We start from the raw sequence: 72,089 nt of genomic DNA, 5'->3' as shown, positions 1-72,089 counted from the left end.
CCATTCCGGAACGAGCACCCATGGGCTACATCACTACTAGTGCCCCATTTGAGCTCATTTCTATTGATTAACTCCATCGTGAGCCAAGTAAAGGAGGCTATGAGTATATTCTAGTCCTGGTAGACCACTTTACTCGTTTCGCACAAGCCTACCCGACTAAGAATAAGTCAGGCAAGGTTGCTGCTGAGAAAATCTTTAGTGATTTTATTCCACGGTTCTCTTATCCAGAGAGACTACATCATGATCAAGGGCGGGAGTTTGAAAACAGTCTATTCCAGCGGCTTCAAAAGTTGTCCGGCATTGCACATTCCCGAACCAACCCATACCATCCACAGAGCAATCCTGTAGAATGTCTGAATAGAACACTGTTACAGATGCTACGCACTCTCCAAGAAGAAAGGAAAGCTGAGTGGAAAGACTATTTGCCTCATGTAGTTCATGCGTACAACTGTACGAGACATGAGTCCACTGGCTACTCAGCATTCTTCCTCCTCTATGGAATATAGTTTTTGGTCTGACAGCTGACGAAGAAGTAAAAAGCCCACAGGAATATGCACGTAAGTGGGCCTGTCGAATGCAGGATGCTTACAGAATTGCCTCCGAGAACAGTCAAAAGGGCTCTGAAAAAGGGAAGAAATACTATGACCGTGGTGTTAAAGGCATTGCACTCCAGCCAGGGGATCGTGTCAGGAACCTATCCGAGAGGGGTGGACCTGGCAAGCTCGGGGCTTACTGGGAGGAAAGAGTCCACAGGGTCGTTGAAAGAGTGGGAGATGGACCAGTGTACGAGGTTCAGGCAAAAAACGGAGACAAAACTATCCGTGTGTTGCACCGTAATCTCCTGCTTTCTGTCAATGCACCCGGTAGGGTGCAAAATAAACGGAAAAAACAGCTAGACAGGGAAGCAGTTGGGCAGGAGTCTGAATATTTAGATGAAGAGGAGGGATGTTCATACAATCTCCGACGGCTACCTGTGTATACAAGGAAGACAGTCAGTCATCAGGCGTCCAACCTGAACCGTACAATCTCAGAGCTGTCGCACCAGAATTCCAACCCCAGGCACAAACTACGGAACCAGAGGATGTGCAGCAGCTAGAGGAAGCTGTTCCATTGGTCGTACCAGCATCATTACCAAAACCAACCCCAGCTGATACCCTGCCTGTTGAGGAAAGCCCGGAACAACCTGTAATGGATGATAATGAGGGTGATGGCAAGGAATTGCTGGCAAGAAGGTCTACTCAGACTCTAAGACCCAGAGAGATATTCACATATGAACACTTGGGTCATCCATCATACTAGCCCTGGAGACCTGGGGCAAATGTCTTGTATACTTCCATGCCCTACCCCATGACCCATTATCCAGTGCGACCTGCACCCTATTACTACCCTACCCCAACGGTATGGACTTATTAGACAGCAGACTTGCATTTGAATGTGACTGACACCACACTACAGAGACCAGACAGATGACTGTTCTTTTACTGGTACTTGACTACTACTTGTTGTTGGTGTAGTTCAAGATGTCGGGAGACATCTCTTAAAACAGGGGAGAGTGTAGGGGTTTAGAAACAATCGCCATTACTGTATGTTGTGTGTATGTGTAGAGGGCGCTATGCGCCTGTGAATGGAACAGAGGAAGACAATGTTGGCCCAGCTCACGCATGCGCAGTCAGTTATAAATGCCGCTGTGTGAAGCTGATTAACACGTTTGTCTCGTGTCGTCTCTTCCTCGTTGTTCACAGGTATTCAAAATAATAAATTCTAGACATCCTCATGATGTTACAGTAATCGGGGACTTGTGGGGCGATGCTACATATAAAACTGCAGTTTTGTGGCTTTGATGAAGGGTTGGATGTCGATTGGTAGTTCACAGCACGACACACACGAGCGGGCAGACGTACATACAGATGTGCGAATATGGAGGATATATACTATGGATAGATGTTGAATGTATAGACCTACACATTGATGTTATATTGATATCAGGAGCCTGTATTATTGGAAGGTGAACCGAATTGTATTCTGATATTGCAATTGTCGAATTGATGTTTTGATGAGTAAATGAGTCAGTCATAAATGCCGCTGTGTGAAGCTGATTAACACGTTTGTCTCGTGTTGTCTCTTCCTCGTCGTTCACAGAACACCTTATTGACTCACAGTGCACCTGCCTGTGACTCATTTGGACCGACCCAGGTATCCCCTAGGCCTGAGGCCGGTTACATTTGCAAAGGACAATTTCTTGCTGAGTATCGGGAAGATACTATAAATGATGCAGACTACCAGCGCAGAAGAAGAGTCTACCACCCATCATGTGCTGCATTTATGTTTGCATTCAAATGGAGAGGGAGTATGGTGTGTATGGGAGAGGTAGTACCTTTGAGGGAGATACGGTCGCAGCTGTATTGCTGATGCTTTATAGCTGGTTGATCCCTAACTGGTCCTCACCATCACCCAGCTCTTGTCTATGGCTCCAAGTAGCAGAGGTTCTGCGGCCACACCACGGCAAACTGCTTCGACCGGCAGGCTAAACTAGACAAGGGTAACCAGGGGGGCTCCGGAACTCCTGGTGAAGAGCTTGGAGAGGAGATAGGCACCACCAAGTTTAATTGCCTACTGAAATGTCATGATGTACAAACAGTCAGGATCACTCATGCGGGATCGGCCGAGGCCCGGAAAAACAACGACCGCGCTACCCACGAAGACCGAGAGCGCTGGAGATCTCTGACTGCCCAGACGTCCATCATGGCACCCCTACGGCCTTCTAGGCCATGGGATGAAGTGAAGTGAAGTGAGGAGAGGGAAAACATGGTGGTAAGACTTATTATTCACCTATTCCGCACCCCGACAAACCAAATAAAAATATTGAGATAATTATCTCACATTGTTCTTTTTCACATATTTGCTAAGCATTGATGCTTCACGAGAAGATGGATCATTTGGGCGACTCGTGAATGATGAACATACGAGGCCAATCTCCCGGATGAAGAGAATCGATGTGGATGGAAAGCCACACCTTTGTTTGTTTGCTCTAAATGACATAGAAGAGGGAGAAGAAATTACCTATAATTATGGTTGTGAAACTGTCCATGGAGAACACAAGTATGTTAAACTTTGCAGCTTATGTACAATGTACTGTGTGTATATAATAACAACAATAATAATAATAATAATAATAATAATAATAATAATAATAATAATAATAATAATAATAATAATAATACATTTCATTGATAAGCTGCTTTCAAAACTCAAGTACACTTTAGTTACAGGATATTTTTTCTGCGGGTGAGCAGCCACACGCAACAGCGTTCACTCAACCCGGAAGTCACATAAAATTATCAAAATGAGGCACAGTAATTTTCATGATAAAATACGACACTTTCAATTTCACAACATGCATCAAGAAAGTTAGTGCGAGGACACTATTTTAGGGAGATTTAATTTTTCGCAGGCATCATTATCCTTTGGAGTTATTTCTCTTTTGTGGGCTGTGACGGTGTCCAAACACCACACGTTGACCAAGTGTGTGTGTGTGTGTGTGTGTGTGTGTGTGTGTGTGTGTGTGTGTGTGTGTGTGTGTGTGTGTGTGTGCGTGTGCGTGTGCGTGTGCGTGTGTGTGTGTGTGTGTGTGTGTGTGTGTGTGTGTGTGTGTGAGGGGCAAAAACGGTCTCAATTGTTTTCATATGATCAACATGAAGAACTGGGTGTTTTCAAGAAAGTCCCCACAAAGTTTTTTCTTTTAAGTTGCAGAAAAATCCGTTTTGAAAGGTGAGGTTGTTCTCTCAGATGACCTTTTGCATCAATCATTTAGCCTTTTTACTTGAGACTGAGTATTGGTTTCTTCAAACATATTATTCATATTTGCTTTACCAATTGTATTACAGATGACCAAGATAACAGACAATGAGACAGCTATTAAAGACCCTTGTTGACCCAGACTATCTTAGCTCGCTAAACTTTTTTGCAGGCATTATTTTTTATCTTTTGGAGTTATTTGTCTTTTGTGGGCCCTGACGGTGTCCCCATACCACATATTGACCAAGTGTGTGTGAGGGGCAAAAACTGTGTCAATTGTTTTCATATGATCCACATGAAAAACTGATTGTTTTCAAGAATATCCCCCAGGTTTTGCTTTTAAGACACAGAAAAAAACCGCCAGCAATTCGTTGTTTTCTCGTTTCTCGTCGTTTTCTCTTCTCAATTGTCCTTGCAACCCGTCATATTTTTCGCTGTGATGAGTCTCGTAGTGGCGTCGAATATTATATTCCTTCAATACCGAAACTTGTTGCAAACACACCAAGCACAAAGGTTTTCCGTGCATCTCAGTAAATAAATAGGACGTGGTCCATTTTTTCTTTGGAAATTCCACACTCCTTATTTACTTTTCTCCGTTTGGATGACATTTTGGCTAATTAGGGTGTAGCGGAGAGAGGTAGAGACCAAGGTATTAACAACGTCGTAACAAGCAGCATATGGCGCATTGAGACCGTCTGCTGTTTCCAGTCTGTCTCGGTGATGCGGCGTGTCTTCTACTCTGATGGAAAGAGTGCGCCCCTTAGCGGATAATCCATGAATTGCAGCAAATTAAAAATATTATTTCCATGTCTTTTATGCATTTTTCCACTTTCAAATTATCCTGCGGGCCTGATCGAACCTCCTTGGGGGCCGGTTCCGGCCCGCGGGCCGTATGTTTGACACCCCTGGTCTAGAGATTATGACAAATTTGAAAAATAAACAGTTTGAAGTAAAAATGATAAAGCTTCATTCAATATTCTATGTATTGTATTGTAATTCCAATTTTGAAAAATAATTTTCCACAGGAGAAAGAAGTGAAAATGATCCACTGCGATTAATACCTAAGAGACAGAAACAAAGGACCATCATCATCGGATGTTGATTCTGATGAAATTCCTTGATGAAATCAAGTGCCCCAACGTGTATATTTTAAATTCTCACCACTGCTTTTGAATTCAAAATGAATACACCTTTTTTCATTCCCTTATTCAATGCAATCTCATGCTGTTACACTTTAATTACAGTTGGCACCATTAGCCACTTGTCATGCAGCTCCGCTGTTGCAACAATGACATCATTGCTGAGTCATCAAAACAGAAACTGTGAAGTCCACATAATGCTGTCATTACAAACGTACGTGTGGATTGTGTGACATTTGTTTGTTTTTGCATCCAAAGAAATCTTCATTCAAAGGTAAACTCTCATAAAAATCATGCTGTTATTAAAAAATATTTACTGTCATTGTCCAAATTAAGATAGACAGTAAGACCTCAGCTTACGAACACCTTATCTTACGAACTTTTCATCTTACGAATGTCCAATTTATGAAAATTAAACCTTGAAATACGCACTAGTTACCAGTTACCAACAGTCTTTATGGAAGGTGACTCTCCTTCCATAAGCCATCAACGGCCATCAAAAGGTAAAACGTTATTTTACAGCACTGTTTATTTCTTGAGTCCTCATGTAATGTGCCTCTCTTTCCAAACAGCAATTCCCTTTGACCTCGGACCTCCAACGCCATTCCATCGAGCCATCAATGACCATCACAAATGTAAATAAAGTGACTCTATTCTACAGTGCAGTGTAGTTCTTTCATTACAATACAACAGCACATTTATTATACATAGAATAAGGTATGTTGTGTGTAGTTTTAAGGCTTATTTAGTTCAAAAGTATATTTTATGGAAACCTGGGAACGGATTATTCCCATTTTAATGGTTTCCTATGGGATTTTTTTTTTTTTTTGTGATACACACTTTTTGGCTTACACACTCTGTCTGGGAACCAATTAAGTATGTACATGTAATTTATCTCTGACACAAGATTCTCACTTTCATGTGCAGTTATCTTTGCAACATTTTCAGAACAAATGTACCATTCAAAGATTAAAATCCTACAGATTTTCCCAGAATTCTGCACTGTAAAACCCAACAAGTACTGTACTCAAAATTTTTGAGTAGTTTACTCAAAAATTTTGAGTAGTGGAAATAAATTTTATGAGTTTGACTGAACTTAAATGTTATGAGTTTGAATGAACTTAAACGATGTACTTTCAGTTTACTCTAATGTTTTCTTGTTATCTTATTTTTTAAGTTAAATTAGGTTTCATATTTAAGCGTAACCAACTCAAATTTATGTTACATGAAAAAATATATTCATGTATACTGTACTTACATTTGCCATCTATGTCTAAAAACAAAAACCCACCTCACATGTCTGTTTTAGTGCACATTTTTTTAAGGTTTAAAACCTTTATAATAATAATACATTTCAAAACATTCATGATAACAGTATCAAATGCACAGCATGTCCACGTACCAAAACAACAAATAAACCCCTGAGATGTTCTTTTTTAGTAATTAACACAACATCGTGATAAAGATGTGAAATAAACACAACAACAAAACAGAAAAAAACAACAAATTATACTCTGCTGTTCTGTTAAAAAATAAATTGTCTGACAAGCATATACTTGAATAAATACAAGAGAATACATTTCAATGTACTCGTTATAAGGTGCAAATCAAAGTAAAACTTACTAAAATCAAACAGTATTCATGAAATGAAAAAATGACATTTTGGTGAAATCCAGGTTTACACATCAAATTATGAATAGAAAATCAGTCACAAACAGTACATCAATGTTTAGGTATACAAAGCAGAGTAAAACTATGAAATTACTTATCCAGTGTTGCTTTGTTCCGTAATATTGGAGACCTTCAATATTGCGGAACAAAGCATTTTTCAAACTTAGCAGGCGTGGTTTGAGTGGTCTGTTATCATCAAGACACAGCAGTATTTTCTGAATGAAGGTGAATGTGTGGATTAATTTTTTGGGAGAATCGAAAAGCAGTGCATACATTAAAACAAACAAGAGGAGGTGTGTATCAGCCAACCTGGGGAGACAGCTCACAATAATGCCATCTTCTGTCACAACAGAAATGCTCTTAGGGTTAAACAAGATGGCGCTAGTTGTCAGTTGTCACAGAGAGAAGTGCGACAGGAATGTTTTCAATGTCTGGATCCTCTTCCCACTGCAAAATACATCAATAGACATTTGTGTTAAGTCAGGCAATACATACATTGCATGTTTTGAAGAACTGTGAGTCATCTTCTCGTAGGTATGCATGGAGAACACGAAGGGCCAGACTGCGTCTCGTGTATATCATGCTGCTCCTTTATTAAAAGCAAGAGGAGATAAAAGCCAAGTTTTAATTTGGGGAAAGCGAGAAGAGCTTAACATTGAAATACTTGTCTTCAGCTTCTCAAACCCAAGACAGTGGCCTATGGAGAATTAAGTTTAGGTAAAATTCTGTTCAATATAAAAAAATACATGTATTATTTTTGATATGATTCGGGTAATTAATCATGTAGCATTAATAAAAATATAAACATACTTTTGATAATGGTGGTGTTACTCAATTTCCACCCTGGGGCTAAAAGGTTGAATAGAAAAAACAGAAAACAAATGTAATTATTTAATTTAATAAAACACCTTGATCCATAAGGCGGCCCGGTAGCCGAGTGGTTAGCACACCGGGTTCACAGTGCAGAGGTCGCCGGTTCGCGTCCCGGTCCGGCCTCCCTGTGTGGAGTTTGCATGTTCTCCCCGGACCCGCGTGGGTTTTCTCCAGGTCCTCCGGTTTCCTCCCACACTCCAAAAACATGCATGGAAGGCAGATTGACCACTCCAAATTGTCCCTAGGTGTGAGTGTGAGAGTGACTGTTGTATGTCTTTGTGTGCCCTGCGATTGGCTGGCAACCAATTCAGGGTGTCCCCCGCCTTGTGCCCGAAGACAGCTGAGATACGCTCCAGCGACCCTAATGAGGAATAAGCGGTACGGAAAATGACATGACATGACCTTGATCCATGTTTACTTTTGAAATTGAATAAATAATCTAATTTACCAGATTAAATAATGGCATCAAGCCAGTCAGGTGTTTGCAGTTTGAAAAATGGTGTTTGCAGTTTCAAAAATACATTTAAAAAGTTTTATGTTTACACATGAATGACCATTTAAAACTACACCAATTGTACAGTGATATTTCATTTGGCTAGCATTATATTTACTTAGTGCCTTCTTAAAACGGCAGCACAAATGTTGCACGTTGAATTAGCATGACTTATTGTGCTGCCGTTTAAAACAAAGTTAACTCAAAGCACCAACCGGCTGGCGTTGCAGCATCTGTGTGGTGGATTTCGGGTGACCCTTATAACTTTTGAAGTTCATATAAAACTTAATTTAACACCCATTTGACTATTATTCTCGAACCTTCGCGTACACAAACATAACTCGCAACACCCCGTGATAGATATTACTCCACCACCGCCCAAACAAACCTTCGCGGTACAATTCTCTTAATAACCCTGCTGTGTCTTTCAACAAACAAGAGACATTTAAGAAACATTCCTACTTACCACAGTAGAGCTCGTAACAGAAGTCCTTGGCTCGAGCGGTGGATATAATGTCCCAAACGGACTTTCCAAAATATTCCTTTCCTGTGGAGCGACTACAGCATTGACACACTGGGTCCTTGTAGTATACATATATAGTGTATTAAATACGATATTGTTTGTCTTTCCACCCTAATTTAAAATAAATAATCCGTCGGTCTCTGCCAGATTCAGCCGTTGAGAATTCAAATGGCGTCCAATGAGAGCACGCAGTGACATCCTCACGCAGCTTCCTGCCGTGAACTCAAAATGTTTAAGTAAACGATTGCCATGAACTCAAAAGTATTGATCTACTGCAAATTAAAAACGCAGGACTCATTCAAAAACTCAAAACGTTTGAGTTTTTGAAACAAAAAATCGGCTTTTGAGTTGACTGACCTCAATGACTTTAAGTCAGTAGTACTGTTCGGGTTTACAGTGTGTATTTTTCTATTTTTCATGAAAATTCCTCTGGAATATTGAGGAAAACATTGCTAAAATTAAATTTGATATCATGACAACATTGAACAAATCAGTCTGTTTCGCTTGTCGCAACACCATTTGAGCGAAGCACCCGTTGGCACTCGATAATCCTCTACTCCCAGCTGTGCCTGCGTCAGCGCTAACATGTTCGCACACGCCACCTTTTGGTTTCAACCAATCAGCCCCAACACAACCGACGTCACAGATCGAAGAAGCTTTGAACTATGGCAACAGGTCAGCTAACTGAGACGACCGATGCTCGAGGTCGGACAGACAAATCTTTCTGCTAATCTTGTTTCCCTTTTCGTCCAACTTTTGCTTACAAGAGCATCGCTATGTTGAGGACACTCATAACAGGAACACCCCTTCCTTCACATTCTCTTGGTCTCGCCATATTTCAGAGATTTTGAAATTCCGGCGAGAACAGAAACCACAAAGGTCGCACGTATGCACACAAAAGACACAATTATTGAATGTCGAGTATTTCAATTAGGTTTTGTGTAAACTAATTGTGATCGGCCAGGTATGGACCCAGCGCAATGTTCGAACAGGTATCAGTATATATATATATATATATATATATATATATATATATATATATATATATATATATATATATATATATATATATATATATATATATATATATACAGTAAAGTCTCGTAATATCGATATTCTCGGGAGTCGGAAAAAATATAGATATAACCGGACTATCGCTATATCCGATCCTGCGCCATGTAAATTTTCTCCTTGCGTTCATAGAAATAGTATCGTAATAAGCAGTACTATCGATATAACCGATATCGATATAACGAGACTTTACTGTATATAGTAAAGTCTCATTATATGGATATTGTTTATATTGATAATACTGCTTATTACTACACTATTTTCATTTCCCGTGCACATTTGTAGTCTTTTTATGTATTATTAGTTCTGTTTAGTACGATTCGTGGTTTTTACGATAATCCGGTTACTACGGTGCTCTTTTTCATCTCCCGCCGGCCATTTTGCTATGTTTATATCGATACAAAAGATACGGTGAATAGATATTTGCTTAGGGGTTTCTATACAGTACCACCATGATCGAAATCTGTATCGGTCGCGCCATTGGTCGACTTGGTCATGTGAGTTGGTCACGTGTCTTGGTTACATGACCAGCTCCCGTGTAGCAGACACCATTTTCATTTTCAGGCGCCAGCTCGTGTGTAGCAGATGACATTTTCTACCGTCTTCAACAATGGCGAAACGAAAGAATTGTGATCTTGGAACGAAGTACACGGCAATCCTGGCTGTTGAGGAGAAGCCAACACGGTAATGACGAGGATGAAGAACCGACTGAATGCACACGTATTGCAACAAAGACACAAGCGTTGCAAGGTGCGATCTTACTTAGAATCCAGAGAAAATGCATCAGGTTATTTAGAAATGTTAAACAAGATTGAAGTTTTTGTGTTAAAACGTAAAAATGGGCAGCAGAAGAAGATTGATGACTTTTTTAAATTGCATACATAATACAGTAAGATGTAATCGTTGCAGTTTCATGTACATGCCCACTGTACTGTACTGTATATGAATGCAATCGGTTTTTGCAACAATGTTTATTGTTTTGTCTGCTGAAGCGTGATGATTTTGAAAATTACTGTACATTCCATACTGTGTATTAAAGGACAACCAACATCACTTTTTTGTTTCTTGATTGACATCAGAAAAACGTTTTATAGCATCAAAAATACCCAAAACACGCAGTATGATATTTTTAGTCAAATGCAAAACACCAATAAAAATGACTTAAAGTGTCCAAAATCTGCAAAAAATTAAGCTGCGAATTGGGCATTTTCAGAAAGTCCCACCCTCAGTACGTGATGTCACGCCAAGACGTCTTGCATTGCTAGTGAATCAAAACAATGGCTTCAGATTCGGAGAATATGCTTTCTTGTTACACATCCAGTTATGAATATGATTCAAATAGTTCTGAAGTGGAAAGCATACATGTTTGCAATCGATTAAAGAATTTATTTGTGCCATTTTGAGGCAACATTGGGGGAAAATCTCTCACTCAAAAAAGAGGCACAAAATGGCGACATCCTTTGGCCACCTCCATTTACACAGGCTGATAAATTCCTTAAATGGCGCTTGGACGCTCTCTTCTGGCGGCTTTTGGGTGCAACACGAGGTCCCCAGACCAAACAAGTACAGCAAAATACATTGACGTGATGGAAGGACCGCTACAATGCATCTTTTTCACGGTCAAGGGCGGTCCTTTAGTGACGTCACGTACGGACTCGTCACCAACTCAAAAACAAGACTTCCTGAATATTCAGCGCAAGTCTTAAAACGTAAAATATAGCTATATGCGGTGGAATCTTTGTAAAATAAGCTCAGTAGAAGTCATTTGAAGCCATTTTACAAATTATGGACACAACTTGTCCGGAGACGTCGGTTGTCCTTTAATGGTGTGTATAAGCTGACAAAGCCATTGTGTGCATCCCTGATTTTTTTATAGATGTAAGTCATTTGGGAAAGGGTGGTCCCCAGAAGTGATGATCCGAAAAGTGGTCCCCAGAAAGCATAAAAACACATATTGTGTGTGTGTGTGTGTGTGTGTGTGTATGACTATTCTTGTGAGGACCACTATGATTTCATACCATGCGTAGTGGGGACATTTTTCACAAACGAGGACCTTTAGGCCGGTCCTCACAATTTTTTAGGTAAAATTTCAGGTAAAATTAAAGTAAGTCGGCATCGTGAAAATTGGAAAATAATCACTTGAGGGTTGTATTAAGTTCATCCAGTCTACTTGATATCTAACTTAAAACACATTATTTTCTTCCAAACAGTGTATTTTAGGTGTTTTTAGTTCGCTGACGAAGCCTCTTGGATAGGAGGCGAAACGTCCGACACCTTCAAAAAGTACCTGACATGTTTCCGCGTATACTTCCGCCTTCGTCAGAGTGTCACAGATGTTGTGACTCACCTTTTTTTTTGTAACACCAGCTGAAAAAACGCGCGTCACAACATGTCAATTGAACACCTAAAATACACTGTCGGTAAGAAAAGAATCATTTTTAAGTTACATCACTTGAGGGCCATTTTGGGTGTGATGAATATGTGTAGGTGGAATTTGGCAGCTGATAACTGTTTTCAAAGTACAGTAAAGTCTCGTTATATCGATATTCAAGGGAGTCCGAAAAATATCGATATAACCGGGACTATCGATATATCCGACCCTGTTTGCATGTAATTTTCTCTGTGCGTGCATAGAAATAGTATCGATATAACCGGGACTATCGATATATCCGATATCGATATAACGAGACTTTACTGTATTTTAGCTTTGCACTTTGTTGTTTAAATTAGCATAAAAAGCAAAACTACACCTAAAAAAATGAAATGAATGAAATGTAAATTTCTCCACTCCGATCCAATCCAAAAAAGAACTGAAAACCATTGTGATAATTTGCTTATATTTCATTGCCTTTCAAGCATTTATTTTCATCCAACAGATGATTTTTTATCCACCAGATGGCACAACTAAGAGAATGTTTCTTCGCTCGAGCCATCTCAGGGCACAATTGATCAAGTTTTCTATTTTACATTATTTTCTGTCCTGTAGATGCCCCATCCTCCATTCAAACCATGCAATGATGTTTTGTGTCGTGTTTTAGGGGAGCGTTTCAAAAAAATGGAGAGAAATTTGTTACTTGTGATATAGACCCAAAATCTCAATATTTCCCAACAAAGATATTTGTCTACTGAGTGGTGCTACTCATTTTTTGGAGAAGGCGCCTCATAATTTTCCATTCAGAATAGCGATTACGACTCCAATGCTAACGCTATAAAGTCACGTCAAATAACTTAAGATTTGTCATCGAATCCATCCTGTGTTCTTCCATCACCGTTTGGTTCGGGGCCGCCACAAAAATGGACAAAATCCGACTTCAACGGACAGTTAGGACGGCGGAAAAAATCATTGGCACCGCCCTACCCACCCTCGAGGACTTGCACACTGCAAGAATCCAAACTAGGGCGCGGAAAATCCTACTGGACCCTCCGCACCCTGCCCACCACCTTTTCCAGCTACTCCCCTCAGGCAGGCGCTACCGATCCATGCGCACCAAATCCAGCAGACATTTAAACAGCTTCTTCCCCCAAGCCATTAACTCTTTGAACTCTTTCAACAGTAGCCAAAATGGAACTGTATAGTGCCACTTAGCAGGTTTTTTTTGACAACGATACTAGTGCAGCGTGTTCTACCGGAAACAAATTCCTTGTGTGTCCTACATAATTGGCAATAAAGATGATTCTGATTCTGATTCTGATTCTGATTTGTCCGTGTGGAGTTGTGATGAGCTCACGTTCAATTTTTTTCTTTTTTATCAATCGGTGGTTATGGTAGTTTAGCGGAAGTATATGCCGAAACATGTCAGGTAATTGAACACCTAAAATACATTGTCTGTCAGGAAAGAATCTTTAAGTCAGATATCAAGTAGACAGGATGATCTTAATACAACAACTAGCTATCTATTAGTTATATATTAGCTAGCTAACTTTATCTAGTTGAGTTATTCCCGGTTGAGTGAACGCTAGCGCATGTGGCTGCCGCCGCATATTCTTATTCTTATTCTTATTATAAATGAGGGAGGATGTTTAACATTCAAATGTACGTTTTTTTATTATTACAATTAAGTCACTTCCCAGTACAAACAATGTAAAACATCTCAATTTAAAAATAAACTAAAATAAATGAATGAAATAAGGAAAAAAATAATGCACTGCCTCAGTTTCCCTTTGTCGACAATAGCACCATGGTGACATCACAACTACACACGCATAACAACTCGGCTAAAGCTAATGTGAATAAACAACAGCAATGAGGTTTTTAGTGGGTGAATTTGTGGGCAAATCGCAACCTTTCAAGTGTTTTTCAGACTATGTCGGTGACAATGAGGAATCATCCATTTTTCTCTGGTGTTTGTCCTCATTGTGGGGTGGCGCATGAGCTGGAGCCGGCTGAGTTTGGGCGATTGGTCGCCGCCATTACCCATCGTGGACCATTCAGTGTCTCCAATGGAGCTAGCGTGCACTTTTTTTGTGGAATGTGGGACCAAAGTGGAAAAAAGCCCCTCCACACGGGAAGACTGGAGCTCAGATTGGAACCCCAAACCTTCAGAGGTATGAGGCAGACGTGCTTACCACTAGGTCGCCTAATGAGTAAGCAATAAAAGGTTGAAATATGGTCAGCCACCTGCTCGGAGTCTTGGAAGTAGTTTGTTTTGCTTTTCCCTGCACGTTAAAAGAGTCTTTGGCTCTTTTTTTGGAAAAGTTCCATCCGGTGCTGTCCGTAAGGTTTAACCGGTGAAGCAGACAGGCCCAACCTGGAAGCCGAATTTTTGGCCCGTGTTACCAAAGTCGCTCACAGCAACGTCAACAACGGGCAATGTGTTGGACTGGGGGGCGTCTATTTCCAACATTGTCCTTTCCTGTCCTGTGCGTGTCTGGGACAGAAAAAAAAACATGCAGTATGATGTCGAATTTCGATGGGTGATGGGAGAATCTAGTTTCAAGATGCTTCATGAACCAGTTGTCATTTTTTCCCTCTCCCCTGTATGGCACTGTCAATGTAAAGAAAGGAATTTAACTCATTCACTGCCAGACGACGTGCAAAAATGTGTCCACTCCAGTGCCAGGGTTTTTGTCATTGACACTTTAATTCCAGGACCCACAGAATCTGGAGTTTTAGGACTACCTAAACATTCTATACAGCGTTATAAACCTTAGATTCTCTTATTTCAAAACAGTTCATACACAAATGATATGAGTCTAGAGTTATCTGAGCTTGAAATGGGGGGCGGCTGTACAAAATACAATGCAATACATCCATATTGGTTTATATTCACACTTTGACAACAGCTGAAGCTGGAACAAAGCGCCAGACTCTCTTCCTTCATCAGGAAAAAAAAGAGTTAATTCCTAAATGTTATCGGTCCGCAGTTATCTGATCTTGAAATGGGGGCGGCTGTACAAAATATCATACAATGACGCTTTGATTTGGATAGCGCTTTGACAACAGCTGAAGCTGGAACAAAGCACCAGACTCTCTTCCTTCATCAGGAAAAAGAGTTAATTCCAAAATGATATGTGTTGAGACCAATATCATTTTGGAGTTATCTGAGCTTGAAATGTGGGCGGCTGTCCAAACTACAATGCAATACATCCATATTGGTTTATATTCGCGTTTGAACAACAGCTGAAGCTGTAACAAACCGCTACCATGGATAAAAGGCAAACTGCCGCCTTGTGGAAGGGAAAGAAAACCTTCCAGATGCCATGGTCAGTGCTTTGTTGGCACCCAACCATGAAAAACAAAAACTGAACAAATTCGGGAATGGCGCTCGACGTCATATTTTCAATTCCCGAATAAATTAGTGAATGGCAGGGAATGAGTTGAAGAAATGGTTTCAGCCCGATGGTATCTAGAAGAGTTAATAAGCCCAAAAGCTGGTTCTTGAAACACCTTGAAGCGACATTTTCCCATTACAACTTCTGGCCTGACAACATAAGATATAAGGAGATACGGACAAAGAAGATTAGCGCGTTTGCCATCCCCCAAGCCATTAACTCTTTGAACAGTAGCCCAAATTGAACTGCTTTGCAATTTTTTGATGATGATACGAGTGCAGCGTGTTCGACCGGAAACAAATTCCTTGTGTGTTCTACATACTTGGCAATAAAGATTATTCTGATTCTGATTCTGATCTCACCTGACAGCCGTCGTAGAGGACACGGACGTAGTGCGCGTTAGCGTGTGACAGCTCGGCGCCGTCACTGGCGCGGAAGCGCAGCGCCAAGTGGTGACCGCCGGTGTCAGCGTTCAACCAGGCGACAGAGTTGAGGCAGTGGTAGGTAAATGTCTGCCTGGCCGTCACGCTCAGCAGCTTGAGAAAGTTCATCTGCACCACATGCACCTCAACGCCGCCGACGCCCGAGTAGGAGAACTGAAAAAAGGGGGAGGAGCAAGTGTTCAGCTGAATTGTTGACACATCTTTGTCAAGCAATAAGATGCCTCCAGTCCTTGCTCATCAGAAAGGTAGTCACTGGTGTCAAGGAGCTAGAAAAAAACATATTTATCTCTTTATCCAGCGATCTAGCGAGCTAAATATTTCCTATCTATTTGCTATCTAGCTGACGAGCTATCTATCGGCCTTGACAACCTACAACGGCTAGCACCGAGACGCCCACTCGTTGCGGACGTGGGCGCTCAGGTAGGCGAGCGCTTGTGCAAAACGTTCCACATTTCTATTCGTCATGACTGCGCAATGACCCTATTTGCCGGTGTAGAAATGGCGCACCCAATTTTTTTTTATTTGTCTGGCTAGCTATCTGGCTGGTCACCTGGCTTGCTACCTAGCCGGCTATCTATTTGCTCTCTGTTAGCTGGCTATCTGGCTGGCTATCTATTTGCTATGTATTTGCAGTCTATTAGCGAGCTATCTGGCAGGCTACGTGGCTTGCTACCTAGCTGGCTATCTATCGGCTGTCTATTAGCTAGCTATCTGTCTGGCTATCTGGCTGGCTACCTAGCTTGCTATCTATTTGCTATCTATTTGCTGTCTATTAGCTAGATATCTGGCTGGCTATCTAGCTTGCTATCTATCTGGCTATCTAGCTAGCCATCTATTAGCTATCTATCTAGCTAGCGAGCTTTCAATTTATTTGAGTTATTCGGGGTTGAGTGAATGCTGGCGCTTGTGGCTGCCGCTGCTCACCCACAGAAAAACTGATCCTGTGACTGTAACGTGACCTTGAGAGTTTTGAAAGTTGTTTAGAAATTAAATGTATTATTATTATTATTATTATTATTATTATTATTATTATTATTATTATTATTATTATTATTATTATTATTATTATTATTATTATTATCTATTAGCTGTCTATTAGCTCGCTAACTAGCTTTCTATCTATTTGAGTTACTTCCGGGTTGAGTGATCGCTGGCGCGTGTGGCTGCCGCTGATCACCCACAGAAAACACCCTATGACTGTAAAGTGACCTGGAGAGTTTTGAAAGGTGCTTCAAAATGAAATGATTTATTTTTATTATTATTATTATTATTATTATTATTATTATTATTATTATTATTATTATTATTATTATTATTATTATTGAGATGATGGTACGTTCGAAACATCTGAAGACATTAGCGTGTACCTCCTTTCCTTTGCGGAATTTACTGTACCAGGTGCCGGGCTTTTCGCCTTTCCACCCGGCCAGCTTCACCTGATGCAAACGCAAAGTTCAACTTGTAGCTCGGAGCTTCAAAGCCGTTTGTTACATTTGTTTTTTTGAAAATGTGGTGGGCCAACTCACCGACTGAAATTTCTTATCTGGGTAGAGACACGTCTCACCCTGAGCAGTGAAGTTGCAAAACACCTTGAAGGAGTCTCGGTGGCAGCCTTGATTGGGGTCGATCCAGTACTCACCTGGAGGGACGCAAGGAGGCTTCACCATTTCGGCCAACTTTCGATATGCTTCAGTTCAAGCACCGTGTGCTACGCTATAGCCAGAAAAGACTTGTGTTTCCTCGGCGAAATAATGTGACTCGTAAAGTCAGGAAGCTCAAGTCTAAGTCAGTTCGAGCATGTCCCAAATCGACGGTGCCGTAAAAACGGGAAACTTAGGTCAGAATCAGAAAGCCTGATTCTTTACTGAGTTTAGACACATAAGTTGAACAGACGGAAGTACCGTTCGGAAGTTCTGGACTGAGTAGCCAGAGCTCCTTGCAGGAGCGGGCGGGGCTGTGGTAGGTCCCTTGTGGGGTTCGCAGACCCTCGACCTCCACTTTCATGGAGGACAGCGAGGCGAACACCTCCTCCATGCCTTGGCCCTCATTTTTTTCGGCGGTCCACGTGTCCGCCTGATCCCCCTGAATCCACTCCTCGTCCTCCTCGTCGCCATCCACCATCTCATTGTCTCCTTCAAGAACCGCACCATCCACAAGGTCGGTCCGTTGTTCCGGCAGTGGTGGGACGGCCGGGAGTCCCTAAGAGATGGTCCACTTTCAATCCTGAAAGTTTTTATTGAGCCAATGTTCGGCACTCACGGGGGGTCCCGGTGGTCCTGCGGGTCCTGTATCTCCTCTGAGTCCAGTCGGACCCTGAGTTCACATAACCCATTAGTGCAGTGCGGGTATTTACAGAACTGTCAAATTCGTGTAGACGCTTACTGGATTTCCTTTAGAACCCTTTATACCGATAGCACCCTGCAAAAGACAAGGAGACAGAAGGTCGTCCCACTACTCAAACCCGTAAGATATAACGGAATCGAAGAATTGTACTCACAGATAGACCTGTCGGGCCTGGGGGGCCATGAGGACCTGCTGGGCCAACAGGACCCTGGGATTCAAGACAGGCGAAACTGAAATGTCATTCACCATCAAGTAACTTTAAGATCAAGACCAAGGTCGACTCAACGCGGAGACTATGAGAAGTTTCGACCGAGTTGAGACCAAGTACAATTAGACCAAGTATGGAGCAATACTTTATAACGGTATAATGTTCACAGTTTTGGTCTCGAGACCAGGTCCAAGTTTAAGTTCTGTCAATTTAAGTTGCCATTGTTCTGGTAGACCTTTGTCTGAACGGCCAACCAAGTTTCGTATTTGAGATCATGCTTTGCATACCTCATCTCCTTTGGGACCCGGTAGTCCCTGGTTTCCCGGCAGCCCTCGGTCTCCCTTCTCGCCGATGTCCCCTGGGGCTCCGATCAAACCTATGAGTCCGCCATGACCCTGCACATAAGGCACAAGTCAGGTGGCGTTGATAAGAACTGTTGGTGGACGTGCACCGTTAATCCAGAAGCCACCTTGTCTCCAATTTTTCCGTGTTCTCCCTTTAGCCCAATTAATCCCGGCGGACCCTGAAAGATATTGTGAAGAAATCCAAAACCTGAATTATAATTCTTAGACGTGTCATCTCATCAATCTTACCAGAGGGCCGGGTGGTCCTGTTTGGCCTGTTGGTCCATTCAAGCCTTGCTCACCCTACCCCAAAAAAATATAACAATTATATCCAGACATTTTGCAATTGTACAAATGATTATCGTGTTCAGCTGAATTACAGCAGGACCAGGAATGCCTCTGAGACCCTGTGGACCAGCCTTTCCAGATTGACCTTGACGACCTACTGGCCCAGTTTTCCCGACAGGACCCTCTCGTCCAGGAGCACCCTGACATAAACACAAAGCAACAGCACTTGGAGAAGATGTGAACTTTCCTAAGTTGTGATTTGAAGAGCCACTTTTTGCGCTTACCTTCACTCCTTTAAGACCTTCCTTTCCATCTTTTCCAGCTTTACCCAGGTGGCCCTGAAGAGGGACGTTTGAGACAACTTAAGTTTTAGGAGTTAACACCAAGTGTAGACCAAGACTTTGAGGGAAGACCAGGTCAAGACCAAGACTTCACGAGTTAGGACTGGGGTCAACACACATTCAATGACCATGACTTTGAAAAGGTAACAGCCAGGCAAGAATTGATGTCTAAGGATTTAGGACTGTGTAAAAACCAAGACTTATTGAGAGCGTAAATAAATCTAGTATCTTATTAAGTGCGGAGTTTAAGTGAGTTTCATTTTTAGTATGAACATGGATTGGGAGTCCAAAAAATAAATCCACCCTTCGGCCTGGAGGTCCTGGTGGTCCTGGTTCTCCTGCTGCTCCCAGCAGTCCCTGTGAAGACCACGATGAAAGAGGTTGTACTATCAGCCATCTTTCTTTTGAGAGAACACATATGACTTGCACTCACAGCTTTTCCAGGCTCTCCAGTATCTCCTTTGGACCCAGGAAGTCCGTCGATACCCTTACAGGGGCAGCAAATATCATACCGTTACATTTATCGACACGAAAATGACTGGTCGCGAGGATGGTATTCATCGATGGCCAGGATGTTGAAGAGAGGGAAACACTCACATTAGGTCCAGCCTCCCCTTGCTGTCCAAGGTCCCCGGTGAGACCTATAGGACCCTGTGACCAGAGCAGTCCAATTAAAAGATGTTGAATGCATTTTTCGAATGGCTTTTTAGGTGGTTTGGAAGCTACTCACTGCATTGCCCTTGGCTCCGTCCTCCCCTAGGATGCCTCGGGAACCCGGAGGACCAGCTGCTCCTGGTAGACCAGCATCTCCTTTCTCCCCTTGATCACCAGTTTCGCCCTAAGGTCGCAAGGGAGACAGATATCGAGGGTCATGTCCAACAAAGTATGGCCTTAAAATGGTGGAGACATGCTCACGATTTTTCCAGAAAAACCAACGGCGCCAGGATCTCCTGATTCACCATCCTCCCCCTAAGCGAAATATGAGTGAAAGGATAGAGAACATGAACCAAGGATTGACCTGTAGACCAACGAATGGCGAGTAAGCTCGAACAGGTGACAATGATTGAATAACCGACATGTAGACCATTCGATGGCCTTGCAACCTTTCTGACCCCCAGCTCCAATGATTACCTTTTCTCCGACCATGCCGGGCTGTCCAACCATACCCTGCCGACCTGTTGGCCCCTGGGGAAAACATAAAAGCACCGGATGGATTAGAATGGACAGAAACACATGTAGGATATTACATACCAGTCCTCCGATTGGTCCTTGAGAACCCGTTGGCCCTTGTTGACCAGGCGGACCCTAAAATTCAGAGCTCACTTCAAGGATAAGCACATATGCGCGATGCAGGAAGAACATGGCTACTGGCTCACCATCAGGCCGACGTGTCCGCTCTCGCCTTTTTCACCAGGCAGGCCCGGCATACCCTTGGAAATGAAAGGCGTGTCAAAACATCAGCGGCTAAAACGTCGGTTATGCATGACTCACCTGTAATCCTATTGGTCCTCTCAAACCCTTGAAACCCCGAAGACCCTCATCTCCTTTGGGACCGTACATACCCTGCTGTCCCTGGGGCCCCACCTCTCCGTCTTGACCCTGCAGCATACAGTAAGTCATTCAACTCTTGGCTTTTCGCCAAAAAAAAACTCATTTTTGGCACGCATCTAAACGAGCAGACTCACAGGAAGTCCCGGTTGTCCGATGGGCCCCTGAGTACCAGTGGGTCCTGGGGGTCCCTGCGACATAACAAAGATAGACGATCAGAGGTTTTTTGGTGATGGTGATCATGTTGCATGTCGAGTTGCAAACTCACTGATTCGCCTTTGTCTCCTTTACTTCCTTTCTGGCCTGGTCCTCCTTGCTCCCCCTGCGGACGCGCGCATCTTTACGGGTTTATGTTCTCGGGGTACTGGTTTTCCCGAGTGGATTTCATAAGCCAGTAAATATTTCCTGATTTTTCACTTTTTTTTTTTTTCATCCAAACATGTCGTGTTGATCAAAATAAGTTTTGACCTTTGGGTCAAAATAACGTGACTGATTTTTAGCATTGCGCATATGGACAAGGTTTTTCTGGATCTGTTGTGATAAAAAAAATATAGTTTTCATAGAGCCACCATTTCTTTCAACGCGACAACGTGAAAGTCGGGCATTGAACTTCACACCGCAGTCCTGGTTTTAAAAGATCACCTTATCTCCATCATCTCCCGCGGGTCCTGCAGGGCCCGCAGTGCCAAGCATGCCCACTGGTCCCTGGTCTCCATCCTGACCTGCTGGTCCGATGGAACCTTTTTCACCCTAGGACAAATATTGCGGAGAGATGGCACAAGTGCTCAATCCATAAACTGGTTGGAGATTTTTCTTTTTTCTTGTTAAACATATCAGAATAATATTTTTTGAGGTATTGAAAATGAGATATTTTACAGGCTCGCCCTTCTCGCCCATTGGTCCCGGTCCTCCAGTGGCTCCTGCCCGTCCCGGCTGACCGATGGCTCCGGCCGGTCCGGGAGGACCTCTTTCGGCACCCGGCCCCTACAAAAACAGAAACATCTGATTTTTTTGAATGCTCTTTGAATCATTTTGTGTTTTTGTAATTAAAAAAAATGTTTGTTTGTTTTTTTTATTTGTTAGGCCGCACAGATGAGCCCTATCATTTGTCCTAAGAAGGTATGAATTGCTCATAGATTGTGTGAAACAACATACCGCAATGAAAACGTTTCTTCAGCCGTCATCTGTACTTTTTTTTTTGAAGGTGTCGGACGTTTCGCTTCTTATCCAAGATGCTTTGTCAGCAAACAAAAGTCTTACTGGTAGTATCGGCCCTATATATATCCCTAATGTCCAGACACGGCGGTGCCGGACACTGCTATGATAGGTCCCTACTCTCAGGTTGGGGGGAGCAGAGGACCACTCCCTGCGGCCCCACCGATTGTTCCTATATTCCTGACTCACGACTGGCCTGATTGCCCCACTCCCTCCGGTAACACCTCATCAGCATTACTAATGTTGCCTAACCTATGTTGCCTAAGCAGGCTATTGTACGAACGATCCAAATTGAACCTCACCCCACCATATCCGTTTAATGAAGGATTTTGCTTTTTTATGAAAATTGCTTCTTTTTCTCCCCTTTCAAACCATCTATGTTCTTTCGCTAAGATTTTAACCTCATTGTCATCAAATGAGTGGTTGCTAGCTTTTAGGTGCATATGTACTGCCGATTGAGGCCCACGAGGATTATCCCTGCAATGTTGATAAAGTCTTTTTTTTGAGAATTTGTTTGGCTGTTTTGTTTGTTTGGCTGAAGAAAAACTTTTCATCGTTGGAGCACTCCTGTACGACTGAGAGCTTACACAGAAACATACCGCAATGCATGTGTCTAATAGATTTTATATTACCGTATTTATTCGAGCATAACACGCACACGTGTTTAACGCGCACTCCTAATTTTCAATCAAAATCAGTACAAAATTTTGTTTCACTTTATCTCAGTGATTAGTATATCAATTAAAATATGAAGAACACTGGAAACTCTGATTATTGGTAATTGTGCAAAACAACAATATGCTTAACTCACGTTCCAGTGTGGGCGAGGAACGGAAATGAAGCGTAGCTAAAGGAATGCTAATCAACAATAAAAAAAAGGAATGTATGTGATTCTTTCCCAGAATCGAAACTGAAGGACCAATAGTCATGGAAATGCTGCCCCCTCCAGGAAGGGATAAAGCATTAAATCTTCTTCTCTTCTTTTCCTTTCGGCTTTTCCCTTCAGGGGTCGCCACAGCGAATCAATGCCTCCATCTATCCCGGTTTTGTGCATCCTCTTCTCGCACCGCTCTGACATACTTTTCTGTCACTCCAGACTTCCTCATGCAATACCACAGCTCTTATCTGGGCGCCCTGTCGTACACTTTCTCCAGATCTACAAAGACACAATGCAATTCCTTCTGACCTTCTCTGTACTTCTCTATCAGCATTCGTAAAGCAAACACTGCATCTGTCGTACTCTGTTTTGGCATGAAGCGATACTGCTGCTCACAAATGTTCACTACTGCTCTTAGTCTCGCTTCAACTACTCTATCCCAGAGTTTCATTGTATGGCTCATCAACTTTATTCCTCTGTAGTTAGTACAACTCTGCACATCTCCTTTGTTCTTAAAAATGGGCACGAGTACACTTCGTCTCCATTCTTCAGGCATCTGTTCACCATCTAAGATCTTGTTGAATAACCCATTCAAGAACACCACCACCACCTCCCCAAGACATTTCCATACCTCGATTGGTAAATCATCAGGCCTTTACCCCTTCTTCCTCTTCAGCGCCTTCCTCACTTCATCCTTGCTAATGTTTGCTATGTCTTGGTCCACAACAATCACGTCTTCTACTCTTTGTTCCTTCTCATTTTCCTCATTCATCAATTCTTCAAAGTACTCTTTCCATCTCGCCATCACACTACTGGCACCTGTTAATGCATTGCCATCTATATCCTTAATCACCCGAACCTGCTGCAGGTCCTTACCATCTTTGTCTCTCTGTCTCGCCAGCCTGTAAAGATCAGTCTCGCCTTCCTTGCTGTCCAGCCGAGCATACAAGTCGTCATAGGCCTCTTGTTTGGCCTTTGCCACCTTTACTTTAACCGTGCGCTGCATCTCCTTGTACTGCTGTCTACTCTCGTGCGTCCTCTCAGTGTCCTAATTCTTCTTTGCTAACCTCTTTCTCTGTATACACTCCTGCTCCTCCCCATTCCACCACCAAGTCTCCTTATCTACCTTTCTCCCACTCGATACACCAAGTACTTTCCGACCTGTGTCTCTGATTATGTTCGCTGTAGTTTGCCAGTCATCTGGAAGGACCTCTTGCTCACCCAGTGCTTGTCTTACCTCCTTCCTAAATGTTATGCAACACTCTTCCTTTTTCAACTTCCACCATTTTGTCCTCACTTCAGCCTTTGGTTTCTTCATCTTCCTTACTGCCAGCGTCATTCTACACACCACCAACCTATGCTGTCTGGCTACACTCTCACCAACCACTACTTTGCAGTCACTGATTTCCTTTAGATGGCGCCGTTGACACAAAATGTAGTCTCACTGTGTACTTCTGCCTCTACTCTTATAGGTCACCCTATGTTCCTGTCTCTTCTGAAAGAAAGTATTCACAATAGCCATTTCCATTCTCTTAGCAAAGTCAACCACCATCTGTCCTTCGGCGTTCCTCAACCAAACCTGCCCATTACCTCCTCATCATCTTTGTTTCCTGCGCCAACATGTCCATTGAAGTCTCCACCAATTACAACTCTCTCACTTCTTGGGATGTTCTGTATGACTTCATCAAAGTCCAACCAAATTTTCTCCTTCTCCGCCAGCTCACATCCTACTTGTGGGGCATACCCACAAACAACATTACATTATACTATTTATATTATATATTACATTATAAAGCATTAAATATATAGGAATTTTATTCCCATGCTTTGTTTATACGCGCACCCAAACATTTAGCTCTTTTTTAGGTAGAACATTTTGCGCATTATACTCGATTAAATATGGTAAAAAATTGTAATAAACGAAGATATCAATTAATGAGGAAAAATTTACCATTTTTATTTGTGAAATTTTCAGGGAAAAACATTTTTACTAATATTATACTGTATGACTCCTGATATTCTAAAATACACAGTGAGTCAAAATGAAGAGCAAAGAGGACCACATGTGACCCCGTGGGCCATGTTTTGTCCTCGCCCTCGCCCTTGGAGCTAACTCACAATGGCTCCTGGTGCACCCGAGGGTCCCACACTTCCTTTGAGACCAGGAGGACCCTAAGAACACAAAACACATGGTCAACATAGTTGAAATAATGAAGATGAATCAGTTTGTGTTACCATGACGCCAGGAGCGCCTCTGCTCCCCCTGAACCCCTTCAGTCCCGGAGGCCCGTTCTTCCCCAAAGTTCCGGGTAATCCAGGATCACCCTGAGGGTAGGCCAAACCGGCGTAAGAAGACTCAGCATTGCCTATCGTGACGGATGGGAGCGGATTTCTAGACACACCTTTCCACCTTCCTTTCCAGCGGATCCAGGTAAACCGTGCTCTCCGGGCACACCTGGTGAACCCGGGTGGCCTCGGTCCCCTGTGGGGCCGGGCTCGCCAGATTTGCCCTGGAACACACACATAATTTTTCTTTTACTTCTCTGAGGTACTTGCATAGTTTGTTTTGAGCGGCTGATGTTGTAATAGACTCACCTGTGGCCCCACCACACCCGAGGGTCCTGGGGGTCCCGTTTTCCCTTGGAATCCCTACAGGTAAAAACTTGTCAGGCAAAATTTGTCCGGCAAAGAATAGCCACACTTTCTTCAGATCTCAGACTTAGGTAGGAGAGTCTTACCGGTTCTCCTCGTTGACCCGGGTGTCCCGGAAGGCCATCTTTCCCAGCCGGACCCTTCCCAAGTGGGTCAAATTGGGGGAAAAAAAAACAAACAAACTGGCTGAAAGTCGATTCGCGTACATAAAACGTCAGCGCTAATGGGCCACTCACAGAGGCTCCTTTGGGTCCAGGCTCTCCACCCCTTCCTTGAGGTCCTTGCGGTCCCTTTAAAAATGCAGATCAATCCATGAGTAGATTGGATGCAGGCTGTTTGATCAATTCATTGATTTATGCTGTCTCTCACTCTCTCGCCGGTTGATCCGGGGGGACCGTCGTGCCCAGAAGCTCCCTGGCAAAAGCGATAAAGAAGGACAATGCGGCGGCTAAAGTCTGACCTCCGAAGTGAGGCACGTTTGCTGACCTTTTCTCCAGGTTTCCCCGTGGCTCCTCTGGCCCCTCTGCCTCCTCGTGCACCCTAAAGCGAGAAGTCAGAGATTATTATTATACAGGTAACATCTGATTTACGACCACCCATACTTACGACCTTGACCTCCAGACCCTATTTTATAAATTGTAATTCTATGCCTGGCACCGCATCGCGCTCGCAGGCCGACAACGCGTAGGACAATTTTGGCCAGCCAGCATCTCACTGTCGCACAGCAATCAACCGTGTGATGTCACCAGAGGTTGGGGGCGGGGTTTGCGGATCATTTAGATTCAGAGTCTCTATTCAACACTTTGAATAGGTTTCGACTTACAACCATTTCGACTTACGACCGTTTGGTTGGAACGGAACTCATTCGTTAGTCGGATGTTACCTGTATGTATATTTTTTTGTGATTTAGCAGTATTATGTACATATTATATACATATACATATGTACGTATTATGTATTAAAATTAATACTTTGATTTTAATGATAAAATGTTCAAAACAATTTGTGTCACCATTACAAAGGAAAAGAATAAATATTGAACCATTGTACCTAATAAAGTGTCCAGTGAGGGGTGCACTTACATTTGACCCACTCTGTCCGGCACTTCCTGGTTGTCCCTGAGGACCCTGGGGGAAAATGTTTATGTTTCTAAATCAAGAAACATGATATATTATAATTATATGGTATTATTTATGCTTTTAAACTGACCTTTTTGCCTTTCTCTCCAGCAGCTCCAAGTACACCAGGAAAGCCATCCGAGCCCTTAGAAAAGACAAAAGATTAACGAAGTAACGTATCTGATTTACTTTTGAATATGTGGATTGTTAATGAAATTACCTTTGGTCCAAGTCGTCCTGGATATCCTGGTAAACCGGGTACTCCAAGTTTTCCCTGAAAAACAGTAACAAGTTATCCAATTGCTCTCACCCCCCTGCCCCCAAAAATAGACTAAAATATATATTTTTAAATGTACGGAGCTTCAGCCTCAAAGTACAATGATGCAATGGTAAAATTATTCACCCCCGGAAAAAAAAACTAAAAAACCCACACCCCCAAAATATACCTAAAATAAGGATGTCAATGTAATTTTTTTCATTATGAATTTGGGGACGCCATTAAAATATTTCTACCCCTCCATGTAGTCCAACATATTAATGAATAACTAATTTTCAAATCTGAAGTCAAGAATAATGTGGTTGACATGGGACAATTTGAAATTTTGGTTCAGACTTTGCTTTCGCGGGTGAATAAAATGAGGTGGCGGGCCCGTTTTGGCCCCCGGGCCTTGACTTTGACACCTGTGATGTAAGGGATTAACAGATAGCTGAATAGAGGGAGAGCTAGCTCACTAGCTTGATAGCTTGCTCGGTCACTAGCTAGCTATGAGAGATGAGCATGGAATTTTACAAGTTAGATTTGCTTTTGCGGGCTAAATAAAATGTGGTGGCGGGCCAGATTTGGCCTTGACTTTGACACCTGTGATGGCCTTGACTTTGACACCTATGATGTAAGGGATTAGTCAGATAGCTGAATAGAAAGAGAGCTAGCTCGCTATCTTGATAGCTTGCTCGGTCGCCAGCTAGCTAGCTTGATAGATGAGCATGGAATTTCACAAGTTAGATTTGCTTTTACGGGCCGAATAAAATGATGTGGTGGGCCAGATTTGGCCCCCGGCCTTGACTTGAACACCTGTGATCTAAAACATAACATTCATTTTGGAAAATCTGTGTTTTGGAAATTGTTTGCGTAAAAATCTTCCGATTTCACTCCGTACCTTCTCTCCAGGGATCCCTGACAGTCCCGTTTCTCCCATCGGCCCTGTTTGCCCTTTGGGTCCTTCCGGTCCGTCTTCCCCGCGTCCTCCCGGAGCGCCGTTATCACCACCGTCACCTTTGCCGCCCATCTCACCTTTAGCTCCAGGGAAGCCGTCCTCACCCTGGAGCGGCGAGCAAAGGAGATTAGCGAGGAAGATGTTGTTTGAGGAGAGAATGAAGGTGCTGCGGAGAAAGGCCACCTTCTCGCCTTTGCTGCCCTTCAGCCCTCGGATGCCATCTGCGCCCTGGACGGCGCAAAAAAAAGGTGGAAGAAGTTGAGCGTTTGCATTTCAGACTGCCGTACCGGCTTCATTTTAAGACCGTGTTGGGCGTTTCCTTCAGAGAAAAAATGTGTTTCCCTTAGCGACCAAAAAAACTTTGGTGTAGGGTTGATTATGAGCAGACCCGCAAAAAAACTGACTGACGAGAAAGTCTACAGTGGTGGCCCCTTTAAGCTCCATTTACCTGTTTTCTTCAATGACAAAACTCATTTGATGAAAAATTCAGTCACCAAAACGACTGAATTTTTCATTTAGTTAGCATAAATTTGGTTACGTATCATCAGCAGACCCACCAAAACAGAAATGAATCCTGCCATTTTCGCTCCAAAACGACATTTCGCCTCATTTATTTCAAGGACAAAAATATCCGGGATTTTGTCAGAAAAATTTGGCCTTGGAAGTTCAAATAAATTTACAAAAATACTCCAGAAGCCCTTCCTGAAAACACACGAAGTCTGCCATTTTGTTGTCCCGCTAGAAATCCATTGATGCCAAATCTCCACCTGCCCAACTTGAAGTGCCCATTTTTTTGACAATTTTTGGCCATTTGGTGAAAAAAAGAAAAGAAAAATAGGCCAAGAAAAGGTTGTGGAAAAAAGTCCACCCCTGGTCGTGAAGTCAGTTCCACTCAGCAATCTCAAATTTGGAAGACAAGTAGACCCACAAAGACTCCAGAGAAGCTACACCCAAAAACACACTGGAAAACCGCATTTTGTTGTTGTGCTAAAAATGCATTGATGCAATACCTAATACCAACTTAAAAGGCCCCTTTTCAAATAATTTGGCCATTTGATGAAATGGTCTGGAAAAAGTCTACCGTGTTCCTAATCACTTTCTTAAATTTGGAAGACACGACAAAAACACACAGGATGACTGCCATTTTGTTGTTCCCTAAAAATGCATTTACGCAACACCCCCAGCTAATACCAACTTAAAGTGTTCATTTTCAAATAATTTTGGCCATTTGATAAAATGAAATAAAATAAAATAAAATAAAATAAAATAAAATAAAATAAAATAAAAATGTGGAAAAAGTCCATCCCTGGTCCTAAAGTCACTTTCTTAAATTCGGAAGACATGACAAAAACACACAGGAAGACCGCCATTTTGTTGTCCCACTAAAAATGCATTGATGCAACACCACCACCTAATACTGTCACGAGCGAGTTGACAGCTGGGCGGGGCCTCCGCTCCCGACGTCCGCCAGCTGCTGTCAATTCCCTCATCACAGACTTTTTGACATTTAAACCAGACGCTGGCACTCACCCAGCGTCGGACGAAACTACGCCTCGCACCTCGCCCGTGCCTTGAACTGCTCTCGGTACGAGAGTTGCTTCGCCCGAGGTATTTATTAGCCACGATCGCGTCATTTAGTACTCTCGGGGTCGTATGCTGTTTTGCACCATTGTGTGCCTTTTTAGTTTTCCCCGGGCGAATGAGGTTGTACGGATCGCCCGCGTTCACCTACTCGCTTTGCTGTTTTGTCACTTTTTGTTCAACAACTTTTTTCCGGGTCCGGGTTATCTCGGACCCGCGCTTTTTGTTAATAAATCACCTGTCAGCACCAATGTTTCTGTCGCCTGCTTAGCGATCCTTCCCAACTAATTAACATTCCGACTCGTCAGCTGCCACTGTCGCCACCGGAATGTGACAAATGCCAACTTAAATTCTCAATTTCATGAAATAAAATAAAATAAAAATGTTGTGGAAAAAGTCTACCCCTCGTCCTAAAGTCACTTTCTCAAATTTGGAACTGTCATTATCTGGTTGGCGACCAATGGGTGGCGCTGTCGGCCCCGCCTGCACCTGCACAGGTGCTGGTCGTCCCGATCAGTGGCGGACTGCCACGTTCGGATTGGCGACGTCAGCCCTCCCTGCAGCTTCGTAGGTGCTGGTCGTTTTAATCAGTGACACTTAAAAGGACTCCCGACACGACCATCCGGTGTCGGTTCATTGTTTGTTGCATGCTTTGTCTGCAATTGCATGCATTGTATACTGTGCATGTGTTTGTTTAACCTTGGTGGACTTTTACACTTGGTTTTCTTTTGATACTTTTTTCTGTTCAGATCATTTTGATGTTTTATATTTTGTTCCTGCTGACCTTTATTTTAATACAATTTGTCAAACAACCTCCTGTTCCCTCCTGCCTGCTTTTTGGGATCCACACCCGCCATCACCACCTCGCAAAACGTGACAGGAACACGCGACAAAAATTCATCCTCTTCCTCCCTCCACCTCTGTGTGCCCCCTCCTTCCCCCGCGTAATGTATTATTATTATTATTATTATCATTATTATTAAAAACACACTGTATGACTGCCATTTTGTGTCCCGCTAAAAATGCATTGATGTAATCCCTCCATCGAATTCAACTTGAAGTGCCCAGTTTGGATAAATTTTGGCCATTTTATGAGAAAATAAAATAAAAATTGTCCAAGAAAATGTCATGGAAAAAAGTCCACGCCTGGTCGTGAAGTCAGTTTCTCAAATTTGGAAGACAAGTAGACCTACAAAAAACACCCGAGAAGCCACACCCAAAAACACACTGGAAAACCACAATTTTTTGTTGTCCCTCTAAACCCGCATGGATGTAAAAACTCCAACCTTGACACCCCGTTGTCCGGGATAGCCGACAGGCCCTTGCAATCCAACGGGACCCTGAAACCAAAAATGACAGTTGTTTTTTCTTTTTTTTTTTTCTTTGCAAAACTTGTCTCAATGATGGACATTGAAACAAATGCGCTCATCTCACCGGCAACCCTTTTTCGCCAGGAGTACCTTCCCGTCCGGGATGACCCTGTTGGCAAGAACACATGCTCATATTTGCTCATGCGACAACTTCACTTTCAAGTCGTGGTTGTCACAGTCGGGGAAGTTCCTTCTTCTACCAAATTTGTCTAGACTGCAAATAATGTCTCAGACAGTCAGTCATGTTATGCTACGGCTTTGGCTTTGCATGCCGTGACTTGATGGAAAGCGGACTATTTATTTATTTATTTATTTATTTATTTATTTATTTATTTATGATCATGTTCTTACGGGAGGGCCGTCATTTCCAGGTGAACCCTGCATCCCTTTCTTCCCTTGCGGCCCCTGCCAGTGAAAAAAAAGGAGCAAAACAAGTTGAGATTCCTCTGAAACACTAGAGTGCAAAAATCTCTTCAACATTTCTTCACTTTTACCTTTTCTCCAGGTAGCCCAACAAGTCCCTGAGGACCAGGAAAGCCCTGAGGGAGACATGGAGGAGTTTTTTTTTTTTTCACAATTTGACTTCTCAAAATGATTCTGCATTTAGTAATAATAATAATAATAATAATAATAATAATAATAATAATAATAATGGTAGTAATGCTTAAAATAATGCCAATAATAATAATAATAATAATAATAATAATAATAATAATAATAATAATAATAATAATAATAATAATAATAATAATACTGCTCGTAATGCAAATAATAATGCTAATAATGATGCTAATCTTTTCCTTTCGGCTTTTCCCTTCAAGGGGTTGCCACAGCAAATCAGTGTCCTCCATCTTTAGAGGTTTGATCCGCATGTTTGTTTTGGCTGAGCTTTTACATCGGATTCCCTTCCTGACACAACCCTCTGTATTTATCCAGGCTTGGGACCGGCACAAGAAGACTTGTGTCCCGTTGTGGCTACAGAACAAGCAACTCACTCAGTATAAGGCTCCCAAACACAAAATGGCCATCGACACAGCAACATTCAAAAAAAGCAAAAACTATATTCACCATTTGATGACAAACGAATGATTTTTTTGAGGGGAGAAAGACAGAAAGAGCATTTTGCTCTCCAAAACCAGGGCCGCAGTCAAGCAAGCCTCCCTGCACTCGCAAAATTAAAGTCAAGTGAGCCACCACTGCGACTGTCACAGTGCATTGCGGGCAAGCGGCCTTCAAAATGAAAGTGTTAATAAAAGTGCTAATGATAATAATGTGATTATTATTATTATTAGTAGTAGTATTATTATTATTATTATTATTATTATTATTATTATTATTATTATTATTATTATTATTATTATTGTGAATATTTTGGTCGCCAACCAGATCATGACCGTTCCAAATTTGAGAAAGTGACTTTAGGACGAGGGGTAGACTTTTTCCACAACATTTTTATTTTATTTTATTTCATGAAATGGCCAAATTGATTTGAACATTTATATTCAAGTCCTATCTCAAAACCCACCTCTTCAAAATTGTATTTTCTGTGTAGCTCTCTTTCTTGTTTCTATTTATAATTGTATTTTATTTATTGCATACTATTTGTGATTGTATTTTATTTATTATAGTACATATGCTTGTCTGTGACTGTAAAGTGTCCTTGAGAGCTTTGAAAGGCACTTAAAATGTATTATTATCATATTATATAATGTGAATAATAATACTGCTAATCATGCTAATAACACGAATAATGTGAACAATAATAATGATAAAAATGTCAATAATGTTCGTAATGATAATAATGCCATTAATAATAATATTACTGCTAGTAATGTGAATAACAATAATAACAATAATAACAATAATAATCATCATAATAATAATGCAACAAAAATTAAGACTGCTAGTAATGATAATATTAACACTAATACTGCTAACAATAATAATGTTAATAAGAAGAAAAATAAGAAAATAATGTCAATAATGTTAATAATGATAATAATGCAAATAATAATATAAATGCTAGTAATGTGAATAACAATACTAACAATAATATGTTAATATAATCATTCTAATAATAATAATAGTGCAAAAATAATAATAATAATACATGTTATTTATAAGCACCTTTCAAAACTCTTAAGGAACCTTTTCAGTGATAAAGACAAGAACAATAAAACCACAGAACAATGATCAATAATAAAAAAGAGAGATTAATTGACATTGAGAATGCGATTTTCAATAGGTGGGTTTTGAGAGAAGATTTTAAGGTAAGAAGAGAATCAATATTTCGGATGTTGGGTTGAAGTGGTGCTTGTACCTGAATTCCAGGGTTGCCTTGTTGACCTGGTGCGCCGATGTCACCCGGGGAGCCCTGAAACACAAACACGTGCACACAAATCACAAAGTCACAGCTCCCGATCAGGCCAAAAATAAATAAATAAATAAAAATCAAATCCTCACAAAGTTCCCCTTTGACCCTTGAGCACCATCGATTCCCCGAATGCCCTGAGAGAAGAAACAACAGGCGTGTATTTAAAAGGAGGCGCGTGCAGATGTGTGGGTTCTTTTGAAAAGGTCACACTCACCGACTGTCCCGCGGGTCCCGGACGCCCTCGGGGGCCATTCATACCCCTTGGCCCCTGCAACGCACATTTTTGCACTTGTCAAGACTTCCCAAAGTCAACATCTTTGTCAGGTATTGTTTTCAAAACAAAGAAAAAACAAGTTATTGATAGTCCAACGTTGTGGTGGCGGGCATATCTGCATCACAGTTTTGTCAGGAGGTTTTGAGTACAAATCAGGGGAGATGGACTGAGAGTCCCTTTTTTCTCCGAATTTCAATGCACCACCCAGTTCATTGATTTTCTTGAAGACCAAACATGAAGAAGATTTGTTTGAATAAATAACTGTGATGGTGCAAGTGGTGTGAAAGCTTCTCAGCACATTGGGAGCACTCACAGCATCGCCCGGCTGTCCTCTCGGTCCGGGCCGGCCCTCAGAACCCTGCGCATATCGACAACGACAACAACTTCCAAGGCAACCATCAGGAGACGTGCAACGTTTGTCACATCAATACCACCATTTGTACCTTTTCACCCGGCTCTCCGGCAGGCCCCAGGGCTCCAGGTTTTCCCCTTTCACCCTGAAAGAACACAAAAAATGACCATCAAATCCATCAAGTTTTTCAAATTGGTTGAGAACTGGTTCAATTCGTCTGTGGGACCGCTCATGGTGAGTGCTGCTGTTTTGGCGAGCAACTGGCTGACCGATGGCTCTCGCTTGTTTTGGAAATATAAATCGATTTGAAAAGACCAAGAGAACTCTCGAGGAGGAACGGTGGGGTCGGGTCACGGGGGCAGAAGCTTTGGTAGGGAAACCCAGACTTCCCTTTCCCCAGCCACTTCTTCCAGCTCTTCCTGGTGGGTCCCCAGGCGTTCCCAGGCCAGCTGGGTGACATGTCTCTCAAGCATGTCCTGGGTCGTCTTCACACTGTCACATCCTCCTCAGGGCCAGGAGTGGGCCCCTCCCCTCCTGTCACATCTTCCTCTGCGCCAGAAGCGGCCCCCTCCCCTCCCTGCTCTCCAGACTCTCCCACCTGTTTCTCATTTCCTTAATCGTGCCTTCTGGCTATAAAAGCCACCCATTTCGTTCGGTCCGCGCCGGTGTATTCTCCGCAGGTCCCTGTCACCCAGCCGCACGCAGGTCTGTTACACTGTTCTCCATTGCCTTATTTCCTGTTTTGCTTTATGTGTCTCAGTAAAGACTCTTCTTGAATTTACCGTCTCCACCATGTATTTCGGATCCAACCCTTACTACCTTTCTCCGTCCCTCGAGTCCTGTCACCACTCCTCGAGTGGACGTGACACACGCCCGGTACACCTCACCAGGGAGGCGTCCAAGAGACATCCTAATCAAATGCCTGAGCCACCTCATCTCGCTTGGAATGACCGAGCTTCTTGAATACCCTACGGAAAAAGCTGGTATGGGTTGCTTGTATTTCTATCTGTGATCCTGTTTTTTCGGTCACGACCGCTGGAATGATCCAAATATGGCAATTTCCTTTTGATTTTTGAAACTGCTATCATATTTCAAATGTTGTTGTTCGACCTTCTAATCCTTAAAATTGCCCCAAATGGCAGTGTCAAATCAAAAGATGGCCGACTTCCCATTCAGCGTAAGTTGATGAGACTTTTTGGTTCATCCTTTTAAGATAGACATGGTGTTAGGGACCCCCCCGATCTGTCCGACTTACTTTGTGTCCCATATCTCCGGGTAGACCGGGCAGGCCGTTGAAGCCTCTGTCCCCCTGGGAGGACAAACAATTTCAGGATGACATTTTAAACGGGCCGAGCGGTCGCCTCTGTGATTTGCCTTGACACCCGTCTCTCCGATGTCGCCTCGCCCGCCGTCTGTGCCGGCTCGTCCCTGACAAATACCCAAAGAAATGTTGGCTTCCATGCGCCGCACCAGTATCAGCCCGAAGGTGAAAAAAAAGTTGCACCCTTTTCCCGGGACGTCCGTTTTGACCTGGGATTCCGGGGGCCCCGGGTGAACCCTGAGGGCAGGGAGCGTGTTAGGACGAAAGGAGGGTGTGTTTACATCCAACCAGCTTTTACTCACAGGCGGTCCCAGGTCTCCATTGGTTCCTTTTAGGCCGGATGGACCCGGTGTACCCTGGAAAACAACCCCAAAAAAACTATGTGTGAATTTGTGCGCGGATATGCATGCGTGTGCGGGTGAGTAAAAACGCACAAGTGGACCAGGTCGCCCCCGAAGGCCAAGTGGACCAGGAGGACCCTTCATTGACAACTGCAAAAAAGAAGGAAGACGCAATTTAGAGCGCTCACGGCCGTCGGTCGATGCCACGTGTGTCAAAGTCAAGGCCCGGGTCTTGTCCCGCCACATCATTTTATTCGGCCTGCCAAAGCAAATCAAGCATGTCAACTGCCGTGATGCTTGCTAAATTTCCAACTAAAATGTCAAATTGTCCCATGTCAACCACACTGACACAATGTCATTTTTTTACTTTAGATTTTATGAAAGTTATTCATGGATTTGTTATGCGCTCTTTATATAATAATAATAATAATAATAATAATAATAATAATAATAATAATAATAATAATAATAATAATAATAATAATAATACATTTCATTTCTAAGCGCCTTTCAAAACTCACTGTCACTTTACAGTCACAGGATAAGTTTTTCTGTGGGTGAGCAGCAGCAGCCACATGCGCCAGTGTTCACTCAACCCGGAAGAAACTCAAAGCTATCTAGCCAATACATAGCTAGCTATCTAGCCAATACATAGCTTATAGCTAGCTAGCTAGATAGCTAGCCAGCCAGCTAGACAGCTATATAGATAAAAGATAGCTGGATAGATAGCAGGCCAGCCAGCTAGATAACAAATAGATGGCAAATAGCGAGCTACCAAGATAGCTAGCTAGTTAGCTGGATAGCTAGATAAATAAATCAAGAAATCTTCTTCTTTTCCTTTCGGCTTTTTCGGCACAAACAGCTTCTTCCCCCCTCGCCATGAACTCTCAGATAGAAGTTATCGTGTTTAAAAGTTTCAACTTTAGTTGGCCGCTGAACACAAGGCCCACAATGAAAACCCAGAAAATCTGGGGTCAATCTGAGGTGAACAGACACAGCCTATTAAACTGTCATCTTCATGTAGGAGATCTGGCCTTGGACTAATTTAGGACTTGGTAAACTCCTTCACATTAAGAAGTCATAAACCAGGTTACAAATCTATCGGTTAATGGAAAGGACAACCCATTAAAATGTCTACGTTCTGTTGTTTTATAGTTATATAATGCAGTATACGGAGGGGATTAAAAATTTTAATGGCTTTCCCAAAATCAAAACAGCCCCCGAGATGAATCCGTAACGACAATGTGGCCCGCCCGCTGCAAAAAAATGACTTTGACACCCGTGGTCGACGAGCTCCGATTTATTGGAGGTGAGTGTTCGTTGACCTTGGTCTGCTGCAGGATGGCCTGAGCTTGAGCCTCCTGCGCAGAAACGCTGGTCGACTTTTCGCCGCCGCCCCCCCGAAACTGCGTGCACAAACCAAGATTGAAAGATCTTTTTTTTGTGGCGATGCAGTAGTTTTTTATGTTTTTTTTTTTTTTTTTACCGGTAAGACCAGGATGTTTCCCGGCGGTCCCGGTATCCCGTCCACTCCGTTCAGTCCCGGCAGTCCCGGGGGTCCCTAAGAGACCCGCATCCATTAGAGTAGTTGAAATCACGCCTGACAAAAAATAGAGGACAACGCTGACCAGTTCTCCGGGGGCTCCTCGAGGTCCCACCAGTCCCGTGATTCCGGGAGGGCCCGCCGGTCCCTGAACAAGCGCACACAGATTAACGATTAACGTGGATCCTTTTCCATGTTCCAATTTGTTCGATTCTCAAAGGCACCAACCTGAGGTCCGAGAGGCCCATAGGAGCCTACAAATTGCGTGCCCTGAAATCACAACAACATGCACCAAAAGAAAAATGTGGCGATTCCAACATGATTTGAGGCATTGTTTGGAAGCCTTGCTTCGCCGCACCCATTTTTTTGACATGCCCCGCTGAAGCAAATCATTTGCGTCCACTTGACATTTTTCACTAACATTTAAATAGAAATGATGATTGGTCTTCTTTTCTGTTTATTTATGTATTTATTTAGCTATTTATTTATTTATCTATTGATTTAGAAATGTATTTATTTAGCTATGAATTTAGCTATTTTTGTGATTTATTTATTTAGTCATTTATTTAGCTATTTATTTATCAATTTATTTATTTAGTAATTTATTTATTTATTTATTTAGCAATATATTTAGCAATTACTTTGCTATTTATATATTTTGCTATTTTGTAGCTATTTATTTGCTGATTTATTTTTTAGCTATCAATTTATTTAGCAATATTTATTTTGTAATTTATTTATTTCACTATTTATTTTGCTATTTATTTTTTAGCTATTTATTTGTTTAGCTATTTATTTGTTTAGCTATTTATTTTTGTAACTATTTCGCTATATATCTCTCTCTCATCCTCCTCTCCTATTTATTTATGAATTTATGTAATCATTGTGTAGTTATTTATTTATTTATTTATTTATTTATTTATTTATTTATTTATTTATTTATTTATTTATTTATTTATTCATTTATTCATTTATTATATTCTTTTTTTGCTTGAAATGAGAAACATGAGAAATACAAAAATATTGCTCATGACATGATTTTAATCAATTGTGTCACATCCACTTACCACTCCCAAAAGTGCGGGCTCTCCTTTTTCTCCCTTCTCCGGAACGTACTGGAAAATAAGAACAAGATCAAAACGTCACTTATGAACTTTCACCACCTTAGTAGCCTGACTCGGACAAACGCCCACATTGGGAGTTCCCCCATACAGCTAACATCCGAATTACGACCGGGTTATGTTCCGACAAAACCATCGTAAGTCAAAATGAAATGACTTGCAAACAACTTGATTCGGACGTCACGGGGGCGGACGGGTGTGGGTCGCCGGTGTTCTACCGGTTGCCCTCTCCGTAGCCTTACCCCGCTCTCTGCGCGGCCCGACCCGGATGCCATCTGCGGTGCCAATGCGCCCTATATGGCACCCGGCTGCAAAGCAGGACGAACTGTCTCAAAGAGGCGCAAGCCATGGGCCCGACGCGGCGTTCTTCTTGCCTCGATCGGCTCTAGTCCTGGTAAGTATGGGTGATCGTAAGTCGCGCCGGTCGTAAGTCGGATGTTAGCTGTAAATTGTTTTCCGAAACGTTAGCACGACACTGATATTTTGTCCATAATAGACGCTTGGTATGGATACAGGATAGTAAGTGTAAACGATGCGAAGCATCACATTTGCAATATTTTAGCCCACCGGTATCATTTGGCCTAGGGTGTCCAAACTACGGCCCACGGCCATTGGTTCATCCACCCCCCCGCAAATAAATACACAAAAATGACATTTAACATGGGAGAACCCTTTCCGATATTCAATGATGCAATAAATGAATAAAGAGATGTTATACCATTTTAGAGGCCAAATTTGTTTCTTCCGGTTTGCTGGTTGATGAAGACCCCCCTCTGAAAAGAGTATCCAGGTGGTCCTAACGCTGTTGCGGCTTTTGGTTACTACCTGCGTATCCAGCCCGTATCCTTCTTCCCTCTCGGCCGGCCTGTATCGCTCATCCACTTCTTCTTCCTCGTACTCGTACTGGTTCACCACCTGGTAGTCGTCCGTGGCATTGTCGTAGTCCTCGTATTCGAAAATCTGTCACATGAATGATATGTGATATATGATCAGCGGGGGGTGGGGGGAAGGTCAACGGACGCCACTCTCACCTCGTACTCGGTGAGGTTGGGACCCGCCGTCACCGTGGAGACCGAGACGTCCTGGAAGATATCGCCAAAGTCGTTCTCGTCCAACTCTTCCACCACGTGCTTCTTTGGCGCGACATCCACCTGGGGGAGAATGCACCAACTTTTTGGCTGCTTTTATGTTTTTTTGTAGTGCTGATTTTCTAGAACAACATGAAAAATGGTGGTAATTTTTGTGGGTTTTCAGCACAAGATTTCAATGTCAGAATTGTACATATACACTTGTCATGATGCCAAAAGAAATGTTAAATAATTTTGTGTTTTCTGGAGTTTGGATGGGAGAAAGGTGCGCATTTCTCCCCATCCAAAACAGTAGAGTTGGGCGACCACTAATTGACTCTGAGAAGGTGATTGCAACCATCTGGGAATGGCCAATTGCCGCTGGGACCTGATTGGCCAGAAGCTCAGGTGAAGAACCTTTAAAACCAGACTGAGCCGATCACTTCGAGGAGGAAGAAGAGGGAGGAAGTACAGCCTGGAGAGCAGTGTTACCTGTGGTCTGCCGAAAACCGACATCCATTGCAACTTCAAATAAAGAAACTTCAAAATATCCTTCCTGGATCTGGCTGAGTGAACTTTTATCATCTTTCCACCTGCTTGCTGTCTTGCCGCATAACAACACTATTGGCAATTTTAAGCCACAAAACCAAATGTTTGTTTTAAATCAACATTTTTGGTGGTTACCGTATTTATTTGAGTATAACGCGCACACGAGTATAACGCGCACACGTGTAAAACGCGCACGCCTAATTTTCAATTAAAAATCTGTATACAATTTTGTTTCACTTTTTCTTGGCTCGGTAACTAAATATGAAGAACACTGAATGGAAACTATCATCAAATGGTGAGTACAGTTTTTGCTTTTTTGAATGTTGCTGTGCCGATTTTACTCAGCGAGTTGCTTGTTCCGTAGCCACAAAGGGACATAAGTCTTCTTGTGCCGGTCCCAAGCCCGGATAAATACAGAGGGTTGTGTCAGAAAGTGCATCCAACGTAAAAGCTCGGCCAAAACAAACATGCGGATCAAACCTCTAAAGATGGAGGACACTGATTTGCTGTGGCGACGCCTTGAAGGGAAAAGCCAAAAGGAAAAGAAGAACACTGAATGTAAACTCTGGATATTGGTAATTGTGCAAAATAGCATTGCTGAACTCACGTTTCATTATGGGCGACGAAAGGTACTGAAGCGTGGCTAAACAAATGGTTGTCAACAATAAAAAAAGAAAGGAATGTGCGTCTTTCGGAGAATCGAAACTGAAGGTCGAGAATAGCCAATAGCCATGGAAATCGTTTGCAAAGAAGTCCAAGATGGCGCCCGAGTAGGTAGCCGTCAGCAAGTTCTCTCATGAGCCTTGCTTTTTTTTTGTTTTTGTCTTGTTTTTGTGTTTTCTTTTGTCACTTTTGTTGTTGTGCGTCGTGTGGAAAGGATACAGATTGTTTTTCATTCATTTCATTTTTGGCCACGGCATTCATCAAGGGGGAGACTGTGCTGAGCGGTTGCGCCTTTTCGGCAACATGAATATGCCAGTACTGTTTTTGAATGGGAGGAATGTCTGTGCCATTCGACTGTCATCGCTGGACACCACAGGGGCCATTGTGCTTTTTTTGCGCCTGTAATGGGCAGCATCTTCACAGCCCCGCTTTGTTCAGCGGAAGATCGGTGCTGTTGGACAGTCTGCGGCTGGATGGACACATGGCTTGAGGAGCCCGCGATAAGAAGGAAGGAGCGAAAGCGCAGAGCGCCGATGCATATATGGAACTGTCGCGGTTTGGAATTGAAACGGATTTATGTGAGACATTCTCTTTTCGTCAATGGATGCTACAGCTCCGTGTTTGCATTCAACATTTAGCTTGTAGTCAACGTGCACATTCCACTGGTGAAGAGACACTTTGATCCTCTCCTCTTTCATCTGGAACTGCTTTATGTAACAAATATGGTACAGAAAGTGCTTAAGAATGGATGTCTCTCTGTGTCTTTGTGTTGTCATGTTTTGTTATTTAGTTTTTTTGTTCTTTTGACTTCAAGACGGTGCCGCAAGAGTGGCTGCCTTTCCAGCAGCTGCTGTATTTTGATTTTCTACTTTCATTTCTTTCATAATTTTGCTGCTGTGAATGTAAATTTCTCCACTGAGAGACTAATAAAGGCAAATCCAATCCAATCCAAATGCTGCACCCTCCTGGAAATAATAAAGCATTAAATATATATGAGATTTTTTTTCCCAGGCCTCATTTATAACGCACACCCAAACTGAGTAAGAACTCGGGTTTTCAATTATTATTATTTTTTTTTATTTGTAGAATATTTTGTGCATTATACTCAAATAAATATGGTAATTTATTTATTTTCCACAAATAACATATCTGTTCCCCCATTAACCCCGCCAAAAAATCTGCTAGGATCTCACTTGTTATTTGATTTGAGTGGAGCTATGTATTTACTATGTATGTACCATGTATTTATTTAGCCATATTTGGACAAAATTTACCTAAAGAAGGACCACACCTATTTTTTCCCACCCAAAGGAAGTCACGCCATAACATGTCACGCCATTGAAGTGAAAAGAGTGAATTTTCACTTCAAATGTCGAATGGTCTCTTGGTGGGATCTGGACAGACCGCAATAAATCCTCAAAAGAAACATAAAAGGAGAGAGACATCCTGGGGTCCTTTTGAATTCAGAGCCAGATCGTAAATCACACAGCGGTAAGCGGCAAAAAAAATAAAGAAAAAAACATTTGTTGTTTTTGGAAGTAACAAAAATCAAACACATGCTCTTGTGAGAGGAGAGGAGACCGAAGATGAAAAAACTGCACCGATTTGCCGCTCCAATTTCAAATCGCTGTACAGTTTAAGACCCAAATTGGAGACTGTCGGGGGGGGGGGGCAGAAGACGCCAAACACCATCCCATCAGTGCCATCCGGGTCTTTTGATTTTCTCGAGACAGGTCGTCTTGCTAATGGTGGTCTAATTTGTGCTACGAAGAGCTAGCTATCTATTTGCTATCTATTAGCTCTCTAGCTGACTATATATTCGCTATCTAGCTAGCTATTAGCTATCTGGCTGGCTAGCGAGATAGCTGGCTAGCTATTTGCTATATATTAGCTCACTTTCTATCTATTTGTGTTACTTCCGGGTTGAGTGAACAGTGGCGCCCACAGAAAAACTTATCCTGTGACTGTAAAGTGACCTTGAAAGTTTTGAAAGGTGCTTATAAATGTATTATTATTATTATTATTATTATTATTATTATTATTATTATTATTATTATTATATAAATGTATAAATGTATTACTAGCGGGATATCGATCAGATAGTGGAAAGAAAATGTCATGAACCCACAGGGGGAAGTTATATTATTTTATTATTATATTTATATTTTTTATTTATTTTACTTTTCACAGTCTTAGTAGAAATATGAGTAAGTCGGACGCTTTCTTCTTTTCTGGGGTCCGTGTCAGAATTACACTGTCTCCCGGTGGCCAAGGCAGGCACAGCAGAAGGAGAAGGACAATCAAACGGATTGTACCATTAAATCATGGTGAACAAAGACTTGGTTTTTTTTTTCCTTCTCTTTCATTTTGACCTGGCTGCGCCGCACCATGTGTTCAAATGCGGACAGATCGATCTTTACATTTGTATATTTGCTTTGGTCTTGAACTCATTGACTGCCAGACGATTTGCAAAAACGTGTCCACTCCAGTACCAGGGTTTTTGTCATTTTCACTCCAATTGCATGACCCACAGAATATTGACTTTTAGGACTACATAAAAATTCAGTATAGCGTTAGAAACCTTAGACCCTCTTCTTTCAACAGAAAAAAGAGTTAATTCCTAAGTTGTCTGGGTCTGGAGTTATCTAAGCTTAAAATGGGGGCGGCTGTACAAAATACAATGCATACATTTAAATAGCGCTTTAAGAATAGCTGAAGCTGTTAAAGCCCTAATATGGAGAAAAGGCAAATGCTGCCCCCTCGTGGAAGGGAAAAACATTGCCAGAGGTCTGACTGGCGCTTTATCGCACCCCCGCAAGAAAACCCAAAACCGGGAATGGCGCTCCACGTCATGCTTTTCAAATAAATTTGGGAATGGCAGTGAATGAGTTATGAGTTTGGGAAAACCATTACAATGTTTCATCCCGTCCACATATTACATCCAAAGCACACAACAAATGATTGACTAGTTTTCAATTTTGAAGTCCAAAGTAATTACTTTTATTGTCGTTTACATACGACAATTTTAAATTTGGGTTGAGACTTTGACATGCTTGATTTGGTTTTGCAGGCCGAATGAAATGATGTGGTGGGCCAGATTTGGCCCCCGGGCCTTGACTTTGACACCTGCGCTATCAGGAAACAGATGAAGACGCGTAGCTTTGAAAGTTCGTGTAATTGCTCATCCAAATCTTTCCTTTCGGACCTCTGAGCAAATATTTTGTGCTCCATAAATACTCACAAGATTTGTAGGCCAGTAAAAGCCAAAGGGGCTGCTTTGGATGGACGACATTCGCCACCTGTTACTTTGGGGGCCGCACAAAGTGATTGTGGGAGTGAGGAGGGTTTGCGGGTGCGGAAGGGTGGGGTCTTCACCTTGTCTGTGGCGATATCCATGATGACGCTATCGTAGGGTAATACTGCATCACAGTCTGGGATGAAGTCCCTGCAGTACGTCTCGGCCGCTGCCGGGTCGTCGACCAGCAGCAGCTGCTGGATGTCACCCTGTCAATCAAGTAAGTCATGTTTTTAATTAAAATACCCCCAAGATTTTCTTGGTCATTCAACTTAATTTTGAAAAATATATTTCTACATAAAAATAACATCAATTGATGAACTATTGTCACGACAAAAAGGATGGGAGGGATTGGGATATAAAAAAAAAATGTTTTAATTTACAACAAATTGACTATAAAATAATGCATTCACACACAATAAATGCTTTAATTAATTAAACTATATAAATAAAATAAACATAAAAATAAAGTAAAATGAAACACATAAAATACAATACAATAGAATTAAAATGAAAACACAAAAACAACTAAACTAAACTAAACTAAAATAAAATAAAATAAAATAAAATAAAATAAAATAAAATAAAATAAAATAAAATAATAAAGGACCTCAAATCCCACTCCTTATTAGGGCACCTCTTTCAATTTCTAAATTGTTGACTGGAATGCAAATGAATGCAAGAGCGCCGTCTTTAGGAAATGGAGCTCGCCAACCTCAAAGACGTCTTGGTCCAGCAGTCGCGTTCCGAACACGGTGACGCCGTCAGTGCTAACGTGCGCTCGGGGTCCACGCAGCAGCTTCAAAGTGTCCAGCTTGACACAGTCTAAATGAAGAGTGACCTGCTGGTCCTTCACACTGTAGGCCACTCGATGCCACCTGGTGGGAGCGTCAAAGAGATGTTTACAGAAATGCGGGGCCAAAATTGCTGCAGGGAAAAGATTTTGGGAGATTGATTTTCAACAACAACAAAAAAAACACCATAAGAGGTATGGGGTTGTAAAAGATTTGAAAGCATTCACGCTTCAGTTTGCAGCTTAATCCATTGGCATGCGGCATAACAGCGACATGCTGTTTCACGTGCGATACTGGCACATTGCGTTCAATTGTGTGGTTTTTTTTTTAATGAAATGGCCTATAAACAGTAAGTTGGGTGTTGACAAAAACTGGCAACTGTGTGTGAGGTGATTTGCATTGGCATTAGTTACCCACTTGCCATCCGCCAGGTTGATCCTCCTAAAAGTGGGGTAGAGCTCCGGAGTGGGCTGACCCATGTGGTCCTCATACAGAAAAACCGGAGAACGGCCAATCTCCAGACCGAGCTGTTGCGTACCCTGTGAAACCATGGGGGGGGGGGGGGGGGCTGTCATAACTTAACCGATGTTTTGCTTTGCTCCAAAGTGTACCTGCAAGACCCCCCTACAAGGACGAGATGTTGTGACACACACCTGAGGGTCATACAGGGACAGCAAAAAGACCTGCGAGCCCTTCACCGCTCGAACGGTGGTCATCAGTGAGAAGTCTTTGGGGAACGGAGAATCTGAGTGCAAGATCGCATTAAAACTGAGCTCAGGTTGTCCACGTCGGTTTGCCTATTACGTCAGCGGTCGGGCTTTATTTTACCGGGAAAAAGCTGCTTGGTGGGGGCGCTCAGTTGGACCTTCTTGTTGATCTTGAAGGCGAGGTCCGGATCTTCTTGGCCCGTCCTGCTGGTGCACAGCCCGGCCTCCAGGGATACACCCTCCATATCTTCGGAAAGCTCCAGAACTTTCAGGATATCCACTGGACCGCCTGCCAAAGACAAGACACCAAAAGACTGGCTGACCGACAGCATACCGGACAGTGCCATCCAGCTAGCCCAGTTAACTAGCTTCCGGGCAGACAGAGCGCTCGTCGAGGGGGGGAAGACTCGCGGCGGAGGACTCTGTGTTTACATCAGTGATGCCTGGTGCCGCAACGCTGTTGTGGTATGCAAACACTGTTCACCACTGATGGAGCTTATGGTCATAAAATGTCGGCCATTCTACCTGCCGAGGGAATTTAGTGCCATACAGCTGGTAGCAGTTTACATCCCCCCGAGCTCAATTAACAACAGGAGCGCGGCATTGAATGAACTCTACCAGCACATCAGCGAGCAACAGACAGCCCACCCAGATGCTTTCCTTATCCTGGCTGGCGATTTCAACCACGCCAACCCGAAAAGTGTTTTGCCACATCTCCATGGACACATTAACTTTCCGACGAGAGGTAACAACATTCTGGACAATGTTTTCACCACACACAAAGGAGCCTACAAAGCCTACCCCCTCCCCCACCTAGGAGCTTCGGACCACTCCACTATCATGTTAATGCCCGCATATAGGCCACTTGTCAAAGTCGTCAAACCAGTCAAGAAGCAGATAAGGGTGTGGCCTGATGGGTCGTCAGAGGCACTCAAAGACTGCTTCTCCAACACTGACTGGAACATGTTCAGACAAGCGGCCACCTACAACAACAACACCGACCTCCAAGAGTACACAGACTCTGTTACCTCCTACATGAGGAAGTGCATGGATGACGTGACTGTCACCAGATCTGTCACCATCCTGGCCAACCAGAAGCCATGGCTGACGGGTGAAGTCCACAGGCTCCTCAGGGCTCGGAACGCTGCCTACAAAGCTGGCGATGAGCTGGGCCTGAGGACAGCCAGGGCCAACCTGTCACGTGGCATCAGGATGGCCAAGAGACAGCACTCCAGGAGGATCGCCAACCACTTCAAAGACAGCAGTGACACCAGGAACCTGTGGCGTGGGATACATACCATCACAGACTACAAGCCCACTCCACAGACCTGCGAGAACTCCACCACTCTGCTGAACCAGCTGAACGACTTCTTCGCCCGCTTCGAGGCAGACAACAGCACTCTAGCACAGAAGACCCCACCACCTCCCGGCGAACAGGTGCTGACACTGTCCCAGGACAGCGTGAGGCGATCCCTCAGAGGGACCAACGCACGAAAAGCCCCGGGTCCCGACGGCATTCCTGGCCGTGTTCTGAGAGACTGCGCTGTGGAGCTCACAGATGTCTTCACGGACATCTTCAACACCTCTCTGAGCCAGGCTGTTGTGCCCACGTGCCTCAAAGCCACCACCATTATCCCGGTCCCGAAGAAGTCGTCCCCCACCTGCCACAATGACTACTGCCCGGTCGCACTCACTCCCATCCTCATGAAGTGCTTCGAGCGGCTAGTTATGAACCACATCAAGGCTGCCCTCCCCCCCACCCATGACCCCTTCCAATTTGCATATCGGCCCAACCGCTCGACCGATGATGCCATCTCCACTGCTCTCCACACAGCGCTCACCCACCTGGAGACCAGAGACTCCTACGTCAGAATGCTGTTCATCGACTTCAGCTCAGCATTCAACACAATCATCCCCCAACAACTCACCGATAAACTGAGCAAACTGGGGATCAGCACCTCCCTGTGCAACTGGCTGCTGGACTTCCTGACGGGGAGACCACAGGCAGTCAGAGTTGGCGACAACACTTCCAGCACCATCACGCTGAACACAGGGGCCCCCCAGGGGTGTGTGCTGAGCCCCCTCCTCTTCACTCTGCTCACGCACGACTGCTCACCATCATCACCCAGCTCCAACCTCTTCATAAAGTTTGCGGATGACACAACTGTGGTGGGCCTCATCAACAACGACGAGGAGACAGCCTACAGGGACGAGGTCAGCCGCCTGGCCACGTGGTGCAAGGACAACAATCTCCGTCTGAATGTGGAGAAGACGAAGGAGATTGTTGTGGACTTCAGGAGAGTGCACCCCCAGCATGCTCCACTAACCATCGACGGTGCTGCAGTGGAGAGAGTGAGCAGCACCAAGTTCCTGGGAGTGCACATATCCGAAGACCTGTCCTGGAGCCACAACACGGCATCAATGGCCAAGAGATCCCACCAACGCCTGTACTTCCTCCGCAAGCTCAAAAGAGTTGGAGCCCCGACCCCCATCACGACCTCCTTCTACCGCGGTACCATAGAGAGCATCCTGACCAGCTGTATCACCGTGTGGTACGGCGCCTGCACCGTGTCCTGCCGTAAGACTCTGCAGCGCATCATGAGGAGAGCTGAGAAGATCATCGGTGTCTCTCTCCCCCCCCTTCAGGACATCTACAACACCCGCCTCACCCGCAGAGCCATCCGGATCGCTGGCGATCCCACCCACCCCTCCCACAGCCTCTTCAGCCTGCTGCCATCGGGTCGGAGACTGCGGAGTCTCCGAGCCAAGACCAGCAGGCTCAAGGACAGTTTCTGCCACCAGGCAGTCCGGAGACTCAACTCCCTCCCAGCCCTGCCCAGCCTGCCCCTTCCCACTGCCACACTCACCGAACTCTGAGTACACGCTACATGCTGTACGATCATCCTGAACTCTATTTTTTGTTATTTCTCATTAGACAAGACCTCACTTCAACCCTTTCTAGTTGTTTGTTTTTGCAATTACGACATTACGTCACTTTATGTACGTCACTTCCTCACTTTACATATGTCACTACCTCACTTTACATACGTCACTACCTCACTTTCCATACGACACTACCTCACTTTACATACAGAAATTACATGTATTGTCTGTTGTCAATTGTATGTCTTTTTTAGCCACGTTATAAGTGCCTTGCATGTCTTGCACGCTGGGTCCGAGAGGACATTAATTTCATCTGTGCTGTATGTCATGCATATTAGCATATTTGACAATAAAGCTGACTGACTTTGACTTTTTTTTGACTTTGACAACTTCAACAAAACTCGAAATTGTCTTTGAAGTCGTGAAAAATATGAACGGTACATGAGAAACGGAAAGTGGGGGACCTTCGAACAATGGCCAAGAGATCCCACCAGCGCCTGTACTTCCTCCGCAAGCTCAAAAGAGTTGGAGCCCCGACCCCCATCACGACCTCCTTCTACCGCGGTACCATAGAGAGCATCCTGACCAGCTGTATCACCGTGTGGTACGGCGCCTGCACCGTGTCCTGCCGTAAGACTCTGCAGCGCATCGTGAGGACAGCTGAGAAGATCATCGGTGTCTCTCTCCCCCCCCTTCAGGACATCTACAACACCCGCCTCACCCGCAGAGCCATCCGGATCGCTGCCGATCCCACACATCCCTCCCACAGCCTCTTCAGCCTGCTGCCATCGGGTCGGAGACTGCGGAGTCTCCGAGCCAAGACCAGCAGGCTCAAGGACAGTTTCTGCCACCAGGCAGTCCGGAGACTCAACTCCCTCCCAGCCCTGCCCAGCCTGCCCCTTCCCACTGCCACACTCACCGAACTCTGAGTACACGCTACATGCTGTATGATCATCCTGAATTCTATTTTTTTCTTCTTTCTCATTTTTTTCTGCAAGACCTCACTTCAACCCTTTCTTGTTGTTCGTTTTTGCATTACTACATTACGTCACTTTATATACGTCACTTCCTCACTTTACATATGTCACTACCTCACTTTACATACGTCACTGCCTCACTTTCCATACGACACTACCTCACTTTACATACAGAAATTACATGTATTGTCTGTTGTCAATTGTATGTCTTTTTTAGCCACGTTATAAGTGCCTTGCATGTCTTGCACGCTGGGTCCGAGAGGACATTAATTTCATCTGTGCTGTATGTCATGCATATTAGCATATTTGACAATAAAGCTGACTTTGACCTTTTTGTCCTTTGACATTTTTTTTTGTGAACTCAAACCACATTTTATTGACCCGTTTTTCATTTAAATATCTTTGGTGACTATTCACTGCCATTCCCAAATTTATTCGGGAATTGAAAAGCATGACATGAAGCGTCATTCCCGAATTTGTACGGGGGCGGGGGGTGCCGATAAAGCGCTGGTCAGACCTCTGGCAATGTTTTTCCCTTCCATGATGGGGCAGCATTTGTCTAAGTTAGCGCTTTGTGTTCAGCTTTGCGTTCCACTTTCACATCTGCGTAACTGCAGCTGGCATTGCCATTGATGTAAATGTCCGAATGCGAATTTTATTCAACAAAACAACGGGTGTTGTATTAACTGCCGAAGCTGGCTAAACTTAATAACAATAATAATAATACATTTCATTTACAAGCCCCTTTCAACTCACCCAAGGACACTTAACATTTAAAAGAACAGTAAACACCAGAACAATAAAACGATAAATAAAATAATAAATAATAAAGGAGCTGATTAAACTAAACTGTGAATGCAATTTTAAACAGATGGCTTTTGAGGTGGGATTTGAAAGTGTGAAGAGCGTCAATATGGCGGATGTTGGGTGTGTAATGATATGAGCAAATCGTATTTGCATGTTCTATTAGTGATGCCTGGCTATAGAACAAAGGAGCTTGCGCTGTTGCAAGTCAGTCTGATGAGAGCCTACGAGAGCCACACATGTCAATTGCCACACGTGTCCACACCAAGACTGTGATCCCACGTCAATCTCACTCAACAGTCAGTCAACAACTTATCGGACGGTGTGTGTGTGGGAAGGGGGGCGTCAGAAGAGGGGAGGGTGTCTTTTTTCATAATCACAATAACTAATTTTTAAAATATATTCTTACACGTAAACACAAATAAAATGTATATATTTAATTTTTATACATACAATTTATATATATATATATATATATATATATATATATATATATATATATATATATACAGTAAAGTCTTGTTATATCGAAATTCAAGGGAGTCCGAAAAAATATCGATATAACCGGGACTATCGATATATCCGACCCTGTTTGCATGTAATTTTCTCTGTGCGTGCATAGAAATAGTATCGATATAACCGGGACTATCGATATATCCGATATCGATATAACGATACTTTACTGTATATATAAAGAGAGAGAGAGAGAGAGAGAGAGAGAGAGAGAGAGAGAGAGAGAGAGAGAGAGAGAGAGAGAGAGAGAGAGAGAGAGAGAAAATCCTCGTCTCACCCCTCATGGGTGGTGTCTGTCCCCCATTTTAGCTTGTGGGCTAGGAAGCTTGAGGGTTCTGTGCAGTATCCGTGCTGGGCTTTTCTGGAACGAGATATGCGATGTTGTTTCCGTGATCTGTTGCAACCACTCGTCGAGTTCGGGGGTCACTGCCCCGAGTGCTCCGACCACCACAGGCACGACTGTCACTTTTACCTTCCAGGCTCTCTCCAGCTCCTCTCTGAGCCCTTGGTATTTCTCGATTTTCTCATGTTCCTTCTTTCTGATGTTCCCATCACTCGGGACCATGACAACGGCTTTCTATTGCCCTTTAAATATGACCACAATATCTGGTTGGTTGGCCATTACCATCTTGTCAGTCTGTATCTGGAAGTCCCACAGGATCTTTGCTCAGTCATTCTCTACTACCTTTGGATGTATTTCCCATTTTGACCTTGGGGTTTCCAGTCCATACTCCGCACAGATGTTTCGGCAGACTATGCCAGCCACCTGGTTATGGCGCTCCATGTAGGCTTTCTCTGCCAGCATCTTACACCCTGCAGTTATGTGTTGGATTGTCTCAAGTGCCTCTTTGCACAACCTACACCTTGGGTCTTGCCTGGTGTGGTATATCCCTGCCTCTATGGCTCTGGTGTTCAGGGCCTGCTCTTGAGCAGCCAGGATGAGTGCCTCTGCGCTGTCCTTTAGGCCAGCCCTCTCTAGCCACTGATAGGACTTCTTGAGATCAGCCACTTCTGTTATGGTTCGGTGGTACATCCCGTGTAGGGGCTTTTCATCCCATGATTGTCCCTCTTCCAGCACCTAATCCTCTGTTCCCCATTGTCTGAAACATTCTCTGAGTACATCATCCGTTGGAGCCTTCTCTTTGATGTATTCATGGAGCTTGGATTTTTCATCATGGACAGTGGCTCTCACACTCACTAGTTCGCGGCCTCCTTCCTTACGGCTTGTGTACAGTCTCAGGGTGCTGGATTTGGGATGGAATCCTCCATTCATGATGAGGGGTTTTCAGGTCTTAACTTCCGTGGTCTGAATCTCTTCCTTTGGCTACCTTATTATTCCTGCAGGGTATCTGATCACTGGCAGGGCATAGCTGTTTATTGCCCAGGTCTAGTTCTTGCCATTGAGCTGGCTTCTTAGGACTTGCGTCACCCACTGGAAGTATTTGGTCGTGGCCGCTTTCCTTGTTGCTAGTTCGAGGTTGCCATTGGCCTGTAGTATAACGAGGTACTTGTAGCTGTTTTTAATGTCTGCTATTCTTTCTTCAGGAAGTCAGACCCCTTCAGTGTGGACGACCTTGCCCGTCTTAGTCACCATCCAACTACATTTCTCAAGCACGAATTACATCCCGATGTCACTGCTGCCGATCCTGGTTGTGTGGATCAGGGAGTCTATGTCCCTTTCGCAATGAGCATACAGCTTTATGTCATCCATGTAGAGCAGGTGACTGATTGTAGCTCAATTTCTGAGGCAGTATCCATAGCCTGTCTTGGCGATTATTTGGCTGAGGGCTCAGTCCTATGCAGAACAGATGTGGGGAGAGTGCATCACCTGGGTATATGCCACATTTGATGGACACTCGCGTTAGTGGCTTACCATTGGCTCCAAGTGTGGTTTTCCCCAGCCTCATCGAGTTTGCAATGAAGGTCCTGTTGACCTTATACAACTCGAAGCATTCAGTGATCCATGTGTGTGGTATCAAGGCTTTCTTGTAATCAATCCAGGCTGTGCACAGGTTGGTATGTCAGGACCTGCAGTCTTGTGCGACTTTTTTTGTCAACCAGCAGCTGATGTTTGGCACCTCTAGTATCTCTACCAATGCCTTTCTGTGCTTTGCTCATGTATTGATACACGTGTCCACTTATCTTAGCCGCAATGATGCCTAACATGAGCTTCCATGTTGTGGAGAGATGAGTTATTGGCCGATAGTTGGAAGGAACTGCATCCTTTGTGGAATCCCTCATGATCAGGATTGTTCGCCCTTCAGTTAGCCATCCTGGGTGAGTCCCATCCATCAGCAACTGGTTCATTTGTGCTGCGAGGCGCTCGTGGAGTGTTGTGAGTTTCTTTAGCCAGTAGGTGTGGACGATATCTGGGGCTCGTGCCGTCTAGTTTTTCAGAAACTCCTGTATGTAAGGTATGTAAGGTACTGCTACTCCTCTCCTTTTTGTATCTTGAGAATTATTGGTTTCATTCCCTATTCTTTCTTTCTGACATTTGTTAAATGACCACTGAGGGTACCCACAGTTAGTGAGTGCTCTCCTGATATGTTTTGACTCCTTTTCTCTACTGTGCTGTACTAATGCTAGTTGGTATTAGTTTAGCCCTATGCTGGAGGGTCTGATAACTCCTAGTTTGTGTTGTAAAGGGTGGTTAGAGTCAAAAAGTAAGTATTGGTCAGTGTGCGTAGCCTTCCTAAACACTTTAGCGCTCTGTCCTCTTTTATAATTACTTTACAGTCCAAGAAGGCGAGTTGGTTCTCTTTAATGTCCTCACGAGTAAATTTAATGTTGATGTCTACAGAGTTTAGGTGATCTGTGAAGGATTGAATTTCTTGTTTTTTAATTATGACAAAAGTATCGTCCACGTATCTAAACCTGTATCTAGGTTTTGTCCCCGGGAAGGATGTGAGGGCCTGTTTCTCCATCTCTTCCATGTAAAGATTAGCCACTATGGGTGAAACTGGTGAGCCCATAGCACAACCATGAATTTGTTTATAAAATTTCTCCCGAAATTGAAAATACGTAGTATTAAGGCAGATTTCCAATAGTTGGCAGATGTGATCCGGTTTAAGTTTGGTTCTTTCATGCAGAGAAACATCCGCCAGCAGTCTCGTCCTCACCACTGAGACTGCTGCTGGGGTTGGGACAGATGTAAAGAGAGAAGTCAAATCGTATGATGCCAAAGTTGCCTCAGGTGCCAATATGAGGTCTTTGATCGTCTCTAATATATATATATATATGTATATAGAATTTTTTTTTTCCTTTTTTTGGGAGGGGGATTTTATTTCCCCTCTACAATTTTTTAAATTGTTTTAATGCAGGAAAAAAGGTTACATCTACCCAAAACCAAGAAGAAAGGGAAAGCATAACTTGAAGTCAAACAATAAAATAGGGAGGCCATGTGTGTTTTATTTCCTATTTGACCTAAAACAATGTCAAAATCTCTCCTGCTGCCTTACAAAACACACAACACGCACATACTTGATCGCGGGCCTCGCTGGGGTGTCAAAGGCATTTCAAAGTCATCCCGTTGAGAGTCAGCGGGGCTCTCACATTCTTCCTATTTTTTTCTCTTTTTATTTTTTTCCACGGGTCTCGTCGTGAACAAAGAGCGAAGTGCACATTCCTCCGCGCATCACATTTTCCAGCATGTTCCAAAACGTTTCCTGATTGCTGCATTTATGAAATTAATTCATGAAAATCTTGCATGCACCTGTGCCCGCGAGATGTCGACAGCCATTTTAGACATTTTTGGCCAGCAAAATATACTGCCATGATCACATTGGTCAGGAATAAAACCCTACATGAGAAAATTAATTAATTCGGATTCCTGGTTAGCTCTGTTTTTGACAACAGGAACATGAATTGAGATTCCTATATCATATGATTGATATAACATAGCTAGAATATGAATGTGCATATATCAAGAAAAATATAGTGAGAATGATCAAAGCATATTGATGGATGTGTTTGGGGAATGGTGGTCACGCTCGAAGCTACAAGTGAGCAACGCAAAGACCCCAGGTCAGACTTGACTCTTTGTATTATTTACAACGCACAACGTCGTGCACCCAAGTATGTTCATCTTTCCAGGAATGATTGACAGGTGGAATTCCAGTCATCCAAGTGAAAAGCTCACTACTTACTTCCTATCCTACCAAAGTTTGAACCCCGCCAATTTTGAAAGAAGAAATTCAGGGCTCATATTTGCATTTTACTACGAGGGAATGAAAGTGAACCGAAAGCCGATGTCTTTGGGAATTACTTCAAACACCAAACGCTTGACCGGTTAACTAAAATTAAGGCAACAGTGGCTCGAAAAGTAAATCTAGTACTATAACATAAGCATGCATTAAAAAAAATGAGCGGCTTTCACGCAGTTAGGCACAGAGTTGAAAAATGCAGCAGGCGCAAAGCGAGAGCAGGTATGGAAGAACAAGTCCAAACACATCGATGACACGTGTCGACTCAATGTGCAGCGAGTCAACATCTCCGCACAATAATAAGAGCCATCATTTGGATCATAAGATACATGTAAATGAATCAAATAAAATCACCGATCATGGTTCATGTCTTTGACCTTTCTTTTCAAATTGTTGCCGTGGCCGCTCTGCCTCATGAACCGTCAAATGACTTTGATGTGATTCTTAAATGTATTATCGAAAATCATTTTCTCCACATTTACTCTAATTCTTCGATTATAACTGAAGCTAGCTTCCGAGTGGTCATTTCCCATCGGGAGAGTGTGATTGCGCCATGAACTTATCTTATTGCACTGTTTGTCATTGGCTTATAGTGGACATCATTGTGATGAACTCTGCTCAACAAGTGGAATTTCTTTCATTGGGTATAATAGTGACATCCAGGTTGACCCATTTACCCCCCCAGCCAATAGCCAAATTTCTGTCCCGCAGCAAGTGTGATTTTTTTTTTCGCTCCACGCTTTGTTGAATCACATGAAATCTGCCAAGCAACAAGTGGAATTTCTTTCATTTGGTTCAATTGTGAAATCCAGGTTAACCTATTTCACCGTCACATTAGCCGAAAGCCGAGTCAAATGTTTTAAACTTTCAGATTTCGGTCCGGCGGCAAGTGTGATTTTTTTTTTCCGCTCCACGTTTAAAGGACAACCGACGTCTCCGGACAAGTTGTGTCCATAATTTGTAAAATGGCTTCAAATGACTTCTACTGAGCGTATTTTACAAAGATTCCAAAGCATATAGCTATATTTTACGTTTTAAGACTTGTGCTGAATATTCCGAAAGTCTTGTTGGTGACGAGTCCGTACGTGACGTCACTGAAGGAATGCCCCTGACCGAAGAAAAGGACACATTGTAGCAGTCCTTCCATCACGTCAATGCTTTTTTGGTCTGAAAACCTCGTGTTGGACCAGAAAGAGCCAGAAGAGGGCGTCCAAGCTCTATTTAAGCAATTTATCAGCCTGTGGAAACGGGCTGATTCATTCATCACAGGAGCTCGGTGGTCATTTTCTGCCTCTTTTTGCGTGAGACATTCCCCCTTCCCCCACCCCAATGTTGCCTCAAAATGGCACGGAATAAATTATTTAATCAATTGCAAACATGTATGCTTTCCTCTTCAGTTTAAAGAAAGAATTTATTTGTGCCATTTTGAGGCAACATTTGGGGGAAATCTTTCACCCAAAAAAAGAGGCACAAAATGGCGACCTCCTGTAGCCACCTCCGTTTCCACAAGCTGATAAATTCCTTATATGGAGCTTGGACGCCCTCTTCTGGCCTTCTGGCGGCTTTTGGGTGCAACACGAGGTCCCCAGACCAAACAAGTACAGCAAAATACATTGACGTGATGGAAGGACTGCTACAATGCGTCTTTATTACGGTCAGGGGCGGTCCTTTAGTGACGTCACGTACGGATTCGTCACCAACTCAAAAACAAGACTTCCTGAATATTCAGCGCGAGTCTTAAAACGTACAATATAGCTATATATGCGTTGGAATATTTGTAAAATACGCTCAGTAGAAGTCATTTGAAGCCATTTTACAAATTATGGACACACCTTGTCCGGAGATGTCGGTTGTCCTTTAAGGCAGTTTTTGTTGTATCACATGAACTCTGCCTAGCAACAAGTGGAATTTCTTTCATTTGGTTAAATTGTGAAATCCAGGTTGACACATTTCACGCCCACATTTGCCCGAAGCCGGAGCTAAATGTTTTAAACATCAAGATTTCTGTCTGACAGCAAGAGAAATTTTTTTGCTCCATGTTTCAGGCAATTTTTGTGGAATCACATGAAATCTGCCTCGCAACAAGGGGCATTATTTTTCTTGCGTTTGTTAAGCCACACCTTTCAACAAGTGACTTTTTTTTTTTTGCTGTTTAAATTCGACGAAAACAAGACAATGACATTTGGCCATGTACTTAGAACGCCATAATGAGTGTTTGCACACAAGATGGCGGTTAGGAGTATTTTAACAAGGTGTCGCTTAGGGATGATGGGGGGGAGGTGATGACAGGCAGTCCGTAGAGGACAGCGAAAGTCAGAGGGCTTGAAAACCTTTAATCGTAGTCCTCATTTTTTAAAACAGGAGAAAGCCGGAAACCTCAGAACTGTGATGCAAACGTCCGAAGCAATTTGGAGTCCAACTTTATATTCACATGTATATTTTTTTTCTCTGGGAAAAAAAGGCAAAATTGATGCAATTTGCTTGTTGAAAGCATAATTGGTTTGACGGTAAACTTCGTAGCAATCAATATCCTTCACGCAAGCGCTTGGTTCCTTAATTCAAAAATGCACTTGTTGAAGTACTGCAGACGTGATTTAATTTTCTTTGCCAATTTGCTACCCTTATGTCCATTTTATCCAACACAATAAAAAAAAGGTTTGTTTTGACAAAGAAGCCTTTGGCTTACCCGCTATGGAGCTGTGAAGCCCAACGGCCAAGAGGAGGAGCAGCGTCCATCCATCCTTCCTGCACATCCTGTCTCGTCCGACGTCTTCTCGGCCTCCTTTTCCTTCCCTCCTGCTGCTGCTGCTCCTCCTAATCAATCAAGAATGAAGGCTTCAATCAATTCAAGGGATAAATTTCCAAGCGAGCAGAGACGGCATGCACGTCTTTTTTTCTGGGTGGCGGAAAACGACAACGGCAGGGAGGCAAGCAAAATTCCGCCCTAATTATTACACGTGGAGTCATCCCTCCCATCTTGGACGACTTTTCCCTCACTTTCTCTCCCCTCGGCCCACCTCCCGCTTCTCTCCCTCCCTCCCCCCCCTCATCTTGAGGTAACTCCATCCACCTCATTTGTCTTTTAATTAACATGATTAAGTGACGAGTCGAGTAAGTACAGGAAATTACACAAAACGTATTCGCACAATTACAAATGTGCACTTGTGCCATGTTTAGTTTGCGCACACACATGCACACGCGCATGCACGCTAGGATTCAAAGCATGCTAGGACAGGACAAAACTGCTCATCCAATAAAATATGCTTCAGAAGATTCATGTGTGTGTTTGCCAATCCCATTCGACACACACATCGTAAAAGCAAAACAAAAATGGTCTCACTCCTAATTCGGTTAAGAAAAAAACCTATAAAAGATCAAAACGGGGCCATTTGCTTTCTGAAAGACATTTGCCTGATGGGGGTGAAGAAGGCAGCTGGGATTAGAGCACACCGAACACACGCTTTTTTATTAATACAGCTTTTTTTCCCCCCTGAAATTGGCAATTTGGTTCTTCCGTGGGCGCTAAATATAGTAAAAATTGGATCATAATTGATATCATGTACTCCATGCTTTACATTTCATTCATTTTGTAAGAAAATACAGTTGACAGAAGAATTCATTGTGTACACACCTTAGACATTGTTTCATTCTTCTTTGTCCATTTTTTTCTTTGTTTTTTCTTTTTGAGCCTGTAGTTCAGGGTTGTCAATGTCATGTTTTGCCGCGGGGGAGGGGTGGGGGTAATATTGTAATTCCCGTTTCCTCTCGAGGGCCGTTATGAATTTGGGGAAGCCATTAGAACAGGGGTCGGGAACCTTTTTGACTAAGAGAGCCATAAAAGTGAAATAATTAGAAATGTTTTTCAGTGAGAGCCACAACACGCACACACACACACACGCATACACGTTTTTGCTAATTGGTGGGGACATGGTGTGCAAAGGTTTTGTCCCGTGGGAACCCAATTTCACACATGAAAAAAACATTTATGAAACTCATACAAATGTATACTGTACTTACATTTGCCTTCTATGTCTAAAAACAAAAACACATCTCACGTGTCTTTTTTAGTTCACGTTTTTTTCATAAAACGTTAATTATAACAGTACCAAAATGCACAGAATGTCCACATAACAAAACAACAAATAAACTGTATTTTGTTTTTCTACTTTCATTCCTTTTATCACTTTGCTGCTGTGAAATGTAAATTTCTCCATTGCGAGACTAATATTGGCAAATCCAATACAAACCACTGAACAGTTCTTTTTAGTCATTAACACAACATTGTGATGAAGAGGTGAAATAAACGCAACCAAACAAAACAGAACAAACAACAAATTATACTCTGTTGTTTAAAAAATATTATCTGATAAGCATATACTTGATTAAATACAAGAGAATACATTTCAATGTACTCGCTAGAAGGTGCAAATCAAGGTCAAAATTACTAAAAACAAACAAATTATTCATGAAATGAAAAAAAGACATTTTCAAATTATTACACATCATTCACAAACAGTACATCAATGTTGAGGTATACAAAGCAGAGGAAAGCTCTGAAATGACTTGTTGCTTTGTTCCTCAATATTGTAGGCACTAATATTGTAGGCACTAATGCCTTCAATATTGCGGAACAATCGATGAGAAGGTTTCTTCAGCCGTCATCTGTACAAATTTGAAGGTTTCGGACGTTTCGCCTCCTATCCAAGAGGCTTCGTCAGCGAACTAAAGTCTGACTGGTCGTATCGGCATTTATATATCCCCAATGTCCAGCCATGGCGGCGCCGGACACAGCTATCATAGGTCCCTACTCTCAGGTTGCGGGGAGCAGAGGACCACTGACTGTGGCCTCACTGATTGTTTCTACATTCCTGACTAACGACTGGCCCATTTCCCCCACTCCCACCGGTATCACCTCATCAGCATTACGAATGTTGCCTAACCTGTTTTGCCTAAGCAGGCTATTGTATGAACGATCCAAATTGAACCTCACCCCACCAGACCGGTTTAATGAAGGATTTTGTTGTTTTTGAATCGCTTCTTTTACCCCCCTTTCAAACCATCTGTGTTCTTTCGCTAAGATTTTAACCTCATTGTCGTAAAATGAGTGGTTGCTAGCTTTTAGGTGCAAATGTACTGCCGATTGAGGCGCACTTGTATTATCCCTGCAATGTTGATAAAGTCTGTTTTTGAGAATTTGTTGAGTCTCCCCAATGTACTGCTCTTTACAATTTTTATTCTTACAATGTATGGAATAAACTGCATTACTTTGTTTTTCATTTCGTAGCCTATCTTTTGGATGCACTAATTTTTGCCTTAACGTGTTTATCGGTTTGAAATAAGTAGGAATTTTGTGTTGCCAAAGGACTCTGTAATTTTTCAGAAACTCCTGCAATGTAAGGTACTGTTACTCCTCTCCTTTTTGTATCTTGAGAATTATTGGGTTCATTCCCTATTCTTTCTTTCTGACATTTGTTGAATGACCACTGAGGGTACCCACAGTTAGTGAGTGCTCGCCTGATATGAGTCCTTGATATGAGTCCTTTTCTCTACCTTCAATGCTAGGTATTAGTTTAGCCCTATGCTGGAAGGTTCTGATAACTCCTAATTTGTGTTGTAAAGGGTGGTTAGAGTCAAACAGTAAGTATTGGTCAGTGTGCGTCGCCTTCCTAAAGACTTCTGTTTTTAGCGCTCTGTCCTCTTTTATAATTACTTTACAATCCAAGAAGGCTAGTTGGTTCTCTTTAATGTCCTCACGAGTAAATTTAATGTTGATGTCTACTGAGTTGAGGTGATCTGTAAAGCATTGAATTTCTTGTTTTTTAATTATGACAAAAGTATCGTCCAGATATCTAAACCAGTGTCTAGGTTTTGTCCCCGTGAAGGATGTGAGGGCCTGTTTATCCATCTCTTCCATGTACAAATTAGCCACTATGGGTGAAACTGGTGAGCCCATAGCACAACCATGAATTTGTTTATAAAATTTATCCCGAAATTGAAAATATGTAGTATTTCCAATAATTTGCAGATGTGATCCGCTTTAAGTTGTGTTCTTTCATGCAGAGAAACGTCCGCCAGCAGTCTCGTCCTCACCATTGAGACTGCTGCTGGGTTTGGGACAGATGTAAAGAGATAAGTCAAATCATATGATGCCAAAGTTTCCTCAGGTTCCAATATGAGGTCTGTGATCCTCTCTACAAACCCTGTGGTGTTTTCTACGTGATACTCTGTGTTACCAACCAACGGAGCTAAGATAGTTTTTAAATATTTGGCTACATTGTATGTAGAGGAGTCAATGCTACAAACAATGGGTCTGAGGGGGAACCCTTCTTTATGCAGTTTTGGCAGGCCATAGATACATGGCGTGGCCTCTCCCGGGTATAATCTAAAATACATCTGTTTATCTATATGTTTTCCTTTCTCTAACTTTTGGAGACAGTCTATCATTTCTCCTGTACGACTGAGAGCTTACACAGACGTATTGCGGAACAATGCATTTTTCAAACTTAGCAGGCGTGGTTTGAGTGTTCTGTTATCATCAAGACACAGCAGTATTTTCTGAACAAAGTTGAATGTGTGGATTAGTTTCTTTGGACAATCTAAATGCAATACATATGAGGTTGTTTGTCATCTGCCAGAGAGAAGTGCGACAGGAGTGTTCTCAATGACTGGATCATCTCCCCACTGCTAAATACAGACAAACATACACATACAGAATAAAATAAAAGGTTGCAGAGATGAATCGAGAAGCTGGATTTGGGGTTATGCACTGGAATTACATGCAGAAATAAAGATGAGTTTAAAGAGTTTGATGTTTCTCTTTATTTGTAAGTAGGTTGTCACGCAGAGCTTGATCTTGGCGTGGAGTCGAGCAAGCCGTGCTGTGATGTCCGTCCGACGCCCGGCGTAGGTCAGTCTGATTGTTCTGCGACCGCTACTTTTATACCATTTTCAAGCGTGTGACATGCGTCAGGCTGAGACGCACATCAAGGAAATTGAAAGGGCTTGAAAGATATCAAAAATGCGAGCCGCACCGGTGACGCCACATGGCTCCCCTCCTGAATCCGAAGTCGGTGAAAGCGATGAAGGAAAAAGAAATAAAAACAAAAGTCATTCTGCGACACGGAGAGGTAGGCACGATGACGGTCGATCACCGGGCATGGCAGGCGTCGGTGGGGAGGTTGCCCAGGAAGTTTCGGTGGTGCCTGAAGTCGTTGTTTGAGTCGATCAATGGAAACTTTCCTCGCGGCCGTCGAGTCGATTCCGGAAGGTCTTCTCACTGCGGAGTCATTCACCTGTGGTCGGTCGAGTAAGGGAATCGATGAGGGAGTGTGAGTACTAAGGAGGGTGAGGTTGGTTATGCTGCCGGGAACGGACAGGCCGGTCATCGGCGACGGTGGCGTTGATCGCGCTGCCAGGGCGCTCTGCAGGACGCTGAGGAAGCATGCTGACGTCGGCGGCCGAGTCGGCCATCAAGCGTCTTCCCGAAGTCCGATCGTGGACATAAGCGATGTCCGACGATGTCCGATCATGGACATATACGATGTCCGATCGTGGACATAAACGAAGCAGCTAGTTGCAGAGTCGCCAGGTGAATTGGACGGTGTTGGCCATCAGGGTGCGGCAAGTTTCACGGTGGGGTCGGGGCGCCCACGGGTGGTGGCGGCCCATTGGGAGCTCAGCTCGAGGGTTCTTGCTGTGAAGATGCCGGGTTCACGGGCGGCTGGGAAATCTGGTTCTTTCCATTTGGAGAGTTGATTGGGCTGAGGAGGATGCAGAAAAAATCCTCTTGGCTGGCTCGCCAATAAAGAGTTTGATATTTCTCTTTATTTGTTAGTAGGTTCGTTGTCACGCAGAGCTTGATCGTGGCGTGGAGTCGAGCAAGTCGTGCAGTGATGTCCGTCCGACGCCCGGTGTGAGCCGGGCATGCCTGTGCGGGTCTTTGCAAGTCTCTTTGAGTCTGAGTCCGAGATCAGTCTGATTGTCCCGCGACCACTACTTTTATACCATTTTCAAGTGTGTGACATGCGTCAGGCTGAGACGCACATCAAGGAAATCAAAGGGCTTGAAAGATATCAAAAACGCGGTGCGCACCGGTGACGCCACGAGTTTACATTTTCTTGTCTTTGCGCAACACGACCCAAGTTAACAGGCTTTCTGGCATCGGTTTGACAAATAATATGAGACAAAGACATACTTTCTTCCTCAATATTTTTTTTAACTCAACTACTTTGTACATTCAACAAGAGGCACACATGTGTCACAGATTTCTTAAAAGCTTGGCCTTGCAAAAAGGAAGTGATGCCTCAGCACCAACTGGCCAGGCCGAATAGATGATCAATATGATATTTAAGAAGTTAGATTTGGTTTGCTCAAAAAAAAGATAAACAACATGTATAGGATATATTCAATATGCATTTTTTTTCTCTTCTGAAGCCGTCTTACTGTACATTTGTGCAACCTTTGTTACTGTGTGTGCGTGGGTGTGAGTGAGAGAGCACGCTGCTGTTGAATTTTTACTGTGACTGATTTTTTTTAGAAGAGACTGTATATTATTTTAATCTCATTCGACACCGATTTGTTGTTTTTTGTTTTTTAATATCAATAGACATTTGTGTTAAGTCAGGCAATACATACATTGCATGTCTTGAATAACTCTGAGTCATCTTCTCATAGGTATGAAGGGAGAGCACGAAGGGCCAGACCGTTTCTCGTGTATATCATGCTGTTCCTTTATCATAAGCAAGAGGAGATAAAAGCCAAGTTTTAATTTGGGGAAAGCAACAGGAGCTTAACATTTCAGTACTTGTCTTCAGCATCTCAAACCAGTACATGCCCTATGGAGAATTACGTTTAGGCAAAATTCTGTTCAATATAAAAAAGTACCTACATGTATTATTTTTAATATGCATCGGGTAATTAATCATGTAGCATTAATAAAAATGTAAACATACCTTAGATAATAGTGGTGTTACTCAATTTCCACCCTGGGGCGAAAAGGTTGAATAGAAAAAAACAGACAACAAATGTAATCATTTAATTTAATAAAACACTTTGATCCAGTGGCGGCCCGGTAGTCGAGTGGTGAGCACACCGGCTTCACAGTGCAGACGTCGCCGGTTCGCGTCCCGGTCCGGCCTCCCTGTGTGGAGTTTGCATGTTCTCCCCGGACCCGCGTGGGTTTTCTCCGGGTCCTCCGGTTTCCTCCCACACTCCAAAAACATGCATGGCAGGCAGATTGACCACTCCTAATTGTCCCTAGGTGTGAGTGTGAGAGTGACTGTTGTATGTCTTTGTGTGCCCTGCGATTGGCTGGCAACCAATTCAGGGTGTCCCCCGCCTCATGCCCGAAGACAGCTGAGATAGGCTCCAGCAACCCCCGCGACCCTAATGAGGAATAAGCGGTACGGAAAATGAGATGAGACTTTCATCCATGTTTACTTTTTAAATGTAATAAATGATGTAATTTACCAGATTAAATGATGACATCAAGCCAGTCAGGTGTTTGCACTTTGATGACTTGGCCTCCAGCAGCTCTCTCAGTCTCCTTAATGTGCCAAAAATACATTTAAAAAGGTTTATGTTTACACATGAATGACCATTTAAAACTACACGAATTGTACATAGTTACTTTATTTGGCTGGCATTATATTTACTTAGTGCCTTCTTAAAACTGCAGCACAACTGTTGCACGGTGAATGAGCATGACTTCTTGTGCTGCCGTTTGCAAACAAAGTTAACTCAAAGCACCAACCTGCTGGCATTGCAGCCTCTGTGTGGTGGATTTCGGGTGACCCTAATTACTTTTGAAGTTCATATAAAACTGAATTTAACATCCATTTGACTATTATTCTCTGACCTTCGCCGACACAAACATAACTTGCAACACCCCGTGATAGATATTACTCCACCACCGCCCAAACAAACCTGCGCGGTACAATTCTCTTAATAACACTGCTGTGTCTTTCAACAAACAAGAGACGTTTAAGAAATATTCCTACTTACCACAGAAGAGCACGTAACATCAGGAGAAGTCCTTGGCTCGAGCGGTGGATGATGTCCTCAGTCACAAGCACGACCACAAACGAGCATCTTTGCTAGCTTGCAAAGGCAGCAAGAGCCCCAAACGGACTTTCCAAAATATTCCTTTCCTGTGGAGTGACTACAGCATTGACACACTAGGTCCTTCCTCGTAATACAGTGAGACCTCAACTTACGAACGCCTTATAATACGAACTTTTCATCATACGAACGTCAAATGTATGAAAATTAAGCCTTATAATAACCATTATTTTCATAATACGTACCCACCATGGCTGGTCCATCAAGCACACGACCTTCGGATCTGGCGGAGTGATCTTCGGCGGAAGCACACGACCGAACAGCGCTCCAGCCGGCGCTACATTCCACACCCCCTGTCATTGAATGCACACGTCGATCGCCTACTTGGAGCTTTTTGCTGGTAATTTTACTATTATGGGACCGGAAAATAAACACCACAGGCTCGTCAGTTCAAATGTGGTGCGTTACTATGAATAAATTGAAGAAACTACCAGCCGTACACGTCTACTCTGCTCTGTTTATTTGTCATCCAAGACTTTAACTGGGGCGGTTGTTTTTTGTCTTTTCTCAGGACCTTAGGTTTACCACCTGGTCCCAGGTTGACACACCGGGGTTATTCTGCCCGTATACCGTGAAATCAACCTTTGTTTGAATAAAAATTGATCCCTAACGTGCAGCAATCTGGTTAACCAATTCATACTCATCTGGTACACCACGAGGAACTCCAAATGCACCGATGTTGGTGGAATCTCAAACTCACAGGGAAGTGCCATGTCGGTAACGGAGAAGCCCTTTCTCCGTCATTGACAATAGCGCATGTGTATCCTCTGCTGTGAACGGAAGCATAGTCATCGGAAAGCTTTCAATTATTTTCTATATCATTCTAACTCTTATTACATGATAACTCCCCCTTTAAAAATAAAAATAATACCAAAATAAAATCCTTATCTGCCAATAAAATTGTCAGAAGTAATCTTGCGCATGACACATCACATCAAAACGTCATCAACACTAAAGAACAAAAGAAATAAACAGCCTAACTTATGGTGACTGAGATTGGCTGGCAAACAATTCAGGGTTTCCCCCGCCTCGTGCCCAAAGACAGCTGAGATAGGCTCCAGCAGCCCCCGCGACCCTAATGAAGAATAAGCGGTACGGAAAATGGATGGATGGAACTTATGATGAATAAATACATCAATATCGTGCCAGACCGTACACAAAAAACATCATAAACACAATAAAACACCAAACAAAGATGACAATTTGAAAACATCCTCAACCCAAATACAATACAGTTGTTTTTTTTACACACACAGTAATCCAAATTTGTGCACCATTTGAACCATTCCAGCATTCTGAAGCGAGACTCAGATAAACTAAAAAATTCAGTTCAGCAACATCAACCCAGGAACACAATAACGAGGTAAAATGATTTGAACATCCATTGTTGAAAACTAACATCAAAGAAATGAATAAACAATAACAAAATCGAGTCCAGTGCAGCAACAGTATTTCATGGGCAAAAGTGTAAAGAACATGTGGTGCCGTGCTTATTTTTCGATTTAAAACTGGGCCGCCAAGATCATAGGTCTTCTTCTTCTTTTCCTTTCGGCTTTTCCCCTCAGGGGTCGCCACAGCGAATCAGTGTCCTCCATCTATCCCGGTTTTGTGCATCCTCTTCTCTCACACCAGCGACCATCATGTCCTCTTTGACCACATCCATGTATGTTCACTGCAGTTTGCCAGTCATCTGGATGGACCTCTTGCCCACCCAGTGCTTGTCTTACCTCCTTCCTAAATATCATGCAACACTCTTCCTTTTTCAACATCCACCATTTTGTCCTCACTTCAGCCTTTGGTTCCTTCATCTTCCTCACTGCCAGCGTCATCCTACACACCACCAACCTATGCTGTCTGGCTACACTCTCACGAACCACTACTTTGCAGTCACTGATTTCCTTTAGATGGTGCCGTTGACACAAAATGTAGTCTACCTGTGTACTTCTGCCTCCACTCTTATAGGTCACCCTATGTTCCTGTCTCTTCTGAAAAAAAGTATTCACAATAGCCATTTCCATTCTCTTAGCAAAGTCAACCACCATCTGTCCTTCAGCGTTCCTCATCTGGAGTCCAAACCTGCCCATCACCTCCTCATCATCTTTGTTTCCTGCGCCAACATGTCCATTGAAGTCTCCACCAATTACAACCCTCTCACTTCTCGGGATGTTCTGTATGACTTCATCAAAGTCCAACCAAAATTCCTCCTTCTCCGTCAGCTCACATCCTACTTGTGGGGCATACCCACAAACAACATTGAACATCACACCTTCAATTTCTAGCTTCAGACTCATCATTCTATCTGATACTCTTTTTACTTCTAAGACATTCATAACAAACTCCTCTTTTAAGATAACCCCAACTCCATTTCTCTTTCTGTCTTCACCATGATAGAACAACTTAAACCCTGACCCTAAGCTTCTAGCCTTGCTCCCTTTCCACCTGGTCTCCTGGACACACAGTATGTCTACCTTCCTTCTCTGCATCATGTCAACCAGCTCTCTACCTTTACCTGTCATTGTTCCTACATTCAAAGTTCCTACTCTTAGTTCTATACTCTTGGCGTTCCATCTCTCGCTTTTCCTCCGGGCACACCTCCCTCCTCTCCTTCTTCGACCAACAGTAGTCCATTTTCCACTGGCACCCTGAAGGTCAACAGTACCAATGGCGGCCGTTGTTAACCCGGGCCTCGACGATCCGGTATGGGATTCATAGGTTTGATTCGCATATTTGTTTTGGCAATTTTTTTTACGTCGGATGCCCTTCTTGACACAACCCTCTGTATTTATCCAGGCTTGCGACCGGCACAATAAGACACTGGCTTGTGCCCCCTTGTGGCTACATTATAGGTGTCAAACTCAAAGTCTCTGGGCCAGTTCTGGTCCACCACATAATTTCACGTGGCCCGCAAAAGCAAATCACACGCGTCAGAGAATCTGATCCAGTGTAAAATTAGTATCGGATTGTCCAATTTCCATGTATCATCAATCATGTGGAGATTTGTGATAATTCTCCCTGTTATCACTCAGTTGGAAACAAATCCGACACACTGTGATAGGTCATATCAGTGATTGGAATTTGATGGTTCAACATTGTTTACGTGATATTATATTATATATTAAATTAGGTCTACCAAGGGAAGATGCATTCCGAAAAGCAGACTGTGACAAAAATGAGATTGACACCTCTGGTCGAGATTAATGAGTAAGTCTAAATTTCACTTCAAAAGTCACCCCCTCTCACATGCGCTAAATGAGAACACTATTACCAGAAATATAAGATCACGGCAGTTTTCCATATGTTAGTTTGAATGTATAACAGCAAAAGAGGGCACACACCCTTCAATATTCTAGCATGTTGACATACCCATTTGACATTCCTAGTAACTAATGTATAAACCCCCAAAATAACATTTGAAAAGGAGAAACCGATGCAACACTGATAAATTTAGTGTATGAAATAACAAAACCGAATCATAGTTTCCATTGCCTGTGTGTGTCATCCATGCATCTCTTGAACTGAATTTAAACCAAAGAATTTATAATCCTCGCCGATTTTGCAGATTGTTGATAGCAGGAACAATGGTGTCTCTCATCAATATGAAACATTCATCCAATCCATCAATTATCCTGTTGACAAAATGTGTTCCATTGTCATCCAATGTATTTTCTGGAACACCACACCGCAATATCATATCTTAGCATAATTCTTGAGCTACAGTTAATTGATCGGGTTACTCGCTGGGAACATTTCTAACCATTTTGAAAAGGCCTCAAGTAAAACCATTAGGTGAAATCAAAATGTATCTTGTATAAACCATCGTTGAAAAACAGAGTATTTCATTTCATTCCTCAATACAAGTCAAAATCATAGGTTGTATAATGTTTCTCAACCAGAGACACCATTCCCTCCTGCCGACGCTTGAGATAATCCATGATTTAAAATAATTTTGGGCAAAACGGGTCTACTGTCAGTCCTGACAGAATCCCCCCTTGCAATTTAGTCGCCCAATTCTGCAATTATTCCTTGTTTGTTGATTGGAATTTGTTGCCACAATTTAGATAGAATTCAATCTGCAAAATGTCAACTTTAGAAGTTGCATTTTTCGCTGCATTGTCATCAGTGGTTGTTGTGTGCGCCACACACTTACATATCTCAAATTGATTTGGTAACTGAAAAGCATTTGTCCTCGAGATTTGAGATTTTTCTCTTTGTTTTTACAGCCAATTCCTGAAAATCATGTTGGCCTCTATGTTGGGAAGAAAATGTGTGAACCAATTGCAGTGTTCAACAAATAGATTTAAAAGTAAAACACAAAATCGCTGCATAGATCAGATACAAGCCAATAAATCGAATAGCTCATGTATTTTCCTTATTTCTTTTCCAATCACTATCTGTTTATACACCAAACAAACAAGCAAGCAAACAAGTAAGCAAACAAACAAACAAACACACTAACCCAACAGATGAGGCTAATCATGTAGCATTGTTAAATATTGTGCATCTTTTTTTGTGTTAGATGGAATAGAGATTGCAACATAGCCATGCAAGATAAATGTCAAGCAAGCGACAAAAACTTCTCGGTAATGTAAAACAGCTCATTCATTCATTTTTTTTCTTTCCAGCACTCTTTCTGCATGCACTGTTCAAGGCTGACAGGTTGACTTATCTACGCAACTGCAAACCATTGTGCAACAGAATCATACTTTGTTCTTACTGTCCTTTGTAATCAATATCTCGGGTGGGGTTTTCAAAAATGCCTGCTGACCTCAACACACGCTTTCACTCTAAATGAAAAAAGGCAATTTCAAACTATCACAACTATCCACACATCGATAAAGCTGGAAGATTCTGCTCTTGTGTTCAGCTAAATTTAGTCTCTTTTTCTCTTAATTTTTCCAAAACGCTACATTTACCACCTCAACTGGTTGAAAAACGAAGCTTAATTGGCAGTAGTAAGTCTCCCCATAATCACTTTAAATACAACCTCCTCACATCTCGCGAGAAAATATGCAATGAGTCCAGGCAAGAGTCGCGCTTATCTACACACATGCAAAGATTAGTAAAACATACATTCTCATCGTAGAAATAAAACATTATCGCTATAACTTTCAACCAAGCTAAATATCTCCAACTTTTTATCTAGTCATCTGCAAAACCACTTGACCTCAACCAACAACGCACCCACACAGGGCGCGTTAGGGGTGTTTATGCCAACATAGTGAAACAAATGTCCACTTCTTGTCAACAATAACGCTGCCGCCCTTTCATTCTCAAACCTCCTCTCACCCATATACACACAAGACATATTTTGAGACTGCATCATCTCTCTCGCGCACACACACACACAGAACACACACACACAAGACGCACGCAAGACACATTTTGAGCACCCATGCAGTTCAGTTGACAGAGGCTTCCAATGTCCAGAAATGCACATTCAAATTCACCTCATGAGCTGCAGGGAATAACGCTAAACACAAATAGGATAGGCACACGTATGCACGCACGAACACACACGCGCACCATCAACCTACTGTCGAAAAAGGCCGCTATCTTTTTCTACATTCCTTCAAAATCGAGCTCCCTCTAACGGGAAGCCAACAATAAAATACCCAATATCCTGACAATTAATCAGAATTTTATACAGTTCCTATGTAATCCTGCAGGTGCACCTATGTGTTTATTAGTGGCGGTCCGTGCATTTCACACCTCGGCCTTCAGTGAAGTCCTGCTTAGTCCGACTTGAACAAATATCCCTCGTAATACCATAATTTATGACACAACGGCTGGAGATATCATTTACAAAAGCACACGCACGCAGTACTGGGCGTGACATCACCTTAATCGTCTACAATACAGGCTATTTTCCGGAGCAATTACACATCAATAAATCTGCATCAGCAATTAGAACTTGTCACTATACGTGATACTGCAAACACTTAAAAATAAAAGGAAATTTAAAATCATTTGTCCATAAAGTTTTATGAAGTCCACCAAGAATATGCAATCTTTAACAAGATTTTACGCTAAATTACAAAATGTCAGTTTAATATAAGAAAAACAACAAGACGTTCACAAAATGAACTATTTGTTGAAAATAAAAGTAAACAAATCTTTTTCGTTTGTGCTTGAGAATAGGCCTACATGCGACAGCGACACAATCACATAAGTCTCTGAGTACTTCCACTACAATCACACAGCTGCGCCAATGCACATTATTTACACACTGCAGAAGAGCAAGATTTTTTTTTTTCATTTTTTTGTAGATTTGTAGTCATTTCATTTATTTACCATTGATTTAATACGAATGAAATAACATTTCAAAAACATGTTAAAAGTGAAAAAATAAGTAAATAAAAATGTTTGCACTCACCAATACGGTTGTCCTCCAAAACACTTATTTAAATACAAAATCCATTCTCCATTCTTTCCTCAAGAAGACTTCAATGACTTTGTTGTGCAGTTTGTCTGTGCGTTTCAGTTCCAACAATAAATCCTTTTCTATCGACATGGAGGCCAGTGCTGAAACCTTTCCCCGCCTGGGACAGGTTAGCTAGCTCGGGGATCGGCCGGCCGCCTCTCACAAGGTCTAGCTCAGGAGTGGGCAAACTTTTTGACTCGCGGGCCGCATTGGGTTCTAAAATTTGACAGAGGGGCCGGGCCAGGAGCATTTGGAAGGAGTGTTTGGGCCGGAAATACTAAACCTAAAGCATTAAAGGACAACCGACGCCCCCGGACAAGTTATGTCCATAATTTATAAAATCACTTCAAATGACTTCGACTGAGCGTATTTTACAAAGATTCCACAGCATATAGCTATAGTTTACATTTTAAGACTTGCACTGAATATTCATGATGTCTTGTTTTCGAGTTGATGACGATCCCCATGTGACGTCACGTTTGGACCGCCCCTGACCGAGAAAGCGACACACAATGTATTTTGGGTACTTTGTTTGGTCTGAAAACTTCGTGTTGATCCGTGTTGATGGCGAAATTAGAAGGAAAACACATAAATAACACCATGGTGAATCGTTGTGTGTTGCACCAAGACAACTATTTGATATTCGCTGACACAAAGTCCCAGCTGACAAATCAGCCCATTTCCAACGGAGCTTGGGCGCAACCTTCTGCATTTTCTGGGTGCTACATTGCTGTCATTGACGGCTCGAATTGATATGGAAGGACTCCTTCAATCAATTGCAAACATTTATGCTTTCCTCTTCAGAACTATTTGAATCATATTCATAACTGGATGAGTAAAGAGAAAGCATCTTCTCCGAATCTGAAGCGATTGTTTCGAATCTCGAGCAA

The 72,089-nt window shown here is 42.8% G+C and overlaps 1 protein-coding gene and 1 long non-coding RNA gene across 3 annotated transcripts; both read right to left on the bottom strand.

Annotated features, from left to right (window-relative positions):
- Positions 1-13,591: 13,591 nt before the first annotated feature.
- LOC148892191 (uncharacterized) lies at positions 13,592-57,598 on the bottom strand. 2 transcript variants are annotated; one of them, XM_089005661.1, is made up of 66 exons: positions 57,346-57,597; positions 45,402-45,569; positions 45,227-45,318; positions 44,991-45,112; positions 44,495-44,657; positions 43,860-43,988; positions 39,237-39,356; positions 39,031-39,165; positions 38,152-38,199; positions 37,313-37,354; positions 37,170-37,232; positions 37,028-37,102; positions 36,867-36,947; positions 35,635-35,691; positions 35,503-35,556; positions 35,384-35,437; positions 35,254-35,307; positions 35,135-35,188; positions 33,971-34,024; positions 33,841-33,885; positions 33,468-33,521; positions 33,343-33,387; positions 33,200-33,253; positions 31,374-31,418; positions 31,231-31,284; positions 30,944-30,988; positions 30,796-30,849; positions 28,112-28,156; positions 27,872-28,033; positions 26,935-26,988; positions 26,806-26,859; positions 26,679-26,723; positions 26,083-26,136; positions 25,966-26,010; positions 25,833-25,886; positions 25,683-25,736; positions 25,540-25,593; positions 25,347-25,454; positions 25,180-25,269; positions 25,063-25,116; positions 21,729-21,836; positions 21,495-21,602; positions 21,121-21,174; positions 20,990-21,043; positions 20,796-20,903; positions 20,681-20,734; positions 20,556-20,609; positions 20,436-20,489; positions 20,220-20,273; positions 20,035-20,142; positions 19,902-19,955; positions 19,738-19,791; positions 19,608-19,661; positions 19,248-19,301; positions 19,056-19,163; positions 18,925-18,978; positions 18,801-18,854; positions 18,619-18,726; positions 18,278-18,331; positions 18,163-18,198; positions 18,040-18,093; positions 17,682-17,979; positions 17,307-17,419; positions 17,148-17,216; positions 15,700-15,933; positions 13,592-14,433 (listed from the first exon to the last, which is right to left on the bottom strand). In XM_089005661.1, the coding sequence occupies exons 1-66, from the start codon at positions 57,410-57,412 to the stop codon at positions 14,287-14,289; spliced, it is 5,202 nt and encodes a 1,733-aa protein (XP_088861787.1). In that variant the 5' UTR covers positions 57,413-57,597; the 3' UTR covers positions 13,592-14,286. The 2 variants fall into 2 exon arrangements, with proteins under 2 accessions (XP_088861787.1, XP_088861789.1); XM_089005663.1 differs by lacking the exons at positions 44,991-45,112; positions 45,227-45,318; positions 45,402-45,569 and having other exon boundaries at positions 57,346-57,598.
- Positions 57,599-63,622: 6,024 nt separating this feature from the next.
- LOC148892190 (uncharacterized) lies at positions 63,623-64,954 on the bottom strand. The gene is made up of 3 exons (XR_016116125.1): positions 64,662-64,954; positions 64,128-64,203; positions 63,623-64,043 (listed from the first exon to the last, which is right to left on the bottom strand). It is a non-coding gene; the product is annotated as an uncharacterized LOC148892190 (long non-coding RNA).
- Positions 64,955-72,089: the final 7,135 nt, after the last annotated feature.

The sequence above is a fragment of the Hippocampus bargibanti genome, linkage group LG10 (assembly GCF_051943395.1).
Source record: "Hippocampus bargibanti isolate YZ-2025 linkage group LG10, ASM5194339v1, whole genome shotgun sequence".
In the NCBI taxonomy this organism is placed as follows: Eukaryota; Metazoa; Chordata; class Actinopteri; order Syngnathiformes; family Syngnathidae; genus Hippocampus; species Hippocampus bargibanti.
Note: the sequence above shows the minus strand (reverse complement) of the source record. Positions and strands in the feature narration are given on the sequence as shown.

Excerpts from the sequence above, each read along its gene's own strand:
- LOC148892191 (XM_089005661.1), bottom strand. The coding sequence starts at position 57,412 with ATGTGCAGGAAGGATGGATGGACGCTGCTCCTCCTCTTGGCCGTTGGG. Across the intron at positions 31,419-33,199 it reads AAGGCAACCCTGGAATTCAG|GGCTTTCCTGGTCCTCAGGG; the intron begins GTACAAGCACCA and ends TGTCTCCCTCAG. Across the intron at positions 30,850-30,943 it reads CTGGCGAAAAAGGGTTGCCG|GGTCCCGTTGGATTGCAAGG; the intron begins GTGAGATGAGCG and ends TTTTGGTTTCAG.